This window comes from Pristiophorus japonicus, chromosome 1 (genome assembly GCF_044704955.1).
Source record: "Pristiophorus japonicus isolate sPriJap1 chromosome 1, sPriJap1.hap1, whole genome shotgun sequence".
Taxonomy (NCBI): Eukaryota; Metazoa; Chordata; class Chondrichthyes; family Pristiophoridae; genus Pristiophorus; species Pristiophorus japonicus.
In genome coordinates, this window is record NC_091977.1 from 430,154,651 (window position 1) to 430,226,739 (window position 72,089).

At 46.2% G+C, this 72,089-nt stretch overlaps 1 protein-coding gene and 1 long non-coding RNA gene across 6 annotated transcripts; both read left to right on the plus strand.

The window, feature by feature from the left end:
- Nucleotides 1–11,119: 11,119 nt before the first annotated feature.
- Nucleotides 11,120–20,896, plus strand: LOC139259943 (uncharacterized). Of its 4 annotated transcripts, none has more exons than XR_011592690.1 (4): nt 11,120–11,318; nt 19,529–19,772; nt 19,877–20,034; nt 20,169–20,896. It is a non-coding gene; the product is annotated as an uncharacterized lncRNA (long non-coding RNA). The 4 variants fall into 4 exon arrangements; XR_011592692.1 differs by having other exon boundaries at nt 19,877–20,028; XR_011592689.1 differs by having other exon boundaries at nt 19,529–19,778; nt 19,877–20,896.
- A 3,094-nt stretch (nt 20,897–23,990) lies between these two features.
- LOC139259951 (uncharacterized) lies at nt 23,991–40,024 on the plus strand. Of its 2 annotated transcripts, none has more exons than XM_070875943.1 (2): nt 23,991–24,034; nt 37,332–40,024. In XM_070875943.1, the coding sequence occupies exon 2, from the start codon at nt 37,516–37,518 to the stop codon at nt 39,127–39,129; it is 1,614 nt and encodes a 537-aa protein (XP_070732044.1). In that variant the 5' UTR covers nt 23,991–24,034; nt 37,332–37,515; the 3' UTR covers nt 39,130–40,024. The 2 variants fall into 2 exon arrangements, with proteins under 2 accessions (XP_070732044.1, XP_070732034.1); XM_070875933.1 differs by lacking the exon at nt 23,991–24,034 and adding an exon at nt 35,969–35,985.
- The last annotated feature ends 32,065 nt before the right edge of the window (nt 40,025–72,089 follow it).

Below are 72,089 nucleotides of genomic sequence, written 5' to 3' on the forward strand. Positions count from 1 at the left end.
GCAATCACGTCCTTCCTATAATACTGCACGCAGTACTCCAGCTGTGGCCTAACCAAAGTATTATACAATTTAAGCATAACCTCCCTCCTCTTATATTCTGTGCCTCGGCCACTAAAGGCAAGCATTCTGTATGCCTTCTTAACCACCTTATCCACCTGGCCTGCTGCTTTCAGGGATCTGTAGACAAGCACTCCAAGATCCCTTTGTTCATCTACACTATTTAGTGGCCTACCGCTTAATGTGTATACCCTTTACTTATTAGCCCTCCCAAAGTGCATCAACTCACACTTCTCTGAATTAAATTCCATTTGCCACTGGTCTGCCCACCTGACCAGTAGATTGATATCCTCCTACAGCCCATGACTTTCCTCTTCATTATCAACCACACAGCCAATTTTAGTGTCATCTGCAAACTTCTTAATCATACTCCCTATATTCAAATCTACATCACAAAAAGCAAGGGTCCCAGCAATAAGACCTGCGGAACCCCACTGGAAACATCCTTCTAGTCACAAAAACATCCATTAATCATTACCCTTTGCTTCCTACCTCCAAGCCAATTTTGGATCCAACTTGACACTTTGCCCTGCATCCTATAGGTTTTAAGCTTCATGACCAGTCTACCATGTGGGCCTTATCAAAAGCTTTGCTAAAGTCCATATATACTACATCGTACACACTACCCTCATCGACTCTCTTGGTTATCTCCTCAAAAAGTTCAATCAGGTTAGTCAGACAAGATCTTCCTTAACACATCCATGCTGACTGTCCCTAATTAATCCTTGCCTTTCCAAATGCAGATTTATCCTGTCTTTCAGGATTTTTTCCAATAATTTTCCCACCATTGAGGTTAGGCTGAAAAGGTTAGGTTGACAGGCCTATAATTACTCGGCCTATCCCTTTCTCTCTTTCTTAAACAAGGGTACTATGTTAGCAGTCTTCCAATCCTCCGGCACCATGCCCAGATCCAAAGAGGACTGGAAAATGATGGTCAAGGTCTCTGCTATTTCCTCTCTTACTTCGCTCAACAGCATGGGATGCATTTCATCTGGGCCTGGGGACTTTTCTACTTTCAAAGCTGCTAAACCCTCAATACTTCCTCTCTCACTATATTTATTTCATCCAGAATATCATACTCCTCCTCGATAGCAATATCTGCATTACCCCTTTCTTATGTGAAAATATATACAATGTATTCATTAAAAACCCTACCAACATCTTCCGCCTCCACACAAAGACTACCCTCATGGTCTCTAATAGGCCCTACCCTTTCTTTAGTTACCCTCTTACTCTTAATACATTTATAGACCATCTTAGGGTTTTCCTTCATTTTACTGGCCAAGAATTTCTCGTGCTTTTTCTTAGCATTCCTAATATCCTTTTTAATTTTGCCTCTTAACTTTCTATATTCCTCTACAGATTCTAATGTATATAGCTGTTGGTATATAACGTAAGCGTCCCTTTTTTCTTAATCCTCCCCTGTAAGTCCCTAGACATCCAGGGGGCTCTAGAATAATTTTTACCAGCCTTTTTTCTTGAAGTAGCTGCTTTCAGTCCACTGTGGCCAAATCACTCCTTAACTTAGCAAAATGAGCTTTTCCCCAATTTGGAACTTTTATTCCAGGCCTATTCTTGTCCTCATCCATAACCAACTTGAATCTGACTGAATTATTGTCACTGGCACCCAAGTGCTCTCCCACTAATACCCCTTCAACCTGTCCAGCTTCATTCCCCAAAACTAGATCCATGACCGCCCCCTCTCATGTTGGGCTTGCTACATACTGGCTTAAAAAAGTTCTCTTGAATGCATTTCAAGAATTCCGCATCCTCTATACCCTTCACACTAAATTTGTCCCAATCAATATTTGGATAATTAAAATCCCCTACTATTACTGCCCTATGGTTTTTAGACTTCACAGCAATTTGCCTATATATTTGCTCCTCTATCTCCCTCCCACTGGGGGTCTATAATACACGCCCAGCAGTGTGATCGCCCCAGTTTTATTTTTCAATTCGACCCATATGGCCTCATTTGATGATCCCTCTAACGTATTATCCCTCCTCACCGCTGTAATAGTTTCTTTAATCAGTACTGCAACCCAGCCCCCTTTTTATGCCCCTCTCTATCTTGCCTAAAAATCCTGTAGCCAGGAATATTGATCTGCCAAACCTGCCCCTCTTTCAGCCAAGTTTCTGTAATGGCGATAATGTCATACTCCCAAGTGTCTATCTGTGCTCTTAGCTCATCCGCTTTAGTCGCTATACTCCTTGCATTAAAGTATAGGCCATTCAGCAAAGTAGGACCTCCTTGCCTACTACATACTAAATAAGCCCTGTTTCCTCTGTCTTACAGATTCGCTTTCTAGATTCTTGCTATCCAATTTCTACTTTACTTCCCTTTTGAATTCGTTCTCGGGTTCCCATCGCCCTGCCAAACTAGTTTAAACTCTCCCCAACAGCACCAGCAAAACTCCCTGCGAGGATATTGGTCCCGGCGCTGTTGAGGTGCAACCCATCCGGTTTGTACAGGTCCCATCTCCCCCAAAAGCGGTCTCAATGTCTCAAGAATTTAAAGCCCTCCCTCCTACACCAACTTTTCAGCCACGTGTTCATCCTCTCTATCCTTCTATTCTTGTACTCATTAGCATGTGGCACCGGTAGTAACCCGGAAATTTCTACCTTTTGAGGTCCTACCCTTTAATTTTCTTCCTAGCTCCCTGAATTCTTCCTGTAGGACCTCATCCCTCTTTCTACCTGTGTCGTTGGTCCCGATATGGACCACGACCTCTAGCTATTTACCCTCTTTTCCCCACCCCCCACCCCCCCCCCCCCCCCCAGGATGCCCTGCGTCCGCTCTGTGACATCCTTGACCCTGGCACCAGGGAGGCACAAAACCATTCGGGAGTCACGTCTACGGCTGCAGAAACACCTGTCTGTTCCCCTAACTATAGAATCCCCTATCACTAGGGCTCTTTTGTTCTTTGTCCTGCCCCCCTGTGCAGCTGAGCCACCCGTGGTGCCTTGGAATTAGCTCTGGCTGCGCTCCCCAGAGGCACCATCGTCCTTACCGATACTCAGAAGTGAATATTGGTTTGAAAGCGAGATGGACTCACTGGGGTCTCCTGCGCTAGCTGCCTAGCATACTTATGTTAGAGGGGTCATTAAACGAGGTCATATGTGTTGAATTAAAGAACAAAAAAGGGGTGATCACACTACTGGGGGTGTACTATAGACCCCCAAGCCGTCAGAGGGAGATAGAAGAATAAATATGTGGGCAAATTGCTCAAGTGCAAAAACTATAGAGCTGTAATAGTGGGGGACTTCAACTACCCTAATGTTAACTGGGAAAAGGGTAGTGTAAATGGTACAGAGGATGCCGAATTCCTAAAAATGCATTTAGGAGAACTTCTTTATCCAGTATATAACAAGTCCAACAAGGGAGGGGATGGTTCTGGACTTGGTTTTGGGGAATGAAGAGGGGCAAGTGGAAGGGGTATCAGTGGGAGAGCATTTTGGTGCTAATGATCATAATTCAGTAAGATTTAGGATAGTTATGGAAAAGGACAAAGGGGGACCAGGAATAAAAGTTCTCAATTGGGGTAAAGCCAATTTTGCTGAGCTGAGCGGTGATTTGGCCAAAGTGGACTGGAAATGGCTACTTGATGGTAAATCATTGTCAGAGCAGTGGTAGACATTCAAGGAGGAAATCCTGAGGGTACAGAGCAAGTATGTTCCCTTAAAAAAAGGGTGGGGCTAACAAATCTAGAGCCCCCTGGATGTCAAGGGGCATACTGGGTAAGATAACGAAAAAAAAGGAAGCTTATGACAGATACCGAGAACTCAACACTGCAGAAACACTCTGTCTTAAATGGCCTGCCCTTTATCCTGAGACTCTGCCCCCTCGTTCTAGACACTCCAGCCAGGGGAAACAGCCTATCAGCATCTACTCTGTCAATCCCCTTCAGAATCTTGTATGTTTCAATGAGATCAACTCCAGAGCGTATAGGCCCATTCTACACAATTTCTCAATATTAAGACAGCCCTCTCATTCCAGGAATCAATCTAGTGAACCTCTGTTGCACCGCCTCCAATGCAAGTGTATCCTTCCTTGGACCTAAACTGCACAGTACTCAAGGCCCTGTACAATTGTAGCAAGACTTCCTTACTCTTATACACCAGCTCCGTTGCAAAAAAGGACAACATACCATTTGCCTTCCTTATTGCTTGCTGTACCTGCATGCTAGCTTTCTGTGTTTCTTGCACAAGCACACCCAAATCTCTCTGAACATCAATATTTAAAAGTTTCTCACCATTTAAAAAATATTCTGATTTTTTAATTCTTCCGACCAAAATAATAACCTCACATTTCCTTACATTATACTCAATCTGCCACGTTACTGCCCACTCACGTAGTCTATCTATATCCCTTTGCAGAGGTTTTGTGTTCTCCTCACAGCTTACTGCCCCACCTAGCTTTCTATTGTCAGCAAATTTAGATACATTACACTCAGTCCCTTCATCTAAGTCATTAATATAGATTGTAAATAGCTGAGGCCCCACCAGTTATCCTTGCAGCACCCCACTAGTTACAGCCTGCCAATCTGAAAAAGACCTGTTTATCCCTACTCTCTATTTTCTGTCCGTTAACCAATCTTCTATCCATGCTAATACATTACCTCCAATCCCTTATCTTGTGTAATAATCTTTTATGTGGCATCTTACCGAATGCCTTTTGGAAATCCACTGGTTTCCCTTTATCTACCCTGCTAGCTACATCCTCAAAAAACTCTAATAAATTTGTCAAACACGATTTTCCTTTCATAAAACCATGTTGACTCTGCCTAATCATGTTATGATTTTTGAAGTGCCCTAATACCACTTTCTCAACAATAGATTCCAGCATTTCATCAACGATTGATGTCGGGCTAACTGGCCTGTTACCTGTTTTCTCTCTCCCTCCTTTCTTGAATAGTGATGTTACATTTGCTACCTTCCAATCCGCTGGGACCGTTCTAGAATCTAGGGAATTTTGAAAGATCAAAACCAATGCATCCACTATCTCTGCAGCCACCTCTTTTAGAACTCTAGGATGTAAGCCATCACATCCAAGGGATTTATCGGCTTTTAGACCCATGAGTTTCACTAGTACTTTTTCTCTACTTATATGAATTACGTTAAGTTACTCGCCCTCATTAGACCCTTGGTTCCCCACCATTTTAGCTATGCTTTTTGCATCTTCTACTGTGAAGACAGATATTAAATATTTGTTTACAGTTTTTATTTCCTTATTCCCCATAATAATTCCTCTGCCTCAGCCTCTAAGGGACCAATGTTTACTTTTGCTACTTGCTTTCTTTTTACATAATTGTAGAAGCTCTTACAATCTCTTTTTATGTTTCTTGCTAGTTGTGTCTCGTCTATTTTTTCCCTTTTTATCAATTTTTTGGTCATCCTTTGCTGTTTTCTGAAATTCTCCCAATCCTCAGGCTTAACTATTATTCTTCGCAACATTACAGGCTCAATTTTCCCCAAAGCCATTTTTTAGCGTATTGTCAGAATTATGCCCGTTTTTATTGGCCCCAACTACTCCAAAAAAAAACGTGCAATTTTCCCCGTTCTATTTTTTGAAATTGGCACTGTGCAGCCAGTCCTGTAGCTTCGGGGGGTGGGAGTGGAGTCTAATATCTGCAACAAAAAAAAAATGCCCCCCCTTCTGTGGGGAAAAAAAAGGACGTTTTTTATGTGATTGCTATGGGCGCGCATGCCCAGTACAGCTCCCGGTCTGCATTCGGCCATTTTTAAAGAGCCAGTTGTGTGTGAGAACTTTGTCATTGGAAAAATCGGAGCTGCAATACAATATGCAACACGGCTCATGGACCAAGAATTTCTTACAGGATGAAGTGGAGGCATTGGTTACTGTAATTGAGGCCAGGTGGCACGAGCTGGACACCAGCAGAAGTCACATAAAAGTTTCTCCAAAAGAAATGAAGAAACACTGGAACCAACTTGCGGAAGACTACTGTGCAATGGTGACCACCCCGAGGTCTGGAGGCCAGTACAAAAAGGAATGGCAGGACAAGTAGTTAGTGTATGTAATATTTTCATTTATTCAATGGAATTGCAATTGTAAATGTAAACAGCTGTTTCTGTCCCACCCAGCAGAAAGACACCCTCTCTAAAAAGTTATATTTTCATCTTTGCAGAGGAAGATGTCACACAACAAAGGGGAAAGAACTCATGCAGGAGGAGGCCTGGCAAACCTGCACCCATTGACACCCTTGGAAGAGAGGGTCGCCTCTTTGATGGGCCCTGCCTGGAGAAAAGCGACCATCACTGCACAAGCTGGGCCCACACTCGAGGGAGAGGGTAAGTCCTGCAAATTCCAGAGTCTGGCTTTGCTAAAAGTTAAGTACTGCGCGGGCTAGCCATGCTTCGGTTCATGGGGATGTCTCCGTCAGCTACGCTTCGGTTGATGCAATGTGCTATCATTCATCGTGTTCCTTCAAATGAGCCTGCTGCTTGTGCTGTGTGAGCCTATTCATGCCACCCTGCCCCCTCCTCCGCTGCTAGCCATTTGTCTGTTCTGTTATATTTTGCAGAAGAAGATTCAGACGCGGGCGAGTCTGAAGAGGAGAACATCTTCCAATACCACCTTCCAGAACAAGAGCATGGAGGTGAGGGGGAGATGATGGATGAAGCCCCCACTGTTGTACTCACTTTGGAGGAAGTGCAGGTGCCGCCCATTGAGGTGCCAGCCCCTTTCCTGAGTGGTACGGGTGTTGCTGGGACATTCCATAGTTTCCCACAGTCCGAGGCTGGGCATTCCAGTGGGGTGCAGCGACGCACACCCAGGGCACCACCTTCTGAGGCTGTGGGTCCCAGTGAGATGCAGCGAGCCACACCCAGAGTGAGGAGTGGAAGGAGAGCTCGACAGCGCTCTCCTGAGGTGCAGGATCTAATAGATGTGGTTCAGACGATGGCAATGAATGCGGAGAGCATTGACTTCAGGCGATCACTCCTGGACACCATCAGTGGGGTGGGTGATGAGGTATCGAGATTGTCGAGAGAAGTAACAACACTCTCACGAGAAATGGGAATACTGTCCAGGAACATGAGGGAGGAATCTCTCAGGCAGTGGATACAATGTCGGTCCACATAAGGGAAGGAATGTCGCCGGTAGCTGATGCGCTGTCAATAAACATGAGGGAGGGAATGTTGCAGGTAGTTGAGACACTGTCATGGCACGAGGAAGGGTATGTCGGAGTTATCTGCTGCAAAAAGGGAACACGCCCAGGTCCCGTGTCCATTGACAGAATCAACTGCCACTCCCACTCCAATCCCCAGACCAGCCTCTGAAGAGATCCAAGCCGGGCCTTCCACATTACTGGCTGTCCCCGCCCACCCCCCACCCCCCACCCCGCCATCAAGAACTGTGCATTACCCAAGATGTTCGAAAGAATAAGCTTGGTACCAACCCGAGAAATGCTGCACCACCGCCTACGGGCAGGGGTGGAGTCAACAAGACCAAGCGCAGCGAGCGATCTTCGAATAAGGTGGAGGAGAGATGGGTGCCGCCTTTCTTTGCCGCTGTTGTTATTATTGTTGTTACCGTTGTAACTGTTCTCAAATTAAAAGTTTTTTGTAAGTTAGATAAATTTACAAGTCTAAAAAAGTTTGTAAGTGATCTTAACTGAAAACTTTAAAGTTTGATACAAGCACATTTTTATTAAAGTTAAGTACAAACAAATGTTTGTTAAACTTTTGAATCAAATATATTTTAAATTCTAACAATCATTTCCATTATTTGTTCCATTATTAACACAACTTTTTGATGTAAAGAAGAATCATTTCCATTATTTGTTCCATTAACACAACACAACATTACGGAACAGGTCTAAACAAAAAACATGGTCCATTTGGAATAGTTGCCGCTGAGACTTCAGCGCGCCCTCCTCCGCTGTCGTGCCCTGAGTTGCATGGCTTCCTCGTCCTCGTCGTCGTCATCCTCCTCCTCCTCCTCCTCCTCCTCCTCCTCATTATCTGTATTTTCCTTCTCATCAGCCACCCTCACCTCAGATGGGTCTTCTACTATCAGCTGCTGCTGCCTCAATATGGCTAAGTTATGCAGCACACAACAGTGAACTGACCGACAATCTCCGGAATGGTCCATACATCGGAAACGCTGTTTCAAGATGCCAATGGTCCTCTCTATTATGCTGCGCGTTGCAATGTTGTATTCCCGGTCAGCTTCCGTCCAGGTTGCACGCGGGGTGTCATGAGCCAGGTGGCAAGGCCATATCCTTTGTCTTCCAGTAGTCAGCTCTGCCCTTCTGGCTGCTGCTGAAACATGGCAGATATAACGTCTTGCGTAGGATGAACGCATCATGGGTTCTCCCAGGGTATCTTGCATCAACTGACATGATGCGATGCATGTCGTCACACACGAGTTGCACATTAACGGAGTGGAAGCATTTTCTGTTCCTGAACATCTCGGAATCCTCCAAAGGTGCTCGCAAGGTGATGTGGGTACAATCCATGCAGCCCCGTACCTGGGGGAATCTAGCAATCCTGGAGAAGCCCACAGCCCTTTCACGCATCGCCTAGATGGTCATGGGGAACTTTATGTAGTCATTCCTCTGGGCTTATAGTGCAGCACTCACCTGTTGAATGCAGATATGTGTTGCATGTTGAGAAATAGCGCATACATCCCAGTTGTAGCCTAGAACGATCCAGATACATAGAATGAAAGTACAGCTGTAACCTTCACTTCAACTGACAAAGCAGTCCTCTTGACGTTTCTACATTGCAGGTCTGCTTTTACTAATTCACAGATCTCAGTTACAACTTCTTTGTGGAAACGCAGCCTTCTAACACAATCTGCATCACTCAGGTGCAGGTATGAACGCCTGTCTCGGTATACCCGACGCGGGTGAGGCCTCCTGCCCATCATCCTACATGCTTTGAGGTTCCTCATGCAACGCTGTCAAATCAATTCTCTCCTCCGCAGCACCATCATGCAGAAGGCTTGCACGAGGTATGGCTTTGTCAGTATTACCCCATGATTAAAGTGTACCTTTGCAAGAAGCTCAAAACGGCAGGCAGGACAAGCTTCTTTGTTGTGTCTCTCCCCAAGGTCGACGCCCTAGTGTGGACCACACCCAGGTCTGAGCATGTGCAATGGGTTTGCTTAGATCGGGAAACATCCCCCCCCCCCCCTGCCCATCCCCATCCCCTGCTAGCTCCGGGCTTCATTTGTTGCTGCATAGTGGCATAGTGTTAAGGGTTCTCATGCCTTCAGTTCGGCTTCCACTCCCCCCCCCCCCCCCCCCCCCCACGTCCCGGATTTGTTTTCAAGCCAAGCCCCGAGCCTCTGTGTCTGGGCGAGGGACCAATTCTGTCATCCGACGCTCCGACCCTCGAGCCCAGTTTGGAGACGCTCGGTGGTGGCGTGGCACTTTTTAAAAAAAAAAAAAAATCCAAACTTAAAGAATTGCATGAAACTTCCATTTTCTGCATTTTCAGTTGGAAAAATTTAAGCTTGATGATGCATATTTATGTGTTCTTGACTCCCTCCAAAACTTTGCCTAAAAACAATGGTGTCTTTCTGCGCTGATTTTTTGATGTGCGCTTGTTTTTCTTAAGTGCCCAGAAGGTTTTTTGGAAGTGGTCACATATGCCGTCCTAGGAGAAATGTAAGTTGGCCAAACTTACGTAATTGTGAAAAACTGGCGCAGACATTAGGTTATGCCCCCCTATGACGTAAAAAAAAGAACCTAAAAAAATCATATTTAACTGAGTTACGCTGGCGCACAATGTTTGGGGAAACTTGGGGCTAGACATTCCACTGTGGTCACTATTGCCCGAAAATAGGCGATATTTCCAGCCTTAATACTTTTTTTATTTTTCAGGTTCGCTGGAATGGTGCCCATTTTTAAAAACCACTAGTTTCGCCTTTTTAATTTGGGCGATAGTCTTAGCGATGTGAAATGGGCCTTTGCGATGTATTCAGTTGTACAAGGCGGCCGTCCATAGCAATGGCCATTCTGTGCTTGCACGTTTTTTTTTTCAGGCAAAGAACTTTTTCCACGGGGTTGACAGAGAATAGGGGACTTGGTCACTATCAATAACATTATAGAACCTTTCTTTTATTCTAGCCCCTGTTGCCTTATAAAATAAAATCTATCAGCCGACTGAGATGAACTCCATTTCCTTCCTCGTGGGATGACATACCCTAGTTCTGCTTCTACTTGCACTGTGGACCAGAGGGGCAAATATTAATATTAACCTGGAGATTACAGCAATGTACTTGTATGTAACTTTTCTCATTTTATTCTCCCATCTCTATTCTACAGCATGTGATTAGTGATCAATACTGGTTGAGAAATTACAGGCCCCATCACTATAAATTGCTATAAATGCCCTTAACTTGTCCTCAACAAATACAAAGTGATTAGATGATTGGTAAGAGTCAAAAAGGCCCTTAAAATCACTCTCAAATTGATTCTCCTGACAGCCTTTTACTACAGATCTTCCCCGTAGTGCCGAATTACGGCAGCTTTTCTTCAGCCTATTTTTGGTCCAGCGATCATTTGGGCAAATTGTGGGTGAAATGCCAAAAGTAACACTCGTCGATAATCTGGGCCATAATCAGGCGCAAGTTTCCATTATGAGCACTATTCTCGGCTTTGCACGAGGATGACGTCATATGTATTTTTTTAAGTAGGCCGGGCGATGCAGCTCATTCAACAGTGCCGAAAGTTGGGTCGACGATAAATGGGCTATAATCGGATGCTTGTTTCCACTTTTCAGCATCTATGGGCGATAGCCTGCATCTCAGCTCTTACATGGGCGCTAAATGGGCGATTATGTGCCGAAAGTCTAGCCCTTGAATTTTTTTAATTATGCCAAAAAAAGTGCCGCAAATCACTGGGAAAAATTGAGCCCTATAAGCTTCTTTCAATCTAATGCTATCCTTAACTTCTTTAGTTAGCCACAGAGGGATCACTTTCTTGTGTAGTTTTGTTTCTCAATGGAATGTATTTTTGTTGAGAATTATGAAATATTTATTTAAATGCTAGCCACTGCTTATCTACTACCATAATTTGGTATAAAGGGCGACGGCAGCAACTTGGAGCGACGGCAGATCGGGAGGCCGGCATCGCGAGAGCGGAGCGGTGCGGGAGGATAAAGGCCGGCGGCAGCAACTTGGAGCAGCGGCAGATCAGGAGGCCAGCTGCAGCAGAGGCAGAAAGTAAACAAAAGTAAAAAGAAATCGAAGTATGATGTTACAGCCAAGCGGGTAACTGGCTGGTGGATTGGTGAGTATTTTATCGTTTTCTTTTCTTATCAATCGGTAACCTTTGGCATTGTTGCCAAATTAAGTTAATTTAAGGGTTAAGTCATGGCAGGAGAGCCGAGACCCGTGTCATGCTCCTGTGGTATGTAGGAAATTAGGGACGCTTCCAGTGTCCCTGACTACTATGTGTGCAGGAAGTGTGTCCAGCTGCAGCTCCTGACAGACTGCATTGCAGCACTGGAGCTGCGCATGGATTCACTCTGGAGCATCCGCGATGCTGAGGATGTCGTGGATAGCACGTTTAGTGAGTAGGTCACACCGCAGGTAAAGATTACACAGGCACATAGGGAATGGGTGACCAGCAGGAAGAGCAGTGGAAGGAAGGTAGTGCAGGAGCCCCCTGCGGTCATCTCCCTCCAAAACAGATATACCGTTTTGGGTACTGTTGGGGGAGATGGCTCATCAGGGGAAGGCAGCAGCAGCCAAGTTCATGGCACCATGGCACCATGGGTAGCTCTGCTGCACAGGAGGGCAAGAAAAAGAGCGGGAGAGCTATAGTGGTAGGAGATTCTATTGTAAGGGGAATAGATGGGCATTTCTGCAGCCTCAATTGAGACTCCAGGATGGTATGTTGCCTCCCTGGTGCAAGGGTTAAGGATGTCTCGGAGTGGCTGCAGGGCATTCTGGAGGGGTAGGGTGGCCAGCCAGTTGCCGTGGTGCATCTAGGTACCAACGATATAGATAAAAAATGAGATGAGGTCCTACAAGTTGAATTTAGGGAGCTATGAGTTAAATTTAAAAGTAGGACCTCAAAGGTAGTAATCTCAGGATTGCCACCAGTGCCATGTGCTAGTCAGAGTAGAAATAGCAGGATAGTTAAGATGAATACGTGGCTTGAGAAATGGTGCAAGAGGGAGGGATTCAAATTCCTGGGACATTGGAACGGGTTCTGGCGAGGTGGGACCAGTACCAACCAAACAGTCTGCACCTGGGCAGGACCAGAACTGATGTCCTGGGGGAGTGTTTGCTAGTGCTGTTGGGGAGGGTTTAAACTAAAATGGAAGGGGGATGGGAATCTATGCAGAGAGACAGAGGGAAGTAAAATGCGGGCAGAAGCAAAAGGTAGAAAGGAGATAAAGAAAAGTGGAGGACAGAGAAATCAAGGACAAAAATCAAAAAGGGCCACATTACAACATAATTCTAAAAGAACAAAGTGTGCTTTTAAAAAAAAAAAACAAGCCTGAAGGCTCTGTGTCTCAATGCGAGGAGCATTTGTAATAAGGTGGATGAATTAACTGCGCAGATAGCTGTTAACGGATATGATGTAATTGAGACTAGGGAGACAAGGTTCAGGATGACCAAGGCTGGGAACTCAACATCCAGGGGATATTCAACATTCAGGAAGGACAGACAGAAAGGAAAAGGAGGTGGAGTAGTGTTATTGGTTAAAGAGGAGATTAACTCAATAGTAAAGAAGGACATTAGCTTGGATGATGTGGAATCTGTATGGGTAGAGCTGCAGAACACCAAAGGGCAGAAAACGCTCGTGGGAGTTGTGTACAGACCACCAAACAGTAGTAGTGAGGTTGGGGATGGCATCAAACAGGAAATTAGGGATGCGTGCAATAAAGGTACAGCAGTTAGCATGGGTGACTTTAATCTACATATAGATTGGGCTAACCAATCTGGTAGCAATATGGTGGAGGAGGGTTTCCTGGAGTGTATAAGGGATGGTTTTCTAGACCAATATGTCGAGGAACCAACTACAGAGCTGGCCATCCTAGACTGGGTGTTGTGTAATGAGAGAGGGTTAATTAGCAATCTTGTTGTGCGAGGCCCCTTGGGGAAGAGTGACCATAATATGGTAGAATTCTTTATTAAGATGGAGAGTGACACAGTTGATTCAGAGACTAGGGTCCTGAACTTAAAGAAAGGTAACTTCAATGGTATGAGACGTGAATTGGCTCGGATAGACTAGCGAATGCTACTTAAAAGGTTGACAGTGGATAGGCAATGGCAGACATTTATAGATCACTTTGATGAACTTTAACAATTGTACATCCCTGTCTGGCATAAAAATAAAATGGGGAAGGTGGCTCAACCGTGGCTCACAAGGGAAATTAGGGATAGTGTTAAATCCAAGGAAGAGGCATATAAATTGGCCAGAAAAAGCAGCAAACTTGAGGACTGGGTGAAATTTAGAATTCAGCAGAGGAGGACAAAGGGTTTAATTATGAGGGGGAAAATAGAGTATGGGAGTAAGCTTGCAGGAAACATAAAAACTGACTACAAAAGCTTTTATAGGTATGTGAAGAGAAAAAGATTAGTGAAACAGAATCAGGTGAATTTATAATGGGGAACAAAGAAATGGCAGACCAATTGAACAAATAGTTTGGTTCTCTCTTCACTAAGGAAGACACAAATAACCTTCCGGAAATACTAGGGGACCGAGGGTCTAGTGAGAAGGAGGAACTGAAGGAAATCCTTATTAGTCAGGAAATTGTGTTCGGAAAATTGATGGGATTGAAAGCCGATAAATCCCCAGGGCCTGATAGTTTGCATCCTAGAGTACTTAAGGAAGTGGCCTTCGAAATAGTGGATGCATTTGTGCTCATTTTCCTGCATTCTATGGACTCTGGATCAGTTCCTATGTAGCCCCACTTTTTGAAAAAGGAGAGAGAAAACAGGGAATTATAGCCCGGTTAGCCTGACACCGGTAATATGTCCTTACTTTACAGTACAAATGCACACGAGGCCCATACTAGAGAGAAGGTCACTCAGTGACCAGTAACCTTTATTTGCCAGCACTGAAGTGGAGAAGATGGGTGGAGCTTCCCCTTTTATACCTGAAAGTCCAGATTAGGATAGTCTCCCACAAGTTCACCACCTAGTGGTCAATGTTCTCACAGTGAACAACTTAGGTCAGTTTATACATGGATTATAATGATAGTAGAATACATGACAATCGGTAGTGAGGAAAATGTAGATAAATGTGAGGTTATCCAATTTGGTGGCAAAAACAGGGAGGCAGAATATTATCTGAATGGTGACACATTAGGAAAAGGGGAGGTGCAGCGAGACCTGGGTGTCATGGTACATCAGTCATTGAAAGTTCGCATGCAGGTACAGCAGGCGGTGAAGGCGGCAAATGGCATGTTGGCCTTCATAGCGAGAGGATTTGAGTATAGGAGCAAGGAGGTCTTACTGCAATTGTATAGGGCCTTGGCGAGGCCACACCTTGAATATTGTGTACAGTTTTGATCTCCTAATCTGAGGAAGAACATTCTTGCTATTGAAGGAGTGCAGCGAAGGTTCACCAGACTGATTCCCGGGATGGCAGGACTGCCATATGAAGAAAGTCTGGATCAACTAGGCTTATGTCCACTGGAATTTAGAAGAATGAGAGGGGATCTTATAGAAACATAAAATTCTGACAGGATTGGACAGGTTAGATGCAGGAAAAATGTTCCTGATGTTGGGGAAGTCCAGAACCAGGGGTCACAGTCTAAGGATAAGGGGTAGGCCATTTAGGACTAAGATGAGGCGAAACTTCTTCACACAGAGAATTGTGAACCTGTGGAATTCACTACAACAGAAAGTTGTTGAGGCCAGTTCATTAGATATATTCAAAAGGGAGTTAGATGTGGCCCTTACGGCTAAAAAGATCAAGAGGTATAGAGAGAAAGCAGGAATGGGGTACTGAAGTTGCATGATCAGCCATGATCATATTGAATGGTGGTGCAGGCTCGAAGGGCCGAATGGCCTACTGTTGCACCTATTTTCTATGTTTCTATAACCTTTAATTTATTTTTCGAATCCACCTTAGCCAACTCATCCTTCATACCTATGTAATTGGCTTTATTTAAGTTTAAGACTTTAGTTTCGGATTTAGGCAAGTCACTCTCAAATGCAATGTGAAATTCTATCATATTATGATCACTCTGCCCCAGAGGATCCTTTACTATGAGATTGCTAATTAACCGCATTACACAATACAAGATCTAAAATAGCCTGTTCCCTGGTTGGTTTCATGACATATTGTTCTCGGAAACTGTCCCGAATGCATTCCATGAACTCATCCCCCAGTCTACCTTTGGCAATTTGATTTGTCCAGTCTATATGAAGATTAATGTCCCCCACAATTATTGCATTACTTTTGTTACAAGTTCTTCCTATTTCTTGATTAATAATGGTATAGCTACTGTTAGGGGACCTATATACTACTCCCACCAGTGTTTTCTGCCCGTTGTTATTCCTTATCACCACCTTTACTGATTCAACTTCTTGATCTTCCGAGCCAAGATCCTTTCTCTCGACTGTCCTTTTGTCATCCTTTATTATCAAGTCAGAAGCGAACATGTTCGCTGATGATTGCACATTGTTCAGCTCCATTTGCAATTCCTCAGATAATAAAGCAGTCCGTGCCCACATGCTGCAAGACCTTGGATGACATTCAGAGTTGGGCTGATAAGTGGTAGTTAATATTCGCCACACAAGTGCCAGGCAGTGACTATCTGCAACAAGAGTCTAACCACCAGCCCTTGATATTCAATAGTGTCTCACCTGATTCCCCAAAGTCTTTCCACCATCTGAAAGGCACACACAGGTCAGGAGTGTGATGGAATAATCCCCACTTGCCTGGAGGAGTGCAGCTCCAACAACACTCAAGAAGCTCGACGCCATCTAGGACAAAGCACCCCGCTTGATCGACACCCCATCCACCACCTTAAACTTTCACTCCCTCCACCACCAGCACACCGTGGCTGCAGAGTGTACCATCTACAAGATGAACTGCAGCAACTCGCTAAGGCTTTTTCGACAGCACCTCCCAAACCCACAACCTTCAACACCAAAGGAGAAGGGCAGCAGGCGCATGGGAACACCATCACCTCCAAGTTTCCCTCCAAGTCACACACCATTCTGAGTTGGAAATATATTGCCATTCCTTCATCATCGCTGGGTCAAAATCCTAGAACTCCCTTCCTAACGGCACTATGGCAATACCTTCACCACATGGACTGCATCGGTTCAAAAAAGTGGCTCACTACCACCTGCTTAATGACAATTAAGGATGGGCAATAAATGCTGGTCTTGCCAGCAACACGCACATCCCAGGAACAAATTTAAAAAACACTTCTATCAAATCTCCTCCCCAGCTTCTTCAGTCTCTCCACATAACTAAAGTCCCTCATCCCTGGTACCATCTTGTAAATCTGCTCTGCACCCTCGCCAAGGCTTTCTCATCTTCCCTAAAATGTGGTTCCCAAAATTGGACAAAATACTCCAGCTGACGTCCTCAAAATGTCCATTCATTTGACTCTGGCCTCTTGAACATCCCTCTCTGTGCTTGCCCCCACCACTAGAAGAAGAGCTTTCAGCCAATTGGACCCATCAGTCTGGAATTCCATCCCCAAACTCTCCTGCTTCCCCATCTCTCTTTCCTCCTTTAAAAACCTCCTTAAAACCCATCTGCTTGGCTAATATTTGGTCTCACTTCCTAATCACTCCTTTCCTCATTCAGCATCTATTTTCATGTGCTTATGAAATGGTGTGAGACACTTTTTTTTACATATAAATAAAAGTTGCAAAGCATCAAACATATGTGCAGGCACTGGAGATTATGTTGCAGAATGATTCATGAAAATTTTACAGCTTGGGTGCCCCATTCTAATCTTTCACATTGTACATAAAAGCAGAAAGTGTTGGTCAGCATCTGAAACAGAAAGAAAGGTTAATGATTCACATATGACCCTTGATCAGAATGTATCTGAAACATTAATCTAGTTTAGGAAGCTGGCTGGCCTACTTTGCACTTTCAGCTTTTGTATATTTTTCATTTTCATCCCCATTCTAATTTTACAGCCTAATTTTGTATAATTATGTAATAATCTGGTACACTCTTTGTTACTTCTTCAGGGGTATTTCAATGTTAATCATGTTATCCAGGCAGGACAAGTGTATATTTCAAAATCAACAATCATTATGGAAGTTAGTTTGAAATTTGCTAAATCCAAAAGTATTACTATTTAGAATCAGTTATAGCATTTGGAATTATTCTACAGTATAGCATTTACTTGGATAGAGATCTTGTCCTACAAATGTTACCCTCCTTTATCATAGTATAATTATTGTTTACCTTCTGCAAAAGACTCATTAAGAAGATTCCTTCGTGGTTCAACAAATTTATCTAGACAGTAACTGAGCCATACAGGCCAAGAACCAAGTTCAAAGCAGTACTAAATTTGCTGATCTCATCAGGAGTCTTACAAATGGGTTCATAGGTCCTGTGTTAGGCAGGGGAAAATTGACCGGGGTTTTTGCTCCAGGAATTCCGCTTTCAAGGCTCACCTATGATAAATGGCTACTCTGGCAAATTACTGGAGCGAAATCAACACCACATGGAACCATACTACAGCGGGGAATCAGTGTCTTCAGGAGGGAAGGAGAGAGCGTTGGAGGAGAAGAACCTGCCTGAGACTATTATCTGAAAACCCCTGCTAGAATATAAATCAGCGCTGCTTGCCTGAGGCTGCCTCCAGCAAACCCTCAGTAAATTGGTGTGATACTGCACATAAGCACTGGATGCTTCAGACTGGCCACTACAAATGCTTATTAATCTAATGTATTATTGTATTTTAGCGCTGTCTGCCTGAAACTGTCCCCTATAAACTCTTAGTAACCTGATTTAAAAAAAACTGCACATTAGCACAGCCTGCCTGAGACTCGCCCACAGTATGTTTATGAGCTAGATTTTCCTTTGATTTACAACCTGTTCGGGGGCATTCAACTGAGTAAAATGGGATAGTAATGGCTCCATTGGTAAAAAAAAATACTATCAGAATTCTCCTTCAGAAACAGGGCTGTTCCCTTTTACTAGTAACAGATGATATTGGCTCAGAAGATCAAGATGTTGAATCATTTTGGGTGGAGATAATGAATAATAAGGGGGAAAAGTCACTGGTGGGCATAGTCTATAGGCCCCTTAACAGTAGCTACACAGTTGGACGGAGTATGAATCAAGAAATAATGGAGGCTTGTAAAAAAAAAAAAGGAATGACTATAATCATGAATGATTTTAACCTTCATGTTGATTGGACAAAGCAAATTGGCCAGGGTAGCCTTGAGGAAGAGTTCATAGAGTGTATTCAGGATTGTGTCCTTGAACATTACTTTGCGGAACCAACCAGGGAGCAGGCTATCTTAGATCTGGTACTATGTAATGAGACAGGATTAATAAACCATCTCCTAGTAAAGGATTCTCCAGGAATGAGTGACCATAGCATGGTTGAATTTCAAATTCAGTTGGAGGGTGAGAAAGTTGGATCCCAAACCAGTGTCCTCAGCTTAAATGAAGGAGACTACAAAGGTATGAAGGTAGAGTTGGCTAAAGTGGATTGGGAAATTAGATTAAAGTGTGGGATGGTTGATGAGCAGTGGCAGACATTTAAGAAGATATTTCATAACTTACAACAAAAATATATTCTAATGAGAAGGAAAGACTGCAAGAGAAGGGATAACTATCCGTGGCTAACTAAGGAAATAAAGGATGGTATCAAATATTAAATTGAAAACAAGGGCATACCAAGAGGCCAAGACTAGTGGGAGGCCAAAGGATTGGGAAACTTTTAAAAGCCAGCAAAGAACAACTAAAAAAATAATAAAGAGGCGGAAGATAGATTATGAAAGTAAGCTCGCACGAAATATAAAAACTGATAGTAAGAGTTTCTACAGGTACTATGGCCCCAAATTTCCCCAGCCGCTTAGAGCGGCGTATCTCGATGCGGTGCGCCGACTTCCTGGAGGAAAAAAAGCGCCAAAAATCTACCTCGGAATTTGGCCGCTCCTTTGTCGTCCGGATCTATCGGGCTTCGCGCAGCAGAGTGTGGGGGGGGGAATGGAGCTTCGGCCGCACTTGCTCAGCACAGCTGGCAGGGTGGCGGGGCTTGGGCCCAGCGTGTCGTGCAGTGCCGGCAGGGTCACACATGACCGTTTGAGTGTACGCATATACGCAATGGGTGGTTCAGTCTGCGTGCATGCACAGTGTAACAGGAAGCTTGGCAATCGGCCAATTAAAGGGAGAGTGTCCTCAGAATAAGTGGCTATGGAGCATATATAAAGGTGCGGTCTGAATATTGATTTTTGTGTGGCTGAGGGAGTGGAAAGGAGTGCTGGTTAGGTGTAAGAAAGGTGTAAGTGTGATCTTTGAACATTACCTGCTTTTGAATCCAATAGACGAATTGCGCAAGAGCGTGCAAGAAGAACCAAGAATTTCCTCCATGAGGAAATGGAGAAATTAGTGACTGTTATTGAGGAGAAATGGCTGGAGCTGGATATCAGCAAGAGTGGTCCGTCAAAGGTCTCCCCCAAGGAAATGAGGAAAAGATGAAACCTCGTTGCCGAAGAATTCTCCGCTGGGGTCAACACTGCAAGATCTGGAAGCCAGTGCAAGACGAAATGGCAGGATGTTGGTCAAGTAGTGAGTGTAAATGATATCTTCATCTTTAAATTGAAGTGCAGTGGAAAATCTGTATGTGTCCTACCCATCAGAAGTGCACCATGTTTGACAATTAATATTTTCAGCTTTGCAGAAGAAATTGGCCCACAACAAGAGGGAGAGAACTAGAACAGGAGGAGGTCCGCCAAATCTGCACGAACTGACACCCCTGGAACAAAGAGTTGCTGCAATGGCAGAAAAAGAAGCAGCTCTGCACAAGCTGGACCCACACGCGAGGGTGAGGGTGAGTCATTAAAATGCATAGTCGCCCTTCAAATCAACCTGTTGACTGGCCTGCGATGCATGAGACTACTCATGCCACCCATCCTGTCCCCTCTGGTGCTGCTAACCATTTGACTGTTGTGTTGTCTTTTGCAGAAGAAGACGACACTCTTCAAGATCCTGAGGATCCAGATGCATGCGCTGCAGACCAAGGCGTGTGGGGGGAGGAGGGATCCATGGAAATGTGTGCTCAGGAGAATGCTGACCGAGATATCGATCATATCAGGACATTATCACAGGGCATCACACAGCCAGAGCCCTCCATTAGCTCCTCGGCAACCTTCCTTGGGTTCACACCTTCTGAGGTCGTGGGTCCGAGTGGCGGTCAGGAAATGCAGCTTGGGACACCCAGTCCCCCACCGTCCCAGCCTGCGCCTTGCACTGGAGGGGTGCCACTAGGTAGACTCACGGTGAGGGGAAGGAGAAGCTGACCAGTCTTTCCTGAGAGGCAGCCCTCAGCAGAAGTTAATCACGTATTTTCATTGGGTGAGGAGACCAATGCCCTCACAAGATCACTTGTGGCGGCCATCAGTGGGGTGCGTGATGAGGTCGCCACACTATCGGGTGAAATCTCTGCACTAAGACAGGAAGTCAGGGCGGGCATTTCAGAGGATGTGCAGATGATGGCAGATGCCATGAGGGAGCTGGCTTTTGCAATAAGGGCACAAAGGCCGGAGACTCAAATGTCACTCCCACTTCACTCCAGACACCGGTCAGACCCAAGCCGGGCCCCCGCCCCCACCCCCACCCCCACCATCACCAACCCTATAAGGAAGTGCACTTTCCCTGAGATATAGGTGAGGGATGGATGCAGACTTTCTTTCCTGTTGTGGCTGTTGTTGTTGTTGGTATCGTTGAAGTGCACTGTAAAATTCACAATAAAAGATATTTTGCATCAAAACTGAATCATCCTCCATTAGGACCACGCAACATTTAGGGTCAACTGTAAAAAGTAAAAATCCCTCACCCCTACAGTCATGTGTGCCTACCGCCCCTAGCCATGGCGGGAGGGCTAGCCGATGCGTTCTGCAGTCGGCAAGGTAGGACTGCTCTATTTTCTGTAGCTGATTTATCTTTCATTTATTTGTGGTGATGTTGTGCTGCTGTTGTGCTGAAGATGTTGTAATGCTGTGCTGATGTTGTGAAGGTCTTTAGAGCTTTGGAATCCTCTAACTCACACCCCCCCATCTCTGGCTACCTGCGCTGATTTCTTAAATGTAGGTAAGGTTTTTCTGTGCCTACAAAAGTGGCCACATACACTGGCCTAAGTTAGTTTGGAGTAACTTTCAGCTGGCCAAATTTGCTTCCATGGCCAGAAGTGGTGTAAGTGGCTTGTCACACTCCTTTTGGAGCGAACAAACTAAACTAAAAAAAAACCTAACTAACTGACTTACATTGGAGCAAGTTAAATGGGGAAATGTGTGATTTTTAAGTTACTCCAAAAAAAGCTACTTACTCCAAAAAAAACGTGGCAACTCTTGAGGAGATTTGGGCCCATAAAAAGGAAAAGAGTGGCTAAAGTAAATGTTGGTCCCTTAGAGGATGAGACTGGAGAATTAATAATGGGGAACGGGGAAATGGCAGGGACTTTGAACAAATATTTTGTATCGGTCTTCAAGGTAGAAGACACTAAAAACATCCCAATAGTGGATAATCAAGGGGCTAAAGGGAGGGAGGAACTAAAAACTATCACTAAAGAAAAATGGTTTTATGAAAGGGAAATCATGTTTGACAAATTTGCTGGAGTTCTTTGAGGATGTAATGAGCAGGGTGGATAACGGGGAACCAGTGGATGTGGTGCATTTGCATTTCCAGAAGGCATTCGATAAGGTTTCACATAAAAGGTTACTACACAAGATAAAAGTTCACGGGGTTGGGGGTAATATATTAGCATGGATAGAGGATTGGCTAACGAACAGAAAACAGAGAGTCAGGATAAATGGGTCATTTTCCAGTTGGAAAACAGTAACTAGTGGGGTGCCGCAGGGATCAGTGCTGGGGCCTCAACTATTTACAATCTATATTAATGACTTGGATGAAGGGACCGAGTGTAATGTAGCCAAGCTTGCCGATGATACAAAGATGGGTGGGAAAGCAAATTGTGAGGAGGACACAAAAAATCTGCAAAGGGATATAGATAGGCTAAGTGAGTAGGCAAAAATTTGGCAGATGGAATATAATGTGGGAAAATGTGAGGTTATCCACTTTGGCAGAAAAAAATAGAAAAGCAAATTATTTAAATGGAGAAAAATTGCAAAGTGCTGCAGTACAGAGGGATCTGGGGTCCTTGTGCATGAAACACAAAAAGTTAGTATGCAGGTACAGCAAGTAATCAGGAAGGCAAATGGAATGTTGGCCTTTATTGTAAGGGGGTTGGAGTATAAAAGCAGAGAAGTCCTACTACAACTGTACAGGGTATTGGTGAGGCCACACCTAGAGTACGGTGTACATTTTTGGTCTCCATATTTATGGACGGATATACTTTCATTGGAGGCAGTTCAGAGAAGGTTCACTAAGTTCATTCCGGAGATGAGGGGGTGACTTATGAAGTTAGATTGGGCCTGTACTCATTGGAGTTCAGAAGGATGAGAGGTGATCTTATCAAAACTTATAAGATAATGAGGGGGCTCGACAAGGTGGATGTAGAGTGGATATTTCCACTCATAGGGGAAACTAGAACTAAGGGGCATAGTCTCAGATAAGGAGTCGCTCATTTAAAACTGAGATGAGAGGAATTTCTTCTCCCAGAGGGTTGTAAATCTGTGGGATTCTCTGCCCTAGAGAGCTGTGGAGGCTGGTGAGTGGGCACATTGAATATATTTAAGGCAGAGATAGACAGATTTTTGAGCAATAAGGGAATAAAGTGTTATGGGGAGTGGGCAGGGAAGTGGAGCTGAGTCCATGATCAGGACAGCCATGATCTTATTAAATGGCGGAGCAGGCTCGAGGAGCCAAATGGCCTACCCCGCTCCTATTTCTTATGTTCTACCTGCCTGAAGCCTGTCCTGCCACATTTAAATGGGGTCAGGAGGTCATTGCTAACTCCATTTTCCCAGCTTCCACATTAAAGCTGATCTTTATGATTACCATCACTAGATAAATGAGAGTATGATGAGCACATGGCAAAAAGAAAGACTTCAATTTATATAGCGCCTTTCATGACCACCGGACATCTCAAAGTCTTTACAGGTAATGAAGTAATTTTGGAATGTAGTCACTGTTGTAATGTGGGAAACATAGCAGCCAATTTGTGCACAGCAAGCTCCCATAAACAGCAATGTAATAATGACCAGATAATCTGTTTTTGTTATGTTTATTGAGGGATAGATATTGGCCAGGTCACCAGGGATAACTCCCCTGCTCTTCTTCAAAATAGTGCCATGGGTTCTTTTATGTCCACCTGATGGGTTAACATCTCATCGAAAGACGGAACCTCCAACAGTGCAGCACTCCCTCAGTGTCAGCACTGGAGTGTCAGCCTAGATTTATGTGCTCAATTTCCTGGAGTGGCTCTTCAGACTCAGAGGCAAGTATGCTACCCACTGAGCCACAGCTGAAACTATTCCCTTTTGTCCTTTCTTCCCTTACCCTTTCAGTGCTTGTTAAGAATGTGTTCTTTTCAAACTCACTCCAGTTCTGATGAAGGGTTGTCAACCCGAAACGTTAACTCTGCTTTCTCTCCACAGATGCTGCCTGAACCACTGAGATTTCCAGCATTTTCTATTTTTATTCTAGATTCCAGCATCTGCAGTATTTTGCTTTTGTACAGCTGAAATTATGCCTGAGACAGATACTGTACTGAGGGGGCATATTTTGTTTGCTGAAACTAAAAGTTTGTATTGCTTTGCCGGCATATCGATTTTAGGTGTTTGTGTTCTGCAGATGACCGCCAGGTGCCCACTGTGCATATAGGATGAACGCCGACCCAGCAGAATGGCTGGGGTTGGGGCAGATCAAAAAGGGTAGGTGGAAGTCCCACCCTGTCAGTACTTTGCCCTGAAGAAGAGAATCCTGGTAATTTTTTCACCAGATCTTCCTGCTTTTGAAAAAGTGATAGTTCCCTTTAAGCAGCTGCAGCTTTTCAAAAGGTGCAACAGCACTTTATTTCCTCTCTCCTAGCACAGCAAAACAGTGAGGAACAGTATTATCACTCCTAACTCACCCTGCATAGATAATGAGGAAAGTTCAGTGAGTTAGCAGTGGAGTCACGTGAGCAAGTGGAAGTGGCACCCTGCCACTAACCTGCCAATGAGAGGAGAATTCAGCCCTTCCTGTCAGCATCATATGAAACAGGTTCTCTTCTGTCCAGCCACCACAAGTAATCTCAGCGAACCAGTAACATTTTGTAATACTGCACAAAGGGTTTAAGGAACACTGTTTTCAAGGCCCCAATCAAACACAATGTGGCCCTGGTTCAGTGGAAATAAGCCTTTGTGTTATTCTGGCTTTACAATCTGGGACACTTAAATATATCAAAATATCTACAGTATTAATAGGTAGAAATATCATTGTTTATATGATATGGAAAATAATTCTTGCAATAAATCATTATACTGGCAGAAGATTTAATAGTTTGCAGTTAAGCTACTTCTACTTGTATCAGCTGCCAAGGAAAGGACATCATGTAAGATAACGGTCTTTTAATTGAGGAAGAAACCACTGATGTGCAAAGGCACAAACATGGAGCTTGACCTTTAGGACTTGAATCAAATAATTGCACTTAAAAATGTGCAGTCTTCCTTCAACACGGTTTAATAAATAACTGTAGTTTACAATGATTAGGCACTGAAATAATTTTCTTTATATGTATCAACATATTTTATCAAATATTTATGTAGTTTGCATCATTATCTGGTCCAGCATCCACAGCCTTCTGGGGGAAAGAATTCCAGATTTCCATTAACCTTCATGTGGAAAAAATGCTTCCTGATTTCACTACTGAATGGTTTAGCTCTAATTTTCCCTATATCATGGATTCCCTCATCAGAGGAAATAGTTTGCCCATCTCTACCCGATTGAATCATTTTATCATTTTAAAGACCTTGATTACTAGTCCACTCATAATAAAGGATGAAACTGAGTACTGTGTACAATGAGCAAGTGTGACCTTAGCTCCTTTTATAAGACTGCAGAGGGCAGGTACCTCGTGGGTGGCCTGCTTATATAATATGCTCCCAAGGGGTGCTGGGATCCCTTGGGACTCCAACAGGTGGGCCCTCTGGTGGTCAGGTGTCATGCAGGTTACACAGGATTAAATACATTACATTTCACTCCTGTGAAGTCAACAATACACTTATTTACAAGGTGAGACGATCTGGGGCTTTATGCTCCCTTGTCAATCGTCTCGGTACAAATGCGGGTGTGGGTGGGTCGTTCAGTTCTTCACTGGGCTGTTGGGCAGCCAGCCTTGCTGGGCTGTTGGGGTGATGAGTTCGGCATCGTAGTCAACCATGATGTCAGTTGCAACTTGTGTGTGTGTTGGAGGGTCAAAGTTGGTGGTGTCATCTTCGGGTTGTTCGTAGATGCTGGTGAACCGCAATTTGATTTGGTCCAAATGTTTTCTGTGCGTTTGTCCATTGGCCAATTTGACCTGAAACACCCTACTCCCCTCTTTGGCTGTGACCGAGCCATTTGGGACCATGTCCATAATTGAGCACAAACACTGGATCATCGATCTCTATCGCGTGACAAATTTGCGCTGTCATGGTACACACTTGCCCGCCACGTGATCATGGAGATCAGGGTGGACAAGAGAGAGCCTTGTTTTGAGTGCCCTTTTCATGAGCAGTTTGGCTGGGGGAACCCTGGTGAGTGTGGGGTCTGGTGCGATAGCTGAGCAGCACTCTGGACAGCTGGGTCTGCAGGGAGCCTTCCGACACACCTTTCAAGCTTTGCTTGATGGTCTGAACTGCCCGGTCTGCCTGGCCATTGGATGCGGGCTTGAACAGAGCAGATGCGATGTGTTTGATCCCGTTGCGGGTTTGAATTCAGCACTGGTGAAGCACGGCCCATTGTCGCTGACTAGGACATCAGGCAAGCCATACATAGCAAACATGTTTCGTAGACTTTCAATAGTGGCCGTGGACATGCTTACTGACATTATTGCACATTCAATCCATTTTGAGTAAGCGTCCACTGTCATGTATCTTACATTATTATATATAACTGTATCCTAACATGCTATACATGACTGTAATAAGATATGACCTGTAACCACCAGCATACCTTACCACCAGGGGTGCACTTGCAAGAGACAGGTATATAAGGACAGGTCTCAAGCAAGTGCAGCATTCCAGAGCTGTGAAATAAAGGTGCAGGTCCAGAGAGATTTTGACTTCACTACATGCCTTGTGTGAATCTGTACTAAGGGGACAGGACTTTACATCCACGACAACCAAAAACATTTTGCCGAGAAATGGGCCCGCATAGTCTACGTGGATCCTCGACCACGGTTTGGAGGGCCATGACCATAAACTTAGCGGTGCCTCTCTGGGTGCATTGCTCAGCGGAGAGCAAGTGTTGCACTGATGCATGCATGATTCTAAATCTAAGTCGATGCCGGGCCACCAAACATGGGATCTGGCTATGGCTTTCATCATTATGATGCCTGGGTGGGTGCTGTGCAATTCACATATGAACGTATCTCTGCCTTTCTTGGCAAGATTACGCGATTGCCCCACAATAGACAGTCAGCCTGCAGGGACAACTCATCCTTGCGTCTGTGGAACGGCTTAATCGCCTCCTGCATCTCCACTGGGACACCAAACCAGCTCCCTGGAGGACACAGTTTTTTTACCAAAGACAGTAAAGGATCCTGGCTGATCCAGGTCCTGATCTGGCGGGCCATAACGGGGGACTTCTCGTTCTCGAATACCTCCATGACCATGAGCAAGTCCGCTGGCTGTGCCTTTTCCACCCCGGTGGTGGGCAATGGCAGCCGACTGAGAGCATCTGCGCAGTTCTCTGTGCCCGGTCTGTGGCGGATTACATAGTTGTATGCTAACAGCGTGAGCGCCCATCTTTGGATGTGGGCAGAGGGACTCTGCCCTTTGCTCTACGAGAACAGCGATATGAGCGGCTTGTGGTCAATTTCAAGCTCAAACTTGAGGCCAAATAAGTACTGATGTATTTTTTTCACCCAGTAGACGCATGTCAGAGCCTCTTTTTCAATCATGCTGTAGGCCCTTTCGGCCTTGGACAAACTCCTGGGCGCATAAGCAACCGGTTGCAAAATCCCCGATTCATTGGTTGTAACACACATCTGACTCCGTATGACGACGTATCGCAAGCTAGCACTAATCGTTTACAAGGATTATACAGGACAAGCAGTTTGTTTGAGCACAACAGATTTCTGGCTTTCTTAAAGACAGCCTCTTGTGAATTCCCCCATACTCAGTCGTCTCCCTTGCGCAGTAGCACATGTAGGGGTTCAAGTAGGGTGCTTAACCCAGGTAGGAAATTACAGAAATAGTTAAGGAGTCCCAGGAACATGCAGTTCCGTCACGTTCTGTGGTCATGGCGCGTTCTTGATGGCCTCCGTCTTGGAGTGGTGGGTCTGATGCCGTCCGCTGCGGTTCTTCTTCCCAAAACTCGACGTCCTGTGCCAGGAAAACGCATTTCGAGCGTTTCAACCTGAGTCCCACATGATCCAACCGACTAAGAACCTCTTCCAGATTCTTCAAGTGCTCCATGGTGTCCTGACCTGTAACCAAAATGTCGTCCTGGAAAACCACTGTGCAAGGAACCGACTTTAGCAGGCTCTCCATGCTCCGCTGGAAGATTGCCGTGGCCGGCCGAATCCCGAATGGGCACCGGTTGTCAATAAACAGACCTTTGTGTGTGTTGATGCAGGTGAAGCCTTTCGGAGACTGCTCAGCTCCTGCGTCATGTAGGCCGAGGTCATGTCCAGCTTGGTGAACGTCTTCCCTCCAGCCAGCATCGCAAATAGATCGTCTGTCTTGGGTAGCGGGCACTGGTCCTGCAGCGAAAAACAGTAATAGTTACTTTATTGTCCCCGCAAATTCTAATTGTGCCATCCTCCTTAAGTACTGGGACAATCGGACTGGCCCAGTCATTGAATTCCACCGGCGCGATGATGCCTTCATGTTGCAGCCTGTCCAGTTCGATTTCCACTTTTTCACGCATCACGTATGGTACCACCCGTACCTTGTGGTGGATGGGTCGTGTACTGGGAACCAAATGGATCTGCACTTTAGCCCCCTGGAAGCTTCCAATGCCTGGCTCGAACAACGATGGGAACTTGCTCAGAACCTGGGTACATGTGGCATTGTCGACGGACGAAAGCGCTCGGATGTCATCCTAGTTCCAGTGGATTTTTCCCAGCCAGCTTCTACCAAACAACGTGGGGCCATCCCCTGGCACAATCCACTGTGGGAGTTCGTGTACTGCTCCATCATAGGAGACTTTGACTTCAGCACTGCCGACTACAGGGATTAGTTCCTTGGTGTAAGTCCTTAGTTTGGTGTGAATGGTGCCTTTTTGCGCCACAGCCTGTCGAATGCCTTTTTACTCATTATGGACTGACTGGCCCCAGTGTCCAGTTCCATAGATACTGGAATACCGTTCAGTTCAACTTTCAACATGATTGGTGGACATTTCGTAGTGAATGTGTGTACCCCGCACACTTCTGCCTCCTCCATAAGAGTCTCCAATTCTGCCTGATCCACAGTGGATCGATCTTCCTCTGCAGCGTGGTGGTTTGCAGCTCGCCTGCACATTCATTGGAGGTGTCCCATTGTTCTGCAACCATTACACACATAGTGCTTAAAGTGGCATTGATGGGGCCGATCACCTCCGCAGTGCCAACAAGGTGTTAACTGCCTCGCATTAACGATTGATGGCGGACTCTGGCTCAATTGAGGTCAGGCCACAGCAGCCGGCGTGTATGTTCTGCCATGTACATTTCTGCTCGAGACTGACGTTACTTTATGCACAGTACTGGCTGAAACTTCTTTACTCTGTGAAATCTGTTTGGTATTGTCGCTGGTGGACATAAATGCCTGGCTATCGTTATGGCTTTACTTAGATTCAGAGTTTCTACAGTCAACAGTGTGCGAGGGATTGTCTCATGTCCAATGCCCAGTACAAAAAAGTCTCTGAGCAGTTGTTCGAGGAATCCCTCAAACTCACAATGTCCTGCGAGGCGCCTTAGTTCAGCGACATAGCTCACCACTTCCTGCCCCTCCGATTGTTGACACAATACCTCGCCATTAAAACGCTTTCCTTCGGATTTAGGTACTCCCAGACCAGTGTACACAATTCTTCATAGGATTTCTCTGTCGGTTTTGCCGGGGCCAGGAGATTCTTCATGAGGTCATAGGTTGTTGCCCCACAGACAGTTAGGAGGATTGCCCTTCATTTGGTAGCATTCTCGTCCCCTTCCAGCCCGTTGGGCATGAAGTATTGGTTGAGTCTCTCCATGAAGGCCTCTCAATCGTCCCCTTCTGAGAACTTCTTCAAATACCGACTCTTCTTTGCATTTTCGCGCGGTTGTTCATTACTTTGTCGCCAATTAGTACACTCATAATAAAGGATAAAATGGATTACTGTGTACAATGAGCAAGTGTGACCTTAGCTCCTTTAATAAGACTCCAGAATGCAGATACCTCGTGGGTGGCCTGCTTATATACTGTGCTCCCAAGGGATGCTGGGATCCTTTGGGACTCCCAACAGGTGGGCCCTCTGGTGGTCAGGTGTCATGCAGGTTACACAGGGTTAAATACATCACAATTACATCATCCCTCAAACTTCTAAACTCAAGAGAATACAAGTCAATTGTATACATCCTGTCCTATTCATTTAACCCTTTAATCTGTGCTGCAGCCCCTCTAAGGCCAATGTATCTTTGCTGAGGTTCAGTGCCCAAAACTGAATGCAGTACTCCAGATGGGGTCTGACCGACGCTATGTACAACTGAAGCATCACTTCATTATTTTGGAATACCAGCCCTTTTTGGGATATGGGCCAACATTATATTAGGTGGTTTCATTACTATTTGTACCTCTGCACTGACTTTGTGTACATGGACACCTAAATCTATTTTCTCCACCACAGCTCCTATTCTCTACTCATTAAGAAAATATTCCGATTTGCCTTTCTCAGATCCAAAGTGGATGACCCACATTGAACTGCCTGCAATTGTTTTGCCCACTCACTTTATCTATCTCTGTTGCTCTGTAACTTGCTGCTCCCATCTATACACTTACTGTGCTTCCTAATTTAGTGTAAACTGCAAAGTTCGATATACAGCTCTCTCTCTTATGTCATTAATATATATGCGAAAAGTAAAGGCCCCAGTATACACATCACATCCTGCCAATTGGAGAGCTGCCTCCTATCTGCAACAAATTACCTGCCCATATCATAATTCCGTGCGCCCTTGTTTTTGCTAATAATATCTGTGCCTTCTGGAAGTCCATACAGACATCATTCATATCTATCCATCATCATAGACAGTCCCTCGAAATCCAAGAAGACTTGTTTCCACTCTAAAAGTGAGTTCTCAGGTGACTGTACAGTCCAATAAGGGAATTATAGTCTCTGTCACAGGTGGGACAGACAGTCGTTGAAGGAAAGGGTGAGTGGGGAGTCGGGTTTGCTGTAAGCTCCTTCCACTGCCTGCGCTTGTTTTCTGCATGCTCTCAGCGAAGAGACTCGAGGTGCTCAGCGCCTCCCGGATGCTCTTCCTCCACTTCGGATGGTCTTTGGTCAGGGATTCTCAGGTGTCGGTGGGGATGTTGCACTTTGTCAAGGAAGCTTTGAAGGTGTCCTTGAAATGGTTCCTCTGCCCACCTGGGGCTCGCTTGCTGTGTAGGAGTTCTGAGTAGAGCCCTTGCTTTGGGAGTCTTGTGTCGGGCATGCGGACAATGTGGCCCGCCCAATGGAGCTGGTTGAGTGTGGTCAGTGCTTCGATGCTGGGCCTGATCGAGAACACTGTCATTGGTGCATCTATCCTCCCAGGGGATTTGCAGGATCTTGCGGAGACATCATTGGTGGTATTTCTCCAGCGATTTGAGGTGCCTGTTGCATATGGTCCACGTCTCTGAGCCATACAGGAGGGCGGGTATCACTACAGCCCTGTAGACCATAAGCTTGGTGCCAGATTTGGGGCCTGATCCTCGAACACTCTCTTCCTCAGGCGGCCGAAAGCTGCGCTGGCACACTGGAGGCGGTGTTGGACCTCGTCGCAATGCTAGTGACCCCAAAAAATTGAACCAGATATGATCGACACCTTTTACATATGAACATATGAAAACAATGTACAGGAAAAGATGAGCTGGTCCTTCTAGTCTGTACAGTTGTGATGCCTTGTGCATCATGGCAAGATGCTCCTTACCCCCTATGTGCCATACCATCTTCTGGGAGAGGAAAAAAAAACAAAGCCAATTCGGGGAAAAAAAAAAATCTCTGATTCCTCTAAGCAATCAAAGCTAGTCCAGCGGACCACACTGACCATTATTTATATTATTTGGTACCTACTTTTTCAATTACACAATCTCCACCCAGCCAGAAATCATCCAGCTATCTCTTGAAGGTATACTTAACAACATAAGAAATAGGAAAAGGAGTAGGCCATACGGCTCTTCGAGCCTGCTCCGCCATTCAATAAGATCATGACTGATCTGATCATGGACTCAGCTCCACTTCCCTGTCCGCTCCCCATAACCCCTATCGATTAAGAAACCGTTTATTTCTGTCTTAAATTTATTCAATGTCCCAGCTTCCACAGCTCTCTGAGGCAGTGAATTCAACAGATTCACAACCCTCAGAAAATAAATTTCTCCTCATCTCAGTTTTAAATGGGCGGCCTCTTATTCTAAGATCGTGCCCTGTAGTTCGAGTCTCCCCCCATCAGTGGAAACATCCTCTCTGCATCCACCCTGTCAAGCCCTCTCATAATTTTATACGTCTCGATAAGATCACCTCTCATTCTTCTGAATTCCAATGAGTAGAGGTCCAACCTACTCAACCTTTCCTCATAAGTCAACCCTCTCATCCCTGAAATCAACCAAGTGAACCTTCTCTGAACTGCCTGCAAAGCAAGTACATCCTTTTGTAAATATGGAAACCAAAACTGCACGCAGTATTCCAGGTGTGGCCTCACCAATACCTTTATATAGCTGTAATAAGACTTCCCTGCTTTGATACTCCATCCCCTTTGCAATAAAGGCAAAGATACCATTGACCTTCCTGATCATTTGCTGTACCTGCATACTACCCTTTTGTATTTCATGCACAAGTACATAAGAACATAAGAGCATAAGAATTAGGAACAGGAGTAGGCCATCTAGCCCCTCGAGCCTGCTCCGCCATTCAATAAGATCATGGCTGATCTGGTCGTGGACTCAGCTCCACTTACCCGCCCTCTCCCCATAACCCTTAATTCTCTTATTGGTTAAAAATCTATCTATCTTTGACTTGAAAACATTCAATGAGCTAGCCTCAACTGCTTCCTTGGGCAGAGAATTCCACAGATTCACAATCTTCTGGGAGAAGAAATTCTTTCTCAACTCGGTTTAAATTGGCTCCCCCGTATTTTGAGGCTGTGCCCCCTAGTTCTAGTCTCCCCTACCAATGGAAACAACCTCTCTGCCTCTATCCTGTCTATCCCTTTCATGATTTTAAATGTTTCTATAAGATCACCCCTCATCCTTCTGAACTCCAAGGAGTAAAGACCCAGTCTACTCAATCTATCATCATAAGGTAACCCCCTCATTTCTGGATCAGCCTAGTGAATCGTCTCTGTACCCCTTCCAAAGCTAGTATATCCTTCCTTAAGTAAGGTGACCAAAACTGCACGCAGTACTCCAGGTGCGGCCTTACCAATACCTTATACAGTTGCAGCAAGACCTCCCTGCTTTTGTACTCCATCCCTCTCGCAATGAAGGCCAACATTCCATTTGCCTTCCTGATTACCTGCTGCACCTGCAAACTAACCTTTTGGGATTCATGCACAAGGACCCCCAGGTTCCTCTGCACCACAGCATGTTGTAATTTCTCCCCATTCAAATAATATTCCCTTTTACTTTTTTTTTTCCCAAGGTGGATGACCTCACACTTTCCGACATTGTATTCCATCTGCCAAACCTTAGCCCATTCGCTTAACCTATCCAAATCTCCTTGCAGCCTCTCTGAGTCCTCTACACAGCCCGCTTTCCCACTAATTTTAGTGTCATCTGCAAATTTTGTTGCACTACACTCTGTCCCCTCTTCCAGATCATCTATGTATATTGTAAACAGTTGTGGTGCCAGCACTGATCCCTGTGACACACCACTAACCACTGATTTCCAACCGGAAAAGGACCCATTTATCCCGACTCTCTGCTTTCTATTTGCCAGCCAATTCTCTATCCATGCTAATACATTTCCTCTGACTCCGCGTACCTTTATCTTCTGCAGTAACCTTTTGTGTGGCACCTTATCGAATGCCTTTTGGAAATCTAAATACACCACATCCATCGGTACACCTCTATCCACCATGCTCGTTATATCCTCAAAGAATTCCAGTAAGTTAGTTAAACATGATTTCCCTTTCATGAATCCATGCTGCATCTGCTTGATTGCACTATTCCTATCTAGATGTCCTGCTATTTCTTCCTTAATGATAGTTTCAAGCATTTTCCCCACTACAGATGTTAAACTAACCTGCCTATAGTTACCTGCTTTTTGCCTGCCCCCTTTTTTAAACAGAGGTGTTACATTAGCTGCTTTCCAATCCGCTGGTACCTCCCCAGAGTCCAGAGAATTTTGGTAGATTATAACGAATGCATCTGCTATAACTTCCGCCATCTCTTTTAATACCCTGCGTTGCATTTCATCAGGACCAGGGGACTTGTCTACCTTCAGTCCCATTAGCCTGTCCAGCACTACCCCCTTAGTGATAGTGATTGTCTCCAGGTCCTCCCTTCCCACATTCCTGTGGCCTGCAAATTTTGGCATGGTTTTTGTGTCTTCCACTGTGAAGACGGAAGCAAAATAATTGTTTACGGTCTCAGCCATTTCCACATTTCCCATTATTAAATCCCCCTTTTCATCTTTTAAGGGACCAACATTTACTTTAGTCACTCTTTTCCGTTTTATATATCTGTAAAAGCTTTTACTATCTGTTTTTATGTTTTGTGCAAGTTTACCTTCGTAATCTATCTTCCCTTTCTTTATTGCTTTTTTAGTCATTCTTTGCTGTTGCTTAAAATTTTCCCAATCCTCTAGTTTCCCACTAACCTTGGCCACCTTATACGCATTGGTCTTTGATTTGATACTTTCCTTTATTTCCTTGGTTATCCACGGCTGGTTATCCCTTCTCTTGCCGCCCTTCTTTTTCACTGGAATATATTTTTGTTGCGCACTATGAAAGAGCTCCTTAAAAGTCCTCCACTGTTCCTCAATTGTGCCACCGTTTAGTCTGTGTTTCCAGTCTACTTTAGCCAACTCTGCCCTCATCTCACTGTAGTCCCCTTTGTTTAAGCATAGTACGCTCATTTCTGACACAACTTCCTCATCCTCAATCTGTATTACAAATTCAACCATATTGTGATCACTCATTCCGAGAGGATCTTTTACGAGGAGATCGTTTATTTTCCCTGTCTCATTACACAGGACCAGATCTAAGATGGCTTGCTCCCTTGTAGGTTCTGTTACATACTGTTCTAAGAAACAATCCCGTATGCATTGTATGAATTCCTCCTCCAGGCTACCCCGTGCGATTTGATTTGACCAATTGATATGTAGGTTAAAATCCCCCATGACTACTGCCGTTCCTTTTTCACATGCCTCCATTATTCCCTTGATTATTGCCCGCCCCACCGTGAAGTTATTATTTGGGGGCCTATAAACTACGCCGACCAGTGACTTTTTCTATCTCTAATCTCTAATCTCCACCCACTGATTCAACATTTTGTTCATTGGAGCCAATATCATCCCTCACAACTGCCCTGATATCATCTTTTATTAACGGAGCTACCCCACCTCCTTTCCCTTCTTGCCTATCTTTCTGAATCGTCCGATACCTCTGTATGTTTAATTCCCAGTCTTGGCCACCTTTCAACCATGTTTCTGTAATGGCCACCAAATCATACCCATTTGTAATGATTTGTGCCGTCAACTCATTTACTTTATTTCGAATGCTGCGTGCATTTAGGTGGAGTGTTTTCATCCTAGTTATCAAACCATGATTTTTAGTTTTGACCCCTCCTGCAGCCCTTTTATATTCAGTGACCCTTTTTGTTTCTTGCCTCTGGTTTCTCTGCCCTCCACTTTTACTCATCTCTTTTCTGTCTTTTGTTTTTGTCTCCTTTTTGTTTCCCTCTGTGCTGCACCACTGCTCAAGCCACGTATTCATCTGTGCTATCCTGCGATTCCTATTCTGACTAGCACGTGGCACTGGTAGCAAACCCGAGATTACTACTTTTGAGGTCCTACTTTTTAATTTAGCTCCTAGCTCCTTAAATTCGTCTCGTAGCACCTCATCCCTTTTTTTAACCTATGTCGTTGGTACCAATGTGCACCACGACAACTGGCTGTTCTCCCTCCCTTTTTAGAATGTCCTGCACTCACTCGGAGACATCCTTGACCCTTGCACCAGGGAGGCAACATACCATCCTGGAGTCTCAATTGCGGCCGCAGAAACGCCTATCTATTCCCCTTATGATTGAATCCCCTATCACTATCGCTCTCCCACTCTTTTTTATGCCATCCTGTACAATAGAGCCAGCCACGGTGCCATGAACTTGGCTGCTGCTGCTCTCCCCTGATGAGTCATCTCCCTCAACAGCACTCCAAGCAGTGTATCTGTTTTGCAGGGGGATGACCATATGGGACCCCTGCACTACCTTCTTTGTACTACTCTTCCTGCTGGTCTTCCATTCCTTAGCTGGCTGTGGATCCTTCTCATGCGGTAAGACCAACTCACTACACGTGCCACTTATGTCATTCTCAGCATCGTGGATGCTTCAGAGTGAATCCACCCTTAGCTCCAATTCCGCAACGCGGTCCGTCAGGAGATGGAGGCGGATACACTTCTTACACACGTAGTAGTCAGGGACACCGGAAGCGTCCGAGTTCCCACATGGCACAGGAGGAGCATATCACGTGACCGAGCTCTCCCGCCATGCCTTAACCCTTAGATACCCTTAAATTGGTAACAACAATGTTATAGTTTACTTACTGATATTAAAATCTTTTTTAAAAGTACCCCCAGGTCCCGCTGTACTGTGGAACTTTGCAATCATTCTCCATTTAAACAATAACTTGCTCTTTGATTTTTTCTGCCAAAGTGCATGACCTCACACTTTCCAACATTATACTCCATCTGCCAAATTTTTGCCCGCTCACTTAGCCTGTCTATGTCCTTTTGCAGATTTTTTGTGTCCTCCTCACTCATTGCTTTTCCTCCCATCTTTTCATTGTCAGCAAACTTGGCTACGTTGTGCTCAGTCCCTTCTTCCAAGTCATTAATATAGATTGTAAATAGTTGGGGTCCCAGCATTGATCCCTGCGGCACCCCACTAGTTACTGGTTGCCAACCAGAGAATGAACCATTTATCCCGACTCTCTGTTCTGTTAGTTAGCCAATCCTCTATCCATGCTAATATATTACCCCCAACCCCGTGAACTTTTATGTGGCACCTTGTCAAATGCCCTCCGTAAGTCCAAATACACCACATCCACTGGTTCCCTTTTATCCACCCTGTTTGTTACATCATCAAAGAACTCCAGCAAATTTGTCAAACATGACTTTCCCTTCATAAATCCATGCTGACTCTGCCTGACTGAATTTTGCTTTTCCACATGACCTGCTGCTACTTCTTTAATAATGGACTCCAACATTTTCCCAACCACAGATGTTAGGCTAACTGGTCTATAGTTTCCTGCTTTTTGTCTGCCTCCTTTTTTAAATAGGCGGCGTTACATTTGCAGTTTTCCAATCTGCTGGGACCTCCCCAGAATCCAGGGAATTTTGGGAAAATACAACCAATGCATCCACTATCCCTGCCACTACTTCTCTTAAGACCCTAGGATGCAAGCCATCATGTCCAAGGGATTTATCTGCCTTTAGTCCCATTATCTTACTGAGTACCACCTCCTTTGTGATTGATTGTGTTAAGTTCCTCTCTCCCCATAGCCCCTAGTGTCATGTATCTCACACTACTTGTCATGTATTTCACACTACTGTACATAACTGTATCTATACATGACTGTAACTAGATATGACCTGTAACCACAAGCTTACTTTACCACCAGGGGTGCACTTGCAGGAGACACTGGATACCTGTCCTACACAGGTATATAAAGACAGGTCTCAGACAAATGCGGCATTCGAGAGCTGTGTAATAAAGGCATATGCCTCGTGTGAGTCTGTACTGCAAGGACAGGACTTTACAGTGGCGACGAGGATGGGATTACAGAATCCACAGAATGGCAACCAATGGCTCAGATGATAAATATAATGCTGGAGATAATTGGGAGGACTTTAATAGAAAGGCTCCAGCAAAGCTTTGTAACCAAAGACTGGTTAGACGATGATAAGGCAGACAAGGGAAGAGCCCATCTCTTGACCAGCTGTGGCTCGAAAACATACGCCTTAATGAAGGACCTGCTGGAACCCAAGAGACCAGCAAGCAAGTCGTTTGAAGAGCTGACCACACTGGTCAGAGACCACCTGAACCCAGCGAGCAGCCGACACATGGCCATACACCGGTTCTACAACTACAGATGCTGTGTGGGCCAGAGCATACCCGACTTCGTGGCGGAACTTCGGAGGTTGGCTAGCTTATGTGAGTTCTCCGATGAACTAAGGAGAGAAGTACTGAGAGACTTCTTTTTTATTGAAGGAATAGGCCATGCAGGCATATTCCGAAAGCTCATAGAGAACAAGAACTTGACCCTAGAGGCAGCAGTACTGGTTGCACAGACATTCTCAGCAGGAGAAGAAGAAACGAGGTTGATCTACACTGTGGGTACGACAACTAACGAAACATCGGAACAAGAGGTTCACAGTGTGAAACAAGCCGCTACTCCCACACACAGACAAAGGCAGGAGAGCAGGCCCTCAACAGCAGGCAGTGGTGCCAGAAGTCATCAAGGGCCACATGAACGGCCGTTCACACCTCATCAACCCACAATGCGAGCAATCAACTACAAACTGAGAGAAGCTGAAGAGAGATCAGCCAGACGCAGCTCATCCTTTGGAAACAATGGAAGCAGTCTGTGCTGGAGATGTGGGGGGAGACACTCATCAAGGGGTTGTCGATTTCAGCATGCTGTTTGCAGAAACTGCAACTATACAGGACATCTGGCCTGCATGTGCAGAAAAATGGCAGCTCGGCTGGTATACGAATCGGAAGGGTCGGAAAGCGGACCAGAAGACGGTGGGGAGAGTACCCGGGACATCAATGTACAGCGGGTCAACACGATCAGTTGCCACTGCTCTTACAACAAGACGCCTCCAATAATGATGAGGGTTCTACTCAATGGGATATCTGTCAACATGGGAGCGAGTCAATCTCTCATGAGCGCTCAACAATTTGAACAGCTGTGGCCGCACAAAAGCGACAGACCAAAACTCACAAGGGTCGACACCAAACTAAGGACCTATACCAAAGAAATCATCCCAGTCCTTGGCAGCACCATGCTCTCAGTCACACACAAAGGGACAATGAACCGACTTCCCCTGTGGATTGTCCCCGGAGATCTCCCAGCACTGCTGGGGAGAAGCTGGCTGGCAAAACTAAATTGGAAATGGGATGATGTTCACGCCATGTCATCAGAGGAACGAACCTCCTGCTCAACAGTTCTAAGTCGATTTGAACATCTCTTTCAGCCAGGTGTGGGCACCTTCAAAGGGGCTAAAGTCAAAATCGACATCACACAAGATGCTAGACCGGTCCATCACAAGGCTAGAGCTGTGCCCTATGTGATGAGGGAAAAGATTGAACATGAACTGGACAGGCTTCTGCGGGAAGGCATTATCTCACCCATGGAATTTAACGACTGGGCAAGTCCCATCGTCCCAGTCATGAAGCCTGATAGATCCGTATGAATCTGTGGGAATTACAAATCTACCATAAACAGAGTCTCCCTACAGGACCAATACCCTCTGCCCAGAGCGGAGGACCTATTTGCCACATTGACTGGATGAAAACTTTTCTCAAAACTAGATCTCACATCTGCGTATATGACGCAAGAACTGACCGAAGAGTCGAAGCTACTCACCACCATCAACACACATCGAGGCCTTTTCATGTACAATGGATGCCCATTCGGCATCAGGTCGACAGCTGCTATATTCCAGCGCAACATGGGGCGTCTGCTCAAGTCCATCCCGGGGACGGTTGTATTTCAAGACAACATACTTATCACGGGCAGGGACACTGACTCCCATCTCCGCAATTTGGAGGAAGTACTAAGTCGATTGGATCGGGTAGGTCTCAGAGTTAAGAAATCCAAGTGCCTGTTTCTTGCGCCCGAGGTTGAATTTTTGGGCAGAAGGATTGCCGCTGATGGAATCCGCCCAACAGAGTCCAAAACCGAAGAAATTCGCCTGGCACCCAGGCCCCGGAATGTCTTGGAACTGCGCGCCCTTCTTGGGCTACTCAATTACTTTGGGAACTTTATGCAGAATTTGAACACACTGCCGGTGCCTCTCCACATGCTACACAGATAGGGGTGCGATTGGTTTTGGGGGGACGCCCAGGAATGCGCCATCAATAAGGCACGCAACCTTCTATGTTCCAACAGTGTTTTGGTTTTCTTTGATCCAAGTAAAAAGCTAGTTCTTACATGTGATGCGTCAGCGTACAGGGTCGGGTGCGTTTTACAACATGTCAATGGTGCGGGTAAATTACAACCCATAGTTTATGCCTCCAGGTTACTTTCGCGGGCGGAGCGTGGGTACGGAATGGTGGAGAAGGAGGTGCTCGCGTGCGTGTACGGTGTCAAAAAGATGCACCAATACCTTTTCGGGGCCAAGTTCGCATTAGAAACCGACCACAAGCCCCTCACGTCCCTACTATCTGAGAGCAAGGCAATAAACGCCAACGCCTCGGCGCGCATTCAATGGTGGACACTCATGCTGACGTCTTCCGACTACACCATAAGGCACAGACAACTGTGCCGACGCACTTAGCAGGCTACCCCTGGTGACCACGGAAGGGTCTGACAAACAGGACTGTGAGATAGTCATGGCAATCAATGCCTTTGAGTCCACAGGTTCGCCCATGATGGCTCACCAAATCAGAACCTGAACGACCAGCGACCCCACGTTATCCTTAGTAAAATGATGTGTCTTAACTGGTGACTGGGCAGAGGCTCGCGATGCCTGCCCCGAGGAGATCAAACCTTTCCATAGGCGCATGCATGAGTTGTCACTACAAGCAGACTGCCTGATGTGGGGCAGCTGAGTAGTTATGCCTCTGCGAGGCAGAGAGGCGTTTGTCCGGGAGCTCCACCGCGAGCATCCGGGGATCGTTCTCATGAAGGCCATAGCCAGATCCCACGTCTGGTGGCCTGGCATTGACGCGGACTTGGAGCTCGGCGTCCGACGGGGCACCATTTGTGCCCAACTCAGTAATGCCCCCAGGGAGGCCCCCCTGAGCCCCTGGCCCTGGCCCTCCAAACCGTGGTCGTGGCTGCACGTAGACTATGCGGGCCCATTCATGGGCAAAATGTTCCTCGTAGTTGTAGATGCATTTTCAAAGTGGATCGAATGCACCATTTTAAACTCGAGCACAACCTCCACCACTGTGGAGAGCCTTGAAACTATATTTGCAACGCACAGAATTCCTGACATATTGGTCAGTGATAATGGTCCGTGTTTCACCAGCGCAGAATTCCAAGATTTCATAAGTGACCACGGCATAAACCACGTTAAGATGGCACCATTCAAGCTGGCCTCCAACGGCCAGGCGGAGCGAGGAAAGGGAAATCCCAACAGACAGCCCAGGCGAGATACCAGCAATCACACCGAAAGAAAAACAGGCACCAAGGCAAACAACTGAACCACAACTAAGACGCTCCACGTGAGAGTTTAGACCACCTGAGAGACTGAACCTATAAAGACAATAAGACCTTGGGGGAGGGTGATGTCACATATCTCACATTACTGTACATAACTGTATCTTACCATGCTATACATGACTGTAACTTGATATGACCTGAAACCACAAGCTTACCTTACCACCAGGGGTGCACTTGCAGGAGACACTGGATACCTGTCCTACACAGGTATATAAAGACAGGTCTCAGGCAAGTGCGGCATTTGAGAGCTGTGTAATAAATGTGCAGGTCCTGAGTGACCTTGACTTCAGCATGTGCCTCGTGTGAGTCTGTACTGCAGGGACAGGACTTTACACCTACACTATCCACTGTCGAAATATTGTTAGTGTCCTCTACTGTAAAGGCTGATACAAAATATTTGTTTAGAATTTCTGCCATCTCCGTGTTCCCTATTACTAACTCCTCTAAGAGACCAACATTTACTTTAGCCACCCTTTTCCTTTTTATATACCTATAGAAACTCTTGCTATCTGTTTTTATATTTTGAGCTAGTTTATTTTCATAGTCTATCTTCCCTTTCTTAATCATTTTTTTTTAGTCGTTCTTTGCTGGCTTTTAAAAGTTTCCCAGTCTTCTGTTTTGGCCACTTTGTATGCTCTTGTTTTTAATTGGATACCGTCCTTTATTTTGTTAGTTAGCCACGGATGGCTATCTTTTCTCTTGCACTCTTTCCTCCTCACTGGAATATATTTTTCAGAAAACTTAATTTCCTCTTGACTACTTGTAAGATGAAATGCACACAGAATTTTCATGAGTGAATTCTAAAGGTCAGTGTCACTCTAGCTGCATTCAAAAGATCTCCTTTTGCTATCTTCTTTATAGAATATACTTGTATCGTGAATAAGTCCTTGAACAATTAAAGATCGATGTAACCATTTGTACTGCATTTTTTTTTTGACAGACAAGTATCTCAAGCCCCGCCCCCTTCATGCCTGTACTGCACTTTTCTTGACAGACATGCGACAAGCCCTGCCCCTGTCCAGCTCCGCCCACCCCCCCCCGCCGGCCCAAATCATTCCATCCACGTGATGTCGAGAAACAGGACCTGAGGCTCCGACTCTGCCCGCTCAGGACCCGGCCCTGTCCCCATCACCCCCCTCCGGCGGGTGGGCCTGGGTCTGAGAGCGGCGGCGGCGAACAGAAAAACGGCGGAGGGCTGGGAGGGTGAGAGAGGCTGGGGGGAGAGTGAGAGAGAGAGGCTGGGGGCAGAGAGAGAGTGAGAGGCTGAGGGGAGAGAGTGAGTGAGTGAGAGAGGCTGGGGGGCGAGTGAGAGAGAGAGAGAGAGAGGCGGGGGGGGGGGGGAGCGAGTGAGAGAGGCTGCGGGATGGGGGAGCGAGAGAGAGGCTGCGGGGTGGGGGAGAGAGAGACACACGGGCAGGGTGGGGATCGGAGGGGAGAGAGGGTACTCAGGGAAGATGGATCATGTTCTTACAACCCCCTTCAAGGGATAGAGGTGGAGTGGATGATCTCCAGAAGTCATGACACTCACTATTCACTTCATACCTAATAACCTGTTAACAATCCGTACACAATGTCTGCCCCATCTATGGTGAGGCGGGGGGGGGGGGGGGCGGAGGATGCACTTGCGCTGGGGTAAGGCACTTCGGCTATGGGTGGGATATACTTGGACTGGGGTTAGGCACTTTGGCTGCGGGAGGCATGCACTTGGACTGGTGTAAGGCATTTTGGCTGGGGAACTCATGCACTTGGACTGGGGTAAGGCACTTTGGCTGGCCCTTGCTGTCTTCTGGGGAGCTCTGTCCTCTGTCGCTTCAGGAAGTCAAAGTGGATCTAGTTATAATTTGCAAAGTCAGTGAGAACTTGGGATGGACGTTTCCAGTTACACATTCCAGTGAAACTTTAGGGTGTGGTTTATCCTCCAAAGGGACCAATCATAGACAAAGGGTGGAGCATGGTAGCCATTTTGGCAGTACAAATAAGCACATCCTATAAAAATACATTATGATAGGTCTTGGAAGTAAACAATAATGGGGTATGTAGGAAATGCACATGAGTGATCATTCTTGAATTTTAAAGACAGATATTTTTTTTTAAATTGAAACTAAGTTGAAAGGCCAAGGGCCGTTGTGCCCAAAGTTGAAAAGGATAAAGGAGAAGACTACATGAATCAGGCAGCAGTGATAGGCAAATGCTAGGTTTTCAGAATTATAGCAGGGAAGAAATATTGAGGAAGGTGCTGAATTTCACAACAGCAACGCACATTTTATAATACAAGATGTCCCTAGGCACTTTACAGAAAGATATAAAAAGGAGTGAAGTTAAGCCAGTGGAGAAAAGTTAGAAGAGATGACTGAAGGCAGCTCATCCTCAACCTCCCTGTGAGTTTCAAAAAATTTCACATTAATTGCCAATTAAGTGTGCTGAAGAAAGTTAGGGCTAGTATTTAACAGCGTAAGTAACTTTTTAATGACGAGATTTCTGTTCCTGCAATGCCACTCAATCTCTACAGGCCCAGAAAGGGAACAATTGAAACTATGGAGTCCCAGTTCTACGGGTAGTAAATTGTTATTGGAGAATTTTAAACTAATATTTTAACCTTTTTTTTCTTACTTTTCCTTTCTGTCTTTTTTCTCTCTCTCTTAACTCAACCTTAATGTCCCTCTCTTTATTTTTCTTTTTATACCTTAATTGACTTTAATTCATCCCATTTCCTTTCCCATCGTTCCTCTAGAACATAAGAATATAAGCATTAGGAGCAGGAGTAGGCCATATGACCCCTCGAGCCTGCTCTGCCATTCAATAAGATCATGGCTGATCTTTGACCTCAATTCCACTTTCCCACCCGATCCCCATATCCCTCGATTTCCCCCAGAGTCCAAAAAAATCTATCTATCTCATCCATGAATATACTCAACGATTCATCATCCACAGGCCTTTGGGGTATAGAATTCCAAAGATTCGCAACCATCTGAGTGAAGAAATTCCTCTTCATCTCAGTCTTAAATGGCCGACCCCTTATCATGAGACTATGCCCCCTAGTTCTCGACTCCAGCCAGGGAAACAACCTCTCAGCATCTACCCTGTCAATGCCCCTCAGAATGTTATATGTTTCCATATATGTTCTATTTCTTTCTCAATCCTTAAATCAAATTGGTTAAGGAGATAAGACTGTTGGTCCCGTTGTTCACCAAGGTCCCAGATGCCCAGTTGCCCTCATCAGCTCACATTTCCAACAACTAGCAGGGCAAAAATCTTTGAGCAGAAGGAGGAGGGAAAAAGTCTAACTAATTGGGCATGCCACGAGATGCCTTGCCCCAGCAAAATCTGGGCCAATGTCTGCATGCAGGTGGAGAGTTGTTCTGCTGGTTTCTTGCCACCTGACATACTAACTGGATGTTTCGTTGCGAAGTAATGTTAAGCACATCATATATCCAGCAAAGTGTTTGTGGAAATTCAAGCAGGACGCAAATGACAGGATGACATCATGATATCATATGATACATTTTTCATAATTTGCATCCGAGTATCCCAGGGCATAGGTGGTTTAAAATTTAAAGGGCATCTTTGACTCAATTGCAGAGTGATTTATTACCTTAGTCAATTAAAAAAATTAAAGTTGAAAAAATTTGGCACTGGCCATGCTACGCTGCAACAGGAAGCCACAGCAATTTCTTTCTTCCCACCTGAGGCAGGAGCCTACTTTAGAATAAATCTGTATGGACCACTCTACTGCAACCTCGGCATCGGTTACAATGCAGGCAGATCCATCCCAATTGATCCAACAAAGTTCTTCTCACTAACATCTAGGGACTAGTGCCAAAGTTGGGAGAGCTGTTCTACCAACTAGACAAACAGCCTGATATAGTCATACAGCATCATACCTATTAGGCAACATCCCAGACTCCTCCGTCACCATCCCAAGATATTTCCCATCTCACCGGCAGGACATACTCACCATAGGTGGGTCACAGAGGGCGTGGCCCAGGGAGTCCTCAACATTGACTCCAGACCCTATGAAGTCTCATGGTGTCAGGTCAAACATAGGCAAGGAAACATCCTGCTGATTGTCCTCCCTCAGCTGATAAATCAGTAATCCTCTGTGTTGAGCACCACTTAGGGGAATCACTGAGGGTAACCAGGGCACAGAATATGCTTGTGATGGGGGACTTCAATGTCCATCACCAATAATGACACGGTTGTTCCACCATTGACCAAGCTGTTTGAATCTCAAAAGATATAGCTATCAGACTGGGCTTGCAGCACGAGGTGAGAGAACCAGCATGAGAGAATAACCTACTTGACCTCGTCCTCATCAATCTATCTGTCACAGATGTACCTACCTATGACAGTATTGGTAGGAGTGACCACATGCATGCGAAACAGCAGAAGCATCATGCTATAGACAGAGCTGAACAATCTCACAACCAATGGATCAGGTGGAAGCTCTGCAGTGCTGCCACATCCAGTTATGAATGGTGGTGGACAATTAAGCAACAAACAGGAGGAGGAGACTCCATGAATATCCCCATCCTCAATGATGGTGAAGCAAGTGAATGCAAAAGACAAAGCTGAATCGTTCGTGACTATCTTCAGCCAGAAGTGCCGAGTGGATGATCTTTCTTGGCTTCATCCTGAGGTCCCCACCTTCACAGATATCAGTCTTCAGCCAATTTAATTCATTTTGCGCGATATAAAGAAACAGCTGATTGCACTGGACACAGCAAATGCTTATGGGCACCGACAACATCCCAGCTATAGTGCTGACAACCTGTGCTCCAGAACTAACCAAGCAGTGCAACTACAACACCGACATCTACCCAACAATGCTTACTGATGTCCAGTTTGGGTTCCGCCAGGACCACCCAGTTCCAGACCTCATTACAGCCTTGGTCCAAACATGGACAAAAGAGCTGAATTCCAGAGGTGAGGTGAGCCGACTGCCCTAGATATCAAACTCAATAACTTGCATTTATATAGCACCTTTAATGTAGTAAAATATCAAAAGGCACTTCACAGGAGCACTATCAGACAAATTTTGACACCGAGTCACATAAGGAGCTATAAGGACAGTGAAAGAGATAGGTTTTAAAGAGCATCTTAAAAGAGAGAGTCAGAGGGAATTCTAGAGCTTCGGGTTTAGGCAGCTGAAGGCAAGGCCACCAATAGCGGATTGAAGAAAATCAGGATGTGCAACAGACCAGAATTACAGAAGCGCAGAGGTCTCGGAGGGTTGTAGGGCTGGAGGAGGCTACAGACATAGTGAGGGGTGAGGACGGAGGGATTTGAAAAGAAGGATGCAAATTTTAAAATGGAGGCATTGCCAGATCAGGGGCCAATGTAGGCCACAGGGGTGATGGGTGAACGGGACTTGGTGCGAGTTAGGATACAGGCATCAGAGTTTTGGATGAACTTAAGTTTATGGAAGGCGCAAGGTGGAAGGCCAGCCAGGAGAGCATTGGAATAGTCAAGTTAAAGTTAACATAGTTGTGGATGGGGGTTTCAGCAACAGATGAGCTGAGGTAGGAGCGGAGACGTACGATGTTACGGAGGTGGAAGTATGTGGTCTTGGTGATGGAAAGAATATGGGGTCGGATGCTCAGCTTGGATTCAAATAGGACGCCAAAGTTGTGAACAGTCTTCTTCAGCCTCGAAGAGTGACCAGGGAGAGGGATGGAGTCAGTGGCTAAAGAATGGAATTTGTGCAAGGGACCAAAGCCAATGGCTTTCCAATATTTATTGAAGGAAATTTCTGCTCCTCCAATACTGGATGTCGGACAAGCAGCAAGACAAATCAGAGGCAGTGGAGGCAGCATTTGATTGAGTGCAGCATCAAGGAGTCCTGGTAAAACTGAAGTCAATGTGGTTCAGGGGGGAAAGCTCTCCAGTGGCTGGAGTCATATCTAGCACAAACAAAGATGGTTGTGGTTATTGGAGGCCAATCATCTCAGCCCCAGGACATTGCTGCAGGATTTTCTCAGTGCAGCATCCTAGGCCCACCTATCTTCAGCTGCTTCCCTCCATCATACGGTCAGTTGTGGGGCTATTCACTGATGATTGTATTCAGCTCCATTTGCAATTCTACAGATAATGAAGCAGTCTATGCCCATATGCAACAGGACCTGGACATCATCCAGGCTTGGGCTGTTAAGTGGCAAGTAATATTTGGGCCACAGAAGTGCCATGAAATGACCATCTCCAACAAGAGAGAGTCTAACCATCTCCTTTTGACATTCAATGGTCATACTGTAGTGTCTCCGCACCTTGTTACAAATTCACACGAGGCATGTACATATCAGTCACGGTCACTCTGTGACCTTCACTTTATTCCCAGGACCCTGGGTGGGACCTCCCCTTTTATACCTGGAAACCCAGGTAAGAAGTGTCTCCCGCAAGCTCACCCCCTGTGGTCAGGGTACGCATTTCTAGGGTACAGGTACAGTGTGCATGAGTTACAGTTACATAACTATTGTCATTGCAAGATGGTGAAATACATGACACATACCATCGTCAAATCCCCCACCATCAACATCCTGATGACTGCCATTGACCAGAAACTCAACTGAACCAGCAACATAAATGCTGTGGCTACTAGAGCAGTTATTGTGCAGCGAGTGGCTCACCTCCTGATTCTCTAAAGCCTCTGCACCACCTACAAGGTATGGAGTGTGATGGAATGCTCCCCATTTGTCTGGATGGGTGCAGCTGCAGCAACACTCGAGAAGCTCAACATCAAAGCAGCCCACTTGATCAGAAGCCTATCCACCACCTTAAATATCCACTCCCTCCACCACCGGCGCACCATAGGATGCACTGCAGCTATTCACCAAGGCTTCTTAGACAGCAACTCCCAAACCCGTGATCTCCACCACCTCGAAGGACAAAGGCAGCAGGTGCTTGGGAACACCATCACTTCCAAGTTCCTCCAAGTTCACACGCCATCTCAACTTGGATATTTACCTCTATTCTTTCATCGTCGCTGGGTCAAAATCCAGGAACTCTACATAACTGCACTGCAGGAGTGCCTTCACTACATGGACTGCAGCAGTTTAAGAAGAAGGCTCACCACCAGCTTCACAAGGGCAATTAGGGATGGGCAATAAATGTGATGCCTATATCCTGCAAATGATTTTTTTTTACGTGATGGGAAGAGAAATGACTCTGATGTCTGTCCTACATATTTTTTTTACCCTGATTCCAGCAAATAGACAGAGGTCCTGCACTGCCAAAGATCTGACCACATCATAGCAGAAGAGACAAATTGAGCCTAATCGTTTTAGTGAAACCATAATTTTTATCAAAATCCATAGTGTGTGTGCCTGGTGCTTCTCCTTGGTCTCAGTATGAAGTGTTAAATCTTAACCCTAATCTAATGCTCCTCTGAGGTGCTCCTAAGTGGTAGAAGAAAAGGTGGCTGGTTCCTGTGTGTCAATATGAGTCTACAAGGATTAAGGTGGCCTTTGCTTCACAACAGCTAGGACCTGAGATGGATGTATGGCAGGCTGCACTCCTTGTGCTGTGCATGTGAAGTTTGGCCCCATCTCCTTTCAGCCACATGTACAGGATTTGCAGGGAGTTTTCAAAAGTACACTCTGTTATGTTCAGAATAACTCCACAAGACTGTATGGTGGAAGCTCAAACTGTTGTGACCTTGGTCTCTTTAATGTAACTCCAGAGTGAGGAAGCAGCATGGTAGACTGCCTTTTATACCTGCTTGTCCAGGGTGTGTAGGTGATCCTTGGATCTCCCACAGGTGTGCCCCCGGTGGCAAGTCTTACACATTGGTAACGTTTACATACATAACATTACACCGCCCCCCCCCCCCCCCGCCCCAAAGTCTTAGGTATAAGTTATTTACAAGTTGAGGCGGTCCGGAGCTCTGCGTTCCCTGGTTGATCGTCTGAGTTGAAGTCCTGGCATAGGTGAGTCGGTCAGATCATTGCTGCGCTGTGGTGTGGCTGATCTGATTGGACTGTCAGGCATGGTGGGTTCATCCTCGTGGTTGACCGTGAGGTCGATTGCTGGTTGGGTGTGCGTTGGTGGATCAATGATGGTAATGTCCTCTTCAAACTGTTCTTGGTTGTCAGTGAATCGCAGTTTGGTCTGATCCAAGTGTTTTCTGCACATTTGTCCATTCAAAAGTTTGACAACAAACACTCTATTCCCCTCCTTGGCTAAAACAATGCCAGCAACCCATTTGGGACCATGACCGTAATTAAGAACAAACACAGGGTCATTAACCTCAATGTCACACGATACAGCCGCACGATCGTGGTACATGTTATGCCGGCGATGCCGGGTTTCTACATGATCATTGAGATCCGGGTGGACTAAGGAGTGCCTGGTATTGAGTGCTCTCTTCATTAGCAATTCTGCAGGGGGAACCCCAATAAGCAAGTGGGGTCGCGTACGGTAGCTGAGCAGAATCCGAGATAACCGGGTCTGCAGGGAACCGTCCGTCACGTGTTTCAAGCTCTGCTTGATAATTTGGACTGCCCATTCCGCTTGACCATTGGATGCAGGCTTAAACGGGACAGACCTGACATGCTTGATGCCATTGCGGGTCATGAACTCGTTGAATTCCGAGCTGGTGAAACATGGTCCATTGGGCCCAAGTTTCCACATGATTTGTGCCTGATTTTTAGGAGCAACTGGTGGAGAACGGACTATCTTAGAAATCGCAATTCTCCACATTTTTTTTTCTGCAGTTCTAGTCAGGTAGAACAGTTCCACTTTGGAACAGAATTTTTTCTTCAAAAGGGGGCGTGTCCGGCCACTGACGCCTGATTTCAAAGTTTCCACAGTGAAAATGTACTCCAAACTAACTTAGAATGGAGCAAGTGAAGATTTTTGTAGAACTGAAAAAACCTGTTCTACACATTAAAAAAATCAGGCGCAGGTTACAAATTAGTCGTCCAGAACGAGGTGGGGGGGAGGGGGGGGGGGAAGGGAACTCATTAAATTCTATAATAAATCCTTATTTATACTTATACAAATATTACACAAATAAATCCAACCTGAATAAACATTTATAAGCAAAGAAAAGATTAAATAAACCATCTTCCTACCTGTGTGAAAGTGCTTCAGGCAGGCCTTTCGGGACCGAAGGCTGAACGGGTCGGCCTGAGACTTCGGGCAGGGCCCATCCCCAGCACCAGATTTACAGGTAGGTGGCGTTGGGTCGGGTCGGGGAGGTTCAGTTCGGGTCGGGGGGAGGGAGGGAGAGAGAGAGGGGGGGAGGGAGGGAGAGAGAGGGGGGAGGGAGGGAGAGAGAGGGGGGGAGGGAGGGAGAGAGAGGGGGGAGGGAGGGAGAGAGAGGGGAGGGAGGGAGAGGGGGGGAGGGAGAGAGAGGGGGGGGAGAGAGGGGAGGAGGTCAGATCGGGGAGGGGGAGGTTAGGTCGGATCCAGTCCGGGGGCGGGGGGGGGAGCGGGAGCAGGAGCGCGGGTCGGGTCGGGTCCAGTCGGGGGGGGGGGGGGCGGAGCGGGAGCGGGAGTCGGGTCGGGTCCAGTCGGGCGGTGGGGGGAGCGGGAGCAGGAGCGCGGGTCGGGTCGGGTCCAGTCGGGGGGGGGGGGAGCGGGAGCAGGAGCGCGGGTCGGGTCGGGTTGGGTCCAGTCGGGGGGGGGGGGGGGGCGGAGCGGGAATCGGGTCGGATCCGGTCCGGGGGGGGGGGGTGTGGGGGGGAGGGAAGCAGGAGCTGGCCGTGGGAGGAGCCTTATTCATGCAGCCCCAGTGAGGCCATTCGGCCAGGGCTAGGGGCTGCGTGCTTCGGGCCCCTCCCACACAGTTTCGGGCGCCTGGAGCTACTGCACTTGCGTGCCCACTGTAGCGCATGTGCAGAGGTCCCGGCACTGTTTTCAGTGCAGGGATCTGGCTCTGCCCCCTCACAACTCATGCTGTGCTGCGCCGAGGGCCAGAGGACCTGCAGGGAGGTGGAGAATACGGAGGATTTTTTTAGGCGCACTTTGTGGCGCGAAAAACGGGCGTCCAGGTCGGGACTGCGCCGTTCTAGGCGCGTGTGGAAACTTGGGCCCATTGTCACTAACAAGGATGTCGGGCAAACCATGGGTGGTGAACATGACCCGGAGGCTTTCAATGGTGGCAGTGGACGTACATGATGACATTATTATACATTCAATCCATTTAGAGTAAGCATCCACTGCTACTCGGAACATCTTTCCTAGAAAGGGGCCAGCGAAAGCTACGTTGGACCCTGGACCACGGTTTGGAGGGCCATGACCACAGACTCAGTAGGGCCTCCCTTGGCGCATTGCTCAACTGTGAGCAAGTGTTACATTGGTGTATGCATGACTCCAATTCCGAGTCAATGCCGGGCCAACAAACGTGTGACCTGGCGATAGCCTTCATCATGACTATGCCTGGGTGGGTACTGTGAAGGTCGCGTATAAACATTTCCCTGCCTTTCTTTGGCATAACTACACAATTCCCCCATAGGAGACAATCCGAATGGATGGACATTTCATCCTTGCGTTGGTGAAACGGCATAATTTCGTCTTGTATTTCCCCGGGAACTTTTTACTAGTGATAGCACAAGGTCCTGGCTAGTCCAGGTCCTGATCTGGCGAGCCGTGATGTGTGATCCCTCGCTCTCAAAAACATTCATTACAAGAAGCAAGTCTGCGGGTTGCGCCATTTCCACCCCGATGGTGGGTAATGGTAGCCGACTGAGTGCATTGGCACAGTTCTCAGTGCCTGGTCTTTGGTGGATTACATAGTCATACGCAGATAACGTTGGTGCCCATCTTTGGATGCGGACGAAGCATTGATGTTAATACCTTTGCTTTCTGAGAACAGCGAAATGAGTGGCTTGTGGTCGGCTTCGAGCTTGAACCGGAGTCCAAATAGGTATTGGTGCATTTTCTTAACCCAGTGCTTCTTTCTCAACCATATTGTAGGCTCTTTCAGCCTTAGATAAACTTCTGGATGCATATGCAACCGGTTGCAGTTTGCCTGACACATTGGCTTGCTGTAACACACAACCGGCCCCGTACGAAGACGCATCACAAGCTAGTACTAAACGTTTACATGGGTCATACAATATAAGTAACTTGTTAGAACATTGTAGGTTTCTGGCCTTATTAAAGGCTGTCTCGTGAGATTTACCCCAAACCCAGTTGTCACCCTTGCGTAGCAATAAATGCAAAGGTGAATTGGCTAGGATAGACTGGCGAATGATAGTTAAAGGTTGACAGTAGATAGGCAATGGCAGACATTTAAAGATCACAAGGATGAAGTACAACAATTGTACATCCCTGTCTGTAAAAATAAAACTGGGAAGGTGGCTCACAAGGGAAATTAGGGATAGTATTAAATCCAAGGAAGAGGCATATAAATTGGCCAGAAAAAGCAGCAAACCTGAGGACTGGGAGAAATTTAGAATTCAGCAGAGGAGGACTAATTAGGAGGGGGAAAATAGAGTATGAGAGTAAGCTTGTAGGGAACATAAAAACTGACTGCAAAAGCTTCGATAGATATGTGAAGAGAAAAAGATTAGTGAAAACTAATGTAGGTCCCTTGCAGTCAGAATCAGGTGAACTCATAATGGGGAACAAGGAAATGGCAGACCAATTGAACAAATATTTTGGTTCTGTCTTCACCAAGGAAGACACAAATAACCTTCCGGAAATACTGGGGGACCGCGGGTCTAGCGAGAAGGAGGAACTAAGGGAAATCCTTATTGGTCAGGAAATGGTGTTAGGGAAATTGATGGGATTAAAGGCTGATAAATTCCCAGGACCTGATAGTCTGCATCCGAGAGTACTTAAGGAAGTGGCCCTAGAAATAGTAGATGCATTAGTGGTCATTTTCCAACATTCCATGGACTCTGGATCAGTTCCTATGGATTGGAGGGTAGCTAATGTAACCCCACTTTTTAAAAAAGGAGGGAGAAAGAAAACAGGGAATTATAGATCGGTTAGCCTGACATCGGTGGTGGGGAAAATGTTGGAATCAATTATTAAAGATGTAATAGCAGTGCATTTGGAAAGCAGTGACAGGATCAGTCCAAGTGAGCATGGATTTATGAAAAGGAAATCATGCTTGACAAATCTCCAAAATTTTTTGAGGATTTAACTGGTAGAGTGGATAAGGGAGAACCAGTGGATGTGGTGTATTTGGACTTTCAAAATGCTTTTGACAAGATCCCACACAAGAGATTAGTGTGCAAAATTAAAGCACATGGTATTGGGGGTAGTGTATTGACGTGGTTGGCAGACAGGAAGCAGAGAATGGGAATAAACGGGTCCTTTTCAGAATGGCAGGCAGTGACTAGTGGGGTACCGCAAGGTTCAGTGCTGGGACCCCAGCGATTTACAATATATATTAATGATTTAGACGAAGGAATTGAATGTAATATCCCCAAGTTTACACATGACACTAAGCTGAGTGGCAGTGTGAGCTGTAAGGAGGATGCTAAGAGGCTGCAGGGTGACTTGGACAGGTTAGATGAGTGGGCAAATGCATGGCAGATGCAGTATAATGTGGATAAGTGTGAGGTTATCCACTTTGGTGGCAAAAACAAGGCGGCAGACTATTATCTGAATGGTGACAGATTAGTAAAAGGGTAGGTGCAATGAGACCTGGGTGTCATGGTACATCAGTCATTGAAAGTAGGCATGCAGGTACAGCAGGCAGTTAAGAAAGCAAATGACATGTTGGCCTTCATAGCGAGAGGATTTGAGTATAGGAGCAGGGTGGTCTTACTGCAGTTGTACAGGGTCTTGTTGAGACCACACCTTGATTATTGTGTGCAGTGTTGGTCTCCTAATCTGAGGAAGGACATTCTTGTTATTGAGGGAGTGCAGTGAAGGTTCACCAGACTGATTCCCGGGATGACATGTGAAGAAAGACTGGATCGACTATGCTTTTATTCACTGGAATTGAGAAGAATGAGAGGGGATCTCATAGAAGCATAGACAATTCTGACGGGATTGGACAGGTTAGATGCAGGAAGAATGTTCCCGATGTTGGGGAAGTTCAGAACCAGGGGTTACAGTCTAAGGATAAGGGGTAAGCCATATACAACCGAGATGAGGAGAAACTTTTTCACCCAGAGAATTGTGAACCTGTGGAATTCTCTACCACAGAAAGTTGTTGAGTCCAGTTCGTTGGATATATTCAAATGGGAGTTAGATGTGGCCCTTACGCCTAAAGGGATCATAGGGTATGAAGAGAAGGCAGGAGTGGGGTACTGAAGTTGCATGATCAGCCATGATCATATTGAATGGTGGTGCAGGCTCGAAGAGCCAAATAGCCTGCTCCTGCACCTATTTTCTATGTTTCTATGTTCCAGCAAAGTGCTCAACCCCGGTAGAAAGTTACCAAAGTAGTTGAGGAGTCCCAGGAACCAACGCAGCTCCGTCACATTCTGTGGTCTGGGTGCATTCTTGATGGCCTCCATCTTGGAGTCCATGTGTCTGATGCTGTCTGCTGCAATCTTTCGCCCAGAAATTCGACCTCTGGCGCCTGGAAGACACATTTGGAGCATTTCAACCTGAGTCACACTCTGTCCAGTCACTTTTGAACCTCTTCAGGTTGTGCAAGTGTTCGGTGGTGCTGTGACCAGTGATCAGTTTGTCGTCTTGAAACACCACGGTGTGCAGAACCGATTTCAGCAGACTCTCCATGTTCCCCTGGAAGATGGCCACAGCCGAGCGAATCCCAAAGGGGCATCTGTGGCATATGAACAGTCCTTTGTGTGTGTTGATTCACGTCAATTTTTTTGATGGTTCAGCCAGCTCCTGTGTCATGTAAGCAGAGGTTAGATCCAGCTTGGTGAACGACTTGCCCCCTGCTAGCATTGCGAACAGGTCATCCGCTTTGGGTAGTGGGTACTGGTCCTGTAACGAGACTCGGTTGATTGTTACCTTGTAGTCCTCGCAGATTCTGACTGTCCCATCACTTTTCAACACCAGAACAATTGGACTGGCCCACTCGTTGAACTCGACTGCGAATATGATCTCTTCTCGTTGAAGTCTGTCCAGCTTGATCTCGACTTTCTCTCATCATGCATGGAACTGCTCGGGCCTTGTGATGACTGGGTTGTGCATAAGGGACTAGATGGATCTGCACTTTGGCACCTGTGAAGTTGCCGATGCCTGGCTCGAATAACAACGAGAATTTGTTTAGCACTTGGGCGCACGGTCATCCACCGAAGGCATTGCGTTGATGTCGTCCCAGTTCCATTGGATCTTTCCCAGCCAGCTTCTGCCGAACAGTGTTGGGCCATCACTTGGTACAATCCATAGTGGTAAATCATGCACAGCTCCATTGTATTATATCTTCACTGCCGCACTACCACATTTGGTGTAATTGCGCAGCTTGGTGTGGATCGGGCTTAGTTTTGGCCTTTGTGCCTTGTTGCCCCACAGTTTCTCAAAAGCCTTCTGGCTCATAATTGACCGACGCGCCCCCGTGTCAAATTCCATGGAAACTGGAATGCTGTTTAATTTGACTTTTAACATTATCGGAGGACTTTTGGTGGTGAAGGTGTGTACCCCATGCACTTCCCCTTCAGTCTTGGGTTGATTTACCTCTTACTCATTCAGCGTGATCCGCGCCGGATCGGTCATCTTCTGCCGACTCTGGCACGTGGTGAGCCGCAGCACGTCTGTATATTCACTGGAGGTGCCCCATTGTTCCGCAGCCTTTGCACACGTAGTGCTTGAATCGACATTGATGGGCTCGATGATTATCCCCGCAGCGCCAACATGGTGTTAATGGATTCGCATTCACACCCCACGGTGGACTCTAAGTATGGTCTCTGCAGGCGTGTAGGCCCTGCCATATACAGTTCTGCCTGCTGAAGGCGTTATTTTATGCACAGTACTTGACGGTGAGCTTCGATGCTGCAAAGATATTTGTTTAGTGTTATCGTTCATGGACATGAAAGCCTGGGCTATCGTGATGGCCTTGCTCAGATCTAGGGATTCCGCAGACAGCAGTTTGTGAAGAATGACTTCGTGGCCGATTCCAAGCACGAAAAAGTCCCGCAACATTTCCCCCAAAAATCCAGCAAATACTCACAGTCCCGCAAGGTGTCTTAGGTCGGCGACATAGCTCGCCACGTCCTGACCCTTGGAGCGATGGTGTGTATAAAAGTGATACCTGACCATTAAGATGCTCTCCTTTGGCTTGAGGTGTTTCTGAACCAGCGTGCACAGCTCTTCATATATCTTCTCCGTTGGTTTCGTCAGTGCTTGCAGATTTTTGAAGAGGCCATATATCGTGGACCCGCAAACCGTGAGGAGAATCGCCCTGCGCTTGACCGCGGTTTCTTCCGTATCCAGCTCGTTGGTCATGAAGTACTGGTCAAGACGCTCAACGAAGGCTTCCCAATCATCATCCTCAACAAATCTCTCAAGAATACCAATGGCAGCCATAATTGCGTGAAAGTTCACGATCTGTTACTCGTCGCCAATTGTTATGTTCAGAATAACTCCACAAGACTGTATGCTGTAAACGCAAACTGCTGTGACCTTGGTCTCTTTAATGTAACTCCAGAGTGAGGAAGCATCATGGTAGACTGCCTTTTATACCTGCTTGCCTAGGATGTGCAGGTGACCCTTGGGTCACCCACAGGTGTGCCCACCCAGTGGCATGTCTTACATATTGGTAAAGTTTACATACATAACACACTCATGTGCTGCTATCCTGGGAGATTGCACCATCATGTGCTCATTCCTGTAATTCCAAGGTGGGGGATTCCCTCACATCACGGTGAGATCGGGGAGGACTGGGGATTCCTTTGCATTGTACAATCGAGGGGAAGCTGGGGCTGAGAAATACATCATGTTGTGCAATCGGGCAGGGTGGGGGGAGCCTGGGGCAGGGGCAGTCCCTGAGGATCGGAGGAGACTGGGGCTGGGGATTCCCTGAAGATCAAAATAAGCTAGGGCTAGGGATTCTTCGAAGATAATCGGGAGACCAGGCCTGGAGAGGCCCGCGAACTCCTTGCGGGGCCTGGGGGGGAAACAATCCTGTTCCTCATGACTCACAAGGAGTTCAAAGAGAAAGACATTTTTTAAACTTACCATGGCCTCTTCTGGCCAGTTGACTTCTCCGGTCATGTTTCTGCTGTCAGGCAGCAGCGGACAATGCAGAACTCCATCTGCCTTGACATTAATATTACATTATGGTGCCAAAGATGTCATCAGATCAGGAGTTTTGCATCTTAAGTAGGCTGCTGCCTGCTTTTAGTGGGAGCCTCAACCAGGGCCTATATCGTCATCATCAACATTATGGTGGCCTGGAATGCAGCGGGTTGGAGGCGGGATTTTGAATTTCAAGTTTTTAACACCTTGCCAGACCCTTTCCTGTCTGTCAGGGAGTGGGGATTTAAAATCAAGGCCAATGTGTGTCTGGCTGCAAATCTATCCCGATTGTGTGTTGTGTTTGACTATATTTGAACTACCGCTCCTTAATAAAACATCTTATGTCTCCTAAGAACCTTTGGGTAATCTGTGTGTGACCTGTGATCCAAATTTAATACTCCCATCTTCCACCCTCTATAAATTTGAAGTCAACCAAAACTCTGCTGCTCGTATCCTAACTCGTACCAATCCCATTCACCCATCAACCCTACGCTCGTTGACCTCGTTGCTAATGGTCTAGCAATGCCTCAATTTAAAAATTCTCCTCCTTGTCTTTCAAATCACTCCATGGCCTCGCCCCTCCCTATTGCTGTTGTCTCCTCCAGCCCAACTACCCACCTTGATCCCTGCGCTCCTCCAATTCTGGCCTCTTGTGCATCCCTGATTTTAATAATTCCACCATTGGCGGCCTTGCCTTCAGCTACCTGGGTTCTGGGCTCTGAAATTCCCTCCCTAAGCCTCTCTACACCTCTCTCCTTCTTTAACACACTCCTTAAAACCTACCTCTTTGATCAAGTTCCTTCATCGTCGAAATCCTGGAACTCCCTCCCTGACAGCACTGTGGGAGTACCTCCACAACACGGACTGCAGCAGTTCAAGAAGGCAGCTCACCACCATCTTCTCAAGGGCAATTAGGGATGGGCAATAAATGCTGGCCATGCCAGTGATGCCCACATCCAGGAACGAATTTTTAAAAAGCTTTTTGTCACCTGTCCTAATACCTTCCGGTGGCTCAGTCAAATTTTGTTAGATAACGCTCCTGTGAAGCACCTTGGGACATTTTACTGTGTTAAAGATGCTATATTAAAATGTAAGTTGTCATGTATTCAACTGTCATTGTAATCCATGTATAAACTGACCTAAGTTGTACACCGTGAGAACACTGACCACTAGGTGGTGTACTTGTGGGAGACACTCCTAACCTGGTCTTTCAGGTATAAAAGGGGAAGCTCCACCTACCTTCAACACTTCAGTACTGGCTAATAAAAGGACTAGTCACAGAGTGACCTTCTCTCTAGTATGGGCCTCGTGTGCATTTGCACTGTATAGGAAGGACATATTATTGGTGACGAGAAACTGGGATTTAAACCACATGAGCATGGCCACTAGCAGCACAGACGAGAGGTACTGTGTTGGTGATGACTGGGCCGATTTTATTGAGAGACTACAGCAAAGTTTCGTCACTAAGGAATGGCTCGGACAGGATTCGGCCGACAAACGCATAGGTCATCTCCTGACGGTTTGTGGATCCAGGACGTATTCCCTGATGAAGGACCTTCTAGCACCAGAGAAGCCGGCGGACGAGACTTTTAAAGACCTCAGTAAGTTGATCGGGGAACACTTTAAACCGGCGAGCAGCATGCACATGGCGAGACACCGGTTTTACACGCACCAGAAGGGCAAAGCATTCCAGACTTCGTGGGAAACCTCCGGAGACTGGCGAGCCTATGTAAGTTCCCAGATGCATGCAGAGCAGAGATGCTGCGAGACTTTTTTATTGAGGGCATCAGGCACGCTGGGGTTTTCAGGAAACTGATTGAGGCCAAAGACTTGACCCTGGAAACGGCGGCTTTGATGGCCCAGACATTAATCTCAGGGGGGGAAGAGACCAGAATGATGTTTGACAAAAATCTTGGTTTAATTGCAGCAAATGGACAGGGAGTCAACATTGTTAACACGGCACACAGTTCTCCAGGCAGACAGGGGCAATCGGACATGCCCGAGCATGTAGTCGAACCCAAAGGGGGTATTCAACAGAGACAATGGCTAACTGAACGGCGATTCATGCCATCGCAAGGGACAATGCGGCCAGTAATGGGGCCATCAACACCTGTTAATGGTGCGCTTAAGGACAGTTACAAAGACAGTCAGAGACGATCGACTCGTAATGGACCTTTTGTTTCCAACAATGGCTCATGTTGGAGGTGTGGAAGCAAACACACAGCCAGAGCTTGCAGGTATGAGCAATATACCTGCAGAAATTGCAACGTCAGCGGTCACTTGGCGCGTATGTGCAGGAAGCCTGCAGCCAGGTTGATGTGCGAGGAGAACAGACCCGGTGTAAGCCCTACGAGACCAAATGGACACGGAGGAAATCGCTGGAAGCTGAAGTTCAGCGAGTCATGTGGAGCACATATACAGTTCATACACCAGGACGCCACCGATAATGACATCCCAGTATCAATGGAGCTAGACACGGGGGCCAGCCAGTCTTTGATGAGTATCAAACAGTTCGACAAGTTGTGGGCGTCCAAGGCCAGGAGGCCAAAATTAATGCCGATTGACGCACAGCTACGGACATATACAAAGGAGATCATTCCGGTGCTAGGCAGCGCCACGGTAGTCGTGACCCACAAAGATTCGGAGAACAGGTTGTCACTCTGGATTGTCCCGGGGAATGGACCGGCACTGCTGGGTAGGAGTTGGCTTGCTGTCATGAACTGGAAATGGGGCGATGTCAATGCAATTTCTTCTGTGGAGCGAATATCATGCTCACAGGTCCTGGACAAATTTGACTCACTATTTCAACCCGGCATTGGAACTTTCATGGGGACCAAGGTAGTGATTCACATAAACCCAGACGCCAGGCCAGTACACCACAAAGCCAGAGCGGTGTCGTACGTGATGCGGGAAAAGATAGAAGGCGAATTGGACCGCCTGCTGAGGGAAGGCATCATCTCGCCAGTCGAATTCAGTGATTGGGCGAGTCTGATTGTGCCGGTGCTCAAGGCGGATGGGTCGGTCAGGGTATGTGGTGATTACAATGCCACCATCAATTGGGTGTCACTCCAAGTCCAGTACCCGCTACCGAGAGCGGAGGACCTCTTTGCGACGCTATCCGGTGGCAAACTTTTTCCAAAATTGGACCTGACCTCAGCTTACATGACCCAGGAGCTGGCGAGTGAGTCAAAGAAGCTGACCGCCATCACGACACACAAGGGGTTGTTTGAGTACAGCAGATGTCCGTTCGGGATTCGCTCGACCACCACGATCTTTCAACAAAACGTGGAAAGTCTCAAGTCGATTCCAAGGATGGTGGTTTTTCAAGACAACATCCTCATCACGGGTTGGGATACTGAAGAACACCTCCACAACCTGGAGGAGATGCTACGCAGACTGGACCGGGTAGGTCTGCGACTGAAAAAGGCGAAGTGCGTCTTCCTAGCTCCAGAGGTAGAAATCCTGGAGATGAGGGTAGCAGCAGATGGGATCAGACCTACAGCGTCTAAAACGGAAGCGATCCAGAGAGCACCCAGACCCCGTAACACGATGGAGCTGCGTTCGTTCCTGGGGCTCTTGAACTATTTTGGTAACTTTCTTCCCAAATTGAGCACGCTGTTAGAGCTGCTACATGTGCTCCTACGCAAAGGTCGCGAATAGGTCTGGGGGGACAAACAGAAGGGCTTTTGATCGAGCACGCAATTTGTTATGCTACAACAATCTGTTAATACTATATGACCCATGTAAGAAACTTGTTTTAAAGTGCTATGGCGTCGTCCTATGGGGTCAGGTGTGTGTTGCAGCATGTTAATGCCAAGGGTCAGTTACAGCCAGTAGCTTATGCCTCCAGAAGTCTGTCCCAGGCAGAAAGGGGCTATGGGATGATAGAAAAGGAAGCGCTTGCATGTGTATATGCTGTAAAAAAAATGCACCAGTACCTGTTTGGCAGGAAATGTGAGCTGGAGACAGATCACAAACCCCTAACGTCCCTTTTGGACGACAACAAAGCCATAAATGCAAATGCATCGGCCCCCATACAGAGGTGGGCACTCACGTTAGCCGCCTATGACTATACAATTCGGCACAGACCGGGCACTGAAAATTGCGCCGATGCACTCAGCAGGCTCCCACTAGCCACCACCGTGGGGGCAACCGAGCATGCTGCTGAGATGGTCATGGCTGTTGAAGCTTTCGAAAGCGAAGGCTCACCCGTGACAGCCCATCAGATCAAAGTCTGGACAAATAGAGACCCGCTACTGTCTTTAGTCAAGAAATGTGTCCTGAATGGGGACTGGGCAGCCACGTACGGGGCATGCCCTGAGGAATTTAAACCATTTCACAGGCGCAAGGATGAACTCTCGATTCAGGCCGATTGTCTACTATGGGGAAACCGAGTAGTCATGCCCCAGATGGGCAGAGAGGCGTTCATCCGAGAACTCCACAATGAGTACCCGGAAATTGTCATGATGAAGGCAATTGCCAGGTCACACGTTTGGTGGCCAGGGATAGATGCAGACCTGGAACTTTGTGTTCGTAGGTGCAACACATGTGCCCAGTTGAGCAATGCGCCCAGGGAAGCCCCACTTAGCCCCTGGTCCTGGCCCACCAAGGCATGGTCATGCATCCATGTGGACTACGCAGGTCCTTTCATGGGAAAAATCTTTTTGGTTGTAGTAGACGCCTACTCTAAAATGGATCGAGTGTGACAATCTCAATTCAAGCACATCCTCTGCCACGGTAGAAAGTCAACGGGCAATTGTCGCCGCCCATGGTCGACCGGACGTCTTGGTCAGTGACAATGGCTCGTGCTTTACAAGCATTGAGTTCCAGGACTTCATGGCAGGAACAGCACCATTCAAGCCGGCCTCAAACGGCCAGGCGGAACGAGCAGTGCAGATAATCAAACAGGGGATGCTCAGAATCCAAGGGGGTTCCCTACAAAGCCGCTTATCACACCTCCTGTTGGCCAATAGATCCCGACCACACTCGCTCACAGGGGCTCCACCTGCAGAGCTGCTAATGAAAAGGACACTCAAAACCAGGTTATCCCTCATACACCCCACCATGAAAGAAATTGTTGAGAGCAGGCGCCGGTCACAATGTGACTACCATGACAGGAATGCGAGGGCGCGATGTATTGAGTCAATGACCCTGTCTTTGTCCTCAACTACACTGCAAGACCCAAATAGCTCGCAGGCACTGTGATTGCCAAAGAGGGGAATATAATTCTGGTAGTTAAACTTACCAATGGACAAATCTGTCACAAACACGTGGCTCAAACAAAAAGGAGGTTCAGCAACTCCATCGAAGAAGCAGAGGAAGAACACGATGTAGAGTTCACTCCACCACAGGTGACCGAACACCGGAACCATGTTGCGGAGAGCCCAGTCACTGTGGGCAGTCCGGACAGGCCTGAGGCACAGCAAGCAGCAGACACTCAGGCCAGCACCCAACAACCGGAGCCCCAACTCAGGTGCACTACAAGTGAGCGTAAACCACCAGAGAGACTTAACCTGTGATCCCAATAAGACTTTGGGGGGGAGGTGATGTCATGTATTCAATGGTGATACACTTTGGGAGGGCTAATAAGGAAAAGGTATACGCATTAAGCGTTAGGCCACTTAATAGTGTAGATGAACAAAGGGACCTTGAAGTGCTTGTTCACAGATCCCATAAATGAACTGACCTAAGTTGTACACCGTGAGAACACTGACCACTAGGTGGTGAACTTGTGGGAGACTCTCCTAACCTGGACTTTCAGGTATAAAATGGGCAGCTCCACCCACCTTCATCACATCAGTGCTGGCTAATAAAAGGACTGGTCACAGAGTGACCTTCTCTCTAGTATGGGCCTCGTGTGCATTTGTACCGTAGAGTAAGGACATATTATAAGTTGTTGTTATAATCATGTGCTGAATGGAAGACATGTCATTGACAACCCAGGCCACCTCCTTCCACTTCTATGCTGCAGCTCTCCTTGGGGCCCTTCTTTTGTCAGTTGCAAAGAGGGCCTCCCTCTTTTTTATTTGGTCTCCCGAAGCCACACTTTTTTCATTTGCATCCACAAAAGGTGAGTGTCTGGGCTTATCAGCACTCCTCTCTGACATTTTTAGAATCATTTTTTTTTTTGCTGCATCCAGAACTATGGACCAGACTTTCCATAAAGGCCCTCAACGCCCGATTGCCCGCTGAGAAGGACCACTAACATTCGGTGAAAAAAGCTGGCGAGAATTTCCATTTTAAAAGGTAAAAGTAAGTAGAACTAATCGCCCGGCGACAAAATGGGCATTGCACACTCATTCTCGACGTCTTTCTCAGCGGGTAAGTGCAAAGTTAGACAAATGGGTGGCCGTTACCGGAATGGACGGCAAGTAGTAAAATTTAGTCCGAGGCTGCGGTTGGGCCTATGGAGGGGGGGAAACCTAAAGAAAAAATTTTCATTTAAAAAAAAAAATAAACATATACAAACCATTCCCAAGACAGTGTTAGACCTAATCGGCATGTAAAAATTTAAAAAACATAATTAAAGAACCTTTAACTTACCTTTGTTTGCAGGGTCCCCCCTTTACCGCTCTGTAAAAGCAGTAAGGCGGGTCTCTCGGCAATCTGGATGTCGGCGGTCAATGCCAAACTTACGCCCTGGCGATTGTTCTCGGCGTTGCATGTGGGAGGTTTGGTCCCAGCGGGCGACTTCAGATGTGGGCAATAACGTTCAAAAACTTACGTGAACACTCTAGCCGGGCGAAAAACCAGCTGTAACACCGAGAAAATCGCCGACAATGAAGCCGAAAGTCTGGCCCTATGTTTCCTGTCGTGGCTCTTTGATCCACCAGAAGCCTTTAAAACCTATACCTATGTGCTATTTTCTGTCCCCAAAACAAATAAACACCCATTGAGAGGCATTTCCAATGCTTGGAACTTGCACTGATTATTCAAATTAAGCTGATCCCAGAAACTATGGTGGAGGCAACAATGCACTGTCCCACCACACGGTGGTCATGCTGCCATGGATAATCAAGGCTTCATTATCTAGGTTTATAGATGAAGAATAGCTAGTTCGGCAAAGTACCTGAGGGTGGTTGGTGTCCATGGAACTGTACCCCAGCATGAGTCCTAACCGACTGGAGATGAGGAATAAAGAAAGAAATTTGGGCACTAACAAGGCTTCTTTTCTGTCATACGCGTGTAGAACTTATACTGATTCAGAGAAAAGGTTCAGGTATACTGATCTTCTTTGCAGCTGTCAATCATGCTACATGTATTTTCCTGTAGTAGCAAAAAATAACTGGGATAATACAGGGGCTGATAATGTGACCTGATGATGTGTCTACAGGAACACTGTTCTTTGGATGTGGTATGCACCCTGCATGGTAATGCAATGTCAGATGGTTTGCATATTCCCTCCTTTGATAATGAAGCAGCCCGTGCCAGGCCCAGCTGGAGCTCAATAACATCCAGGCTTCGACCGGCAGATGGCAGCTAATGTTTATGCCACATAAGTTCCTGGCAAAAAAGCCCAACCATCTCACCCAACTTTCAACGCCATCACTATTGCAGAGTCCTGCACCATCAACATCTTGAGGGTCACCATTACCAGAAGCTTAACTGGACCAGGTTTGGCTAAAATGGCAAGGAAAATGGCTCACTTCCTAACCCCTGTTAAACTTAATCATTCTGTGGTTGCTGTCCCCCCAAGGAGGCTATGACTTCTATTTCCTATACATTTTCTGGGTCATTTAAAAATACCAGACTATACGAACAATGACAGACAGGTAAAGACCCTCTGGTTCATCCACACAATTATGATACCTTGTGTATCACAATATATACACTCTCCACTCACCTAAAACCATGTGATCTCATGGGAGGGAGAAAAACAAGGTAAAAACCCAGGCCAATTTGGGGGGAAAAAATCTGGGAAATTCCTCTTCGACCCACCTAGGCTATCGAAACTAATCCAAGAAATCACTCTGGCTCTGAACTTCCTGAAGTACCTACCTTTTATAAGACATTACGGCCACCCCAGCCAGAAACGGGACCAGCTCTCGCTTGAAGAAATTCAGCAAATCACTGTCCACTGCACAAGACATCAGCCTGTTCCAGAGGTCCACTATTCTCTGGGAAAAGGACCACCTCCTGACATCCAACCTCAATCTGACCTTATACAACTTACAACTATGACACCTGGTCCTCCCTTATCTATTTAATTGAAGCAAACTGTCAACTGGAACACAATCTATTCCCTTCATTATCATAAACCTCAATCTACCCATCATCCCAATTCTACACCTCGAAAGTGTCGGGTCACAACTCTTTTGGACTATCTAGATAACCAAGATGCTTGATACTGAGAATTATTTTGGTGGCCCTCCTCTGCCCTCTTTCCAAAGTATCACTATCACCCACTGAACACAGTATTCCAAGTGAGGCATGACCAAGGTCTTGTACAAGAACAAAATAGAATGCTTCGTCTTATAATCAATTTTTCTATGAATGTACTCCAATACCCTATTTGCTCGAGCTATCACTTCACAATATTGCTCATGTTCCTTTAGAGATGTGTGCAATAGACTGCCCTGATCTCTTTCTTTCTCCACCTTCTTTAACGCTAATCCGTCAAGGTTATATGTATGTTGAGCATTTGCCCTGCCTAACAATAACAACAACAGCAACTTGTACAGGTATCTATATAGCACCTTTATCATAGTAAAACATTCCAAGGTACTTCACAGGAGTGTTAGAAAACAAAATTTGACACCGAGCCATATAAGGACACATTAGGGCAGATGACCAAAAGCTTGGTCAAAGAGGTACGTTTTAAGGAACGTCTTAAAGAAGAAAAGAGAGGTAGAGAAGTGGAGAGGTTTATGGAGGGAATTCCAGAGCTTAGGGTTTAGGCAACTGAAGGCACGGCCACCAATGGTGGAGCGATTAAAATCAGGGATGCTCAAGAGGCCAGAATTAGAGGAGCGCAGACATCTCGGGGGTTGTGGAGCTGGTGGCGGTTACAGAGATAGGGGGGGCAAGGCCATGGAGGAATATGAAACAAGGATGACAATTTTAAAATCAAGGCGTTTCTTAGCCAGGAGCCAAAGTGGGTCAGCGAGCACAGTGGTGATGGGTGAACAAAACTTATTGCGAGTTAGGACAGGGGCAACCGAGTTTTGGATGACGTCAAGTTGACGTAGGGTAGAATTTAGGAGGCCATACATGAGTACATTGTAATAGTCAATTCTAGAGGTAACAAAGGCATGGATGAGGGTTTCAACAGCAGATGAGCTGAGGCAGGGACGGAGACGGGCGAAGTTACGCTGGTGGAAATAGATGCTTATAGTTATGGCACAGATATGTGGTCGGCAGCTCATTTCAGGGTCAAATATGACACCAAGGTTGCGAACAGTCTGGTTCAGCCTCAGACAGATGCTATGGAGAAGGATGGAGTCAGTGGTTAGGGAATGGAGTTTGTGGCAGGGACTGAAGACAACGGCTTCAGTCTTCCCAATATTTAGTTGGAGGAAATTTCTGCTCATCCAGTACTGGATGTCAGACAAGCAGTCTGACAATTTAGAGACAATGGAGGGGTCGAGAGAAATGATAGTGAGGTCGAGTTGGGTGTTGTCAGCATACATTTGGAAACTGGCACTGCGTTAACGTACATAACACTGCTCTTTTCCAAATTAAACATCATTTTAAATAAGATTAAGATGAGCATTGCCTGCTATGGCTTCCTTGATAAGGTTAAGAAGCAATCATGCACTACATCTATCATCTCTGATTCAAGACAACTTGCTTTTTTGCAGTTTATATTTGGTTGATTGAAGTCTCACATTAAAATAAGTTTCCTGTTCTCAAATATCATTAAATTATTAAGAACAAAATGTATGCCATATGCATTCACCCTAATTTTCCTCCCCACTTTTGGGTTCAGGTCAGGTTAGTGTTCACCCAAAGTACGCTCTACTTGATATGGTCTGGATTTCCAGGTTCAGGGCATTTACATTGCCATGATATTCCCCATGCGTAAGCCTACCTTTTGGTAAAGATCTGTGCCAAAATCCAGAATGGCAATCCAGCTGCTACTCCAAGCCTGAGAAACCAACAGTTATAGTTACTGGCTGTGGGGCCTATTGGTTGTTGCCTAAAAACAGAAGCCAGACCTTCTGCTCCAAAGATCCATTGGGGAGTTAAAAAAAAGGTTAACCTTAATTTTGAGGACTCCCTTAACTTGTTACCTACTATCATGTATTCAACTGTCATTGTAACCCATGTATAAACTGACCTAAGTTGTACACCATGAGAACACTGACCACTAGGTGGTGAACTTGTGGGAGACACTCCTAACCTGGACTTACAGGAAAAAAAGGGAAGCTCCACCCACCTTCATCACTTAAGTGCTGGCTAATAAAGGTTACTGGTCATAGAGTGACTTTCTCTCAAGTATGGGCCTTGTGTGCATTTATACTGTATAGTAAGGACTTATTATTGGCGACGAGAAACTGGGATTTCAACCACACGAGCATGGCCACTAGCAGCACAGACGAGAGGTACTGTGTTGGTGATAATTGGGACGATTTTATTGAGAGACTACATCAAAGTTTCGTCACTAAGGAATGGCTGGGACAGGATTCGGCCGACAAACGCAGGGCTCATCTCCTGACGGTTTGTGGATCCAGGACCCAAAGGGGGAATTCAACAGAGACAATGGCTAGCTGAACGGTGATTCATGCCATCGCAAGGGACAATGCGGCCAGTAATGGGGCCATCAACACCTGTCAATGATGCGCTTAAGGACAGTTACAGAGACAGTCAGAGACGATCAACTGGTAATGGACCTTTGGTTTCCAACAATGGCTCATGTTGGAGGTGTGGAGGCAAACAACTAGGGGGGAGGCCATCTTAGATGGGGTGTTGTGTAATGAGAGAGGATTAATTAGCAATCTCGTTGTGCGAGGCCGCTTGGGGAAGAGTGACCATAATATGGTGGAACCATGGTCCAGAACATAAAGAAGGGTAACTTTGAAGGTATGAGGCATGAATTGGCTAGGATAGATTGGGGAATGATACTTAAGGAGTTGACAGTGGATGGGCAATGGCAGACATTTAGAGACCGCATGGATGAACTACAACAATTGTACATCCCTTTCTTTTTTCTCTTCTATAACAGTGAGTAAACTTTGGCATTGTTGTTGCCAATTTAAGTGTATCTAAGGGTTAAGTCATGGCAGGAGAGCTCGGACACGTGATATGCTCCTCCTGTACCATGTGGGAACTCAGGGACACTTCCAGTGTCCCTGACGACTACGTGTGCGGGAAGTGTATCCGCCTCCAGCTCCTGACGGTCCGAGTTGCGGAATTGGAGCTGAGGATGGATTTACTCTGGAGCATCCACAATGCTGAGAATGAAGTGGGTAGCACGTGTAGCGAGTTGGTCTCACCGCAGGTGAAGGGTCCACAGCCAGATAGGGAGTGGAAGACCAGCAGGAAGAGCAGTGCAAGGAAGGTAGTGCAGGGGTCCCCTGCGGTCATCCCCCTGCAAAACAGATACACAGCTTTGAGTACTGTTGAGGGGGATGGCTCATTAGGGAAGGGCAGCAGCAGCCAAGTTCATGGCACCGTGGCTGGCTCTGCTGCACAGGAGGGCAGGAAAAAGAGTGGGAGAGCAATAGTGATAGGGGATTCAATGGTAAGGGGAATAGATAGACGTTTCTGCGGCCGCAACCGAGACTCCAGGATGGTATGTTGCCTCCCTGGTGCAAGGGTCAAGGATGTCTCGGAGCGGGTGCAGGACATTCTGAAAAGGAAGGGTGAACAGCCAGTTGTCGTGGTGCACATTGGTACCAACGATATAAGTAAAAAAAGGGATGAGGTCCGACGAGACAAATTTAAGGAGCTAGGAGCTAAATTAAAACATAGGACCTCAAAAGTAGTAATCTCGGGATTGCTACCAGTGCCACGAGCTAGTCAGAGTAGGAATCGCAGGAAAGCTCAGATGAATACGTGGCTTGAGCAGTGGTGCAGCAGGCAGGGATTCAAATTCCTGGGGCATTGGAACCGGTTCTGGGGGAGGTGGGACCAGTACAAACCAGACGGTCTGCACCTAGGCAGGACTGAAACCAATGTCCTAGGGGGAGTGTTTGCTAGTGCTGTTGGGGGGGGGGGGGGGGAGTTAAACTAATATGGCAGGGGGATGGGAACCAATGCAGGGAGACAGAGGGAAACAAAATGGAGACAAAAGCAAAAGACAGAAAGGAGATGAGTAAAAGTGGAGGGCAGAGAAACCCAAGGCAAAAAACAAAAAGGGCCACTGTACAGCAAAATTCTAAAGGGTCAAAGTGTAATAAAAAGGTAAACATGAAAGTTGCCTCAATGCAAGGAGTATTCGGAACCCAGGAGAGGGCTCTGAGCTGGTTAGAGTGGGTGAGAGCTCAGATGAACAGGACCCCAAGAAAGAATGCAAAAGGCAGGAGGCAACAGAGCAGAGTAGCACTGGGGTAAGTGTAAACCACAAGGTGATAGGAAGGGACAATATGTATGAATATAAAGGGGCTGTAGGAGGGGTCAAAACTAAAAATCATGGTTTAAAAACTAGTATTAAAACACTCGACCTAAACGCACGCAGCATTCAAAATAAAGTAAATGAGTTGACAGCACAAATCATTACAAATGGGTATGATTTGATGGCCATTACAGAAACGTGGTTGCAGGGGGGGCCAAGACTGGGAATTAAACATACAGGGGTATCTGACAATTCAGAAAGATAGACAACAAGGGAAAGGAGGTGGGGTAGCTTTGTTAATAAAGGATGATATCAGGGCAGTTGTGAGAGACGATATTGGCTCCAATGAACAAAATGTTGAATCACTGTGGGTGGAGATTAGATATAGTAAGGGGAAAAGGTCACTGGTGGGCGTAGTTTATAGGCCCCCAAATAATAACTTCACGGTGGGGTGGGCAATAATCAAGGGAATAATGGAGGCATGTGAAAAAGGAACGGCAGTAATCCTGGGGGATTTTAACCTACATATCGATTGGTCAAATCAAATCGCACGGGGTAGCCTTGAGGAGGAATTCATAGAATGCATACGGGATTGTTTCTTCGAACAGTATGTTACAAAACCTACAAGGGAGCAAGCTATCTTAGATCTGGTCCTGTGTAATGAGACAGGAATAATAAATGATCTCCTAGTAAAAGATCCTCTCGGAATGAGTGATCACAGTATAGTTGAATTTGTAATACAGATTGAGGGTGAGGAAGTAGTGTCTCAAACGAGCGTACTATGCTTAAACAAAGGGGACTACAGTGGGATGAGGACAGAGTTGTCTAAAGTGGACTGGAAACACAGACTAAACAGTGGCACAGTTGAGGAACAGTGGAGGACTTTTAAGGAGCTCTTTCATAGTGCTCAACAAAAATATATTCCAGTGAAAAAGAAGGGCGGTAGGAGAAGGGATAACCAGCCATGGATAACCAAGGAAATAAAGGAGAGTATCAAATTAAAAACCAATGCGTATATGGTGGCCAAGGTTAGTGGGAAACTAGAAGATTGGGAAAATTTTAAACGACAGCAAAGAATGACTAAGAAAGCAATAAAGAAAGGAAAGATAGATTATGAAAGTAAACTTGCACAAAACATAAAAACAGATGGTAAAAGCTTTTACCGATATATAAAATGGAAAAGAGTGACTAAAGTAAATGTTGGTCCCTTAGAAGATGAGAAGGGGGATTTAATAATGGGAAATGTGGAAATGGCTGAGACCTTAAACAATTATTTTGCTTCGGTCTTCACAGTGGAAGACACAAAAACCATGCCAAAAATTGCTGGTCACGGGAATGTGGGAAGGGAGAACCTTGAGACAATCACTATCGCTAAGGGGGTAGTGCTGGACAGGCTAATGGGATTCAAGGTAGACAAGTCCCCTGGTCCTAATGAAATGCATCCCAGGGTATTAAAAGAGATGGCGGAAGTTATAGCTGTAGGGGAGGACGAAAACCCCCTCATTTTACCCAGAAGGAAAAGGGCTGTGGGATCAGTCTGTGCTGTGAATTGAAACCGATAACAGTTTGACCTTGGCAGAGCAGTGATTGGACGGGGGAGGACACCGGAGGGCCAATGGTGAGACAGAGTCAGCCCGAAGCGTGGGGCTTTCAAGCCAATGGGAGAGTACTTGCTCGAAAACTGTAGGACTGACTCACAGCCATTATCGGACTATTGTCTTCCCCATGTTTACACTATGGAAGGAAATTATGCAGATCTTCAGAAAGCTAGGGAACCCAAAACAAACCAAGGACCTACACAATGGCTACAGGAGGCCAACCCAATTAACACCTACTCAAACCTTGAGTAGGTTAGAAAAACTGAATTGAAGGAAAATTATGCAGACCTTTAGAAACCAGGGAACCCAAAACAACCCAATGGCCTATACAATGGCTACAGGAGGCCAACGCAATCAACACCCATTCAAACCTTGAGTAGGTTAACATCAGTGGAAAAAACCCGCAATAATCTAAAACTGCTGCATTTTTCAAAATCACAAAGCCCACCAATGGGAAGAATCGATTTCAGCAGGAGAGGCGGACTGTATAATCTGGCTATAAAAAGGGGTTTCTGACATAGTGTGGGTGGTTCCCTGCCCTCGTCATTCAACAACCAGCAAGACTCTCGACACTGAAGGAAAACCAGTGTCCGAAGACACTGAAGATAGAAGAAACAAACCACTAGACTGCAGAAGGCACAGTAGTGAGTATAACCTCTGGTCCCCAGAACTCCCAACTCAGTTAGGCCAGGAAAGGTGGGAGGTTGGGCATTGTACTGCTAAACTTGTGTAAAGATTTTCGTTGTGTCCGTTTAGTGGGATTTAGGGGGATTGTTTTGTTGG

Bases quoted from the DNA above. Each gene is read 5' to 3' on its own strand.
- LOC139259951 (XM_070875943.1), top strand. From the start codon at position 37,516: ATGGCTCAGATGATAAATATAATGCTGGAGATAATTGGGAGGACTTTA.